Source organism: Quercus robur, chromosome 4, assembly GCF_932294415.1.
Source record: "Quercus robur chromosome 4, dhQueRobu3.1, whole genome shotgun sequence".
NCBI lineage: Eukaryota > Viridiplantae > Streptophyta > Magnoliopsida > Fagales > Fagaceae > Quercus > Quercus robur.
Window position 1 is genome coordinate 82,900,389 of NC_065537.1, and position 64,353 is coordinate 82,964,741.

The 64,353-nt window shown below is 34.7% G+C and overlaps 6 protein-coding genes across 7 annotated transcripts; 5 read left to right on the forward strand and 1 right to left on the reverse strand.

Annotated features, from left to right (window-relative positions):
* The first annotated feature begins 3,274 nt into the window (after positions 1-3,274).
* On the forward strand, positions 3,275-7,356 carry LOC126724007 (uncharacterized). The gene is made up of 7 exons (XM_050428055.1): positions 3,275-3,658; positions 4,288-4,461; positions 4,785-4,877; positions 4,978-5,046; positions 5,266-5,472; positions 6,472-6,597; positions 6,969-7,356. The coding sequence occupies exons 1-7, from the start codon at positions 3,386-3,388 to the stop codon at positions 7,107-7,109; spliced, it is 1,083 nt and encodes a 360-aa protein (XP_050284012.1). The 5' UTR covers positions 3,275-3,385; the 3' UTR covers positions 7,110-7,356.
* Positions 7,357-15,598: 8,242 nt separating this feature from the next.
* On the forward strand, positions 15,599-23,329 carry LOC126724005 (uncharacterized). 2 transcript variants are annotated; one of them, XM_050428052.1, is made up of 7 exons: positions 15,599-15,985; positions 17,361-17,540; positions 18,239-18,331; positions 18,426-18,494; positions 20,324-20,530; positions 22,477-22,602; positions 22,955-23,329. In XM_050428052.1, the coding sequence occupies exons 1-7, from the start codon at positions 15,710-15,712 to the stop codon at positions 23,102-23,104; spliced, it is 1,101 nt and encodes a 366-aa protein (XP_050284009.1). In that variant the 5' UTR covers positions 15,599-15,709; the 3' UTR covers positions 23,105-23,329. The 2 variants fall into 2 exon arrangements, with proteins under 2 accessions (XP_050284009.1, XP_050284010.1); XM_050428053.1 differs by lacking the exon at positions 20,324-20,530.
* Positions 23,330-24,820: 1,491 nt separating this feature from the next.
* On the forward strand, positions 24,821-25,510 carry LOC126722777 (agamous-like MADS-box protein AGL61). Its single transcript, XM_050425926.1, has one exon. The coding sequence runs from the start codon at positions 24,821-24,823 to the stop codon at positions 25,508-25,510; it is 690 nt and encodes a 229-aa protein (XP_050281883.1).
* A 495-nt stretch (positions 25,511-26,005) lies between these two features.
* LOC126724008 (uncharacterized) lies at positions 26,006-31,867 on the reverse strand. The gene is made up of 7 exons (XM_050428056.1): positions 31,524-31,867; positions 28,668-28,841; positions 28,469-28,561; positions 28,307-28,375; positions 27,191-27,397; positions 26,534-26,659; positions 26,006-26,347 (listed from the first exon to the last, which is right to left on the reverse strand). The coding sequence occupies exons 1-7, from the start codon at positions 31,779-31,781 to the stop codon at positions 26,192-26,194; spliced, it is 1,083 nt and encodes a 360-aa protein (XP_050284013.1). The 5' UTR covers positions 31,782-31,867; the 3' UTR covers positions 26,006-26,191.
* Positions 31,868-44,770: 12,903 nt separating this feature from the next.
* LOC126722778 (transcription factor SRM1-like) lies at positions 44,771-46,171 on the forward strand. The gene is made up of 2 exons (XM_050425927.1): positions 44,771-45,159; positions 45,874-46,171. The coding sequence occupies exons 1-2, from the start codon at positions 44,771-44,773 to the stop codon at positions 46,169-46,171; spliced, it is 687 nt and encodes a 228-aa protein (XP_050281884.1).
* A 12,382-nt stretch (positions 46,172-58,553) lies between these two features.
* Positions 58,554-60,635, forward strand: LOC126724009 (uncharacterized). Its single transcript, XM_050428057.1, has 4 exons — positions 58,554-59,166; positions 59,247-59,426; positions 59,500-59,897; positions 59,990-60,635. Exons 1-4 carry the CDS (start codon positions 58,608-58,610, stop codon positions 60,521-60,523), a joined length of 1,671 nt encoding a protein of 556 aa, XP_050284014.1. The 5' UTR covers positions 58,554-58,607; the 3' UTR covers positions 60,524-60,635.
* Positions 60,636-64,353: the final 3,718 nt, after the last annotated feature.

Consider the following 64,353-nt stretch of genomic DNA (forward strand, 5'->3'; position numbering starts at 1 on the left):
TTGCAACCAACATCTTCTTCTAGTTGGTGTGTCAATCACGTACTGAGAGTCGTGCATCATTGGTTAGTCACATACTAGGATCCGTGCAAAAAGGGTAGCGTTCATATATTGAAGAGTTCAGAAGTTCTGAAGCAGTAGAAGGTTTCTACTGTGAGTTCATTTACGGGGATTGTAAAGTCTAAGGACAAAGGTTTTGTACTAGATCTTAAACTTCTCTTTATTATAGTGAATTGCTTTTAGGGAAGGTTTCTCGCCAGGTTTTTTTCTGTGAAACTAGTTTGTTTCATTGGTTTTCCTGAGTTATCATATTTTGTCTTGTTTATTTTTTCGCTACATGATTTTAACATGATATTGATGTTTGTTTTTTTTAAACAAGTTTTATTCATAATAAATCTAATTAACAACTTGGGTTTAAAACTTGTTAATTCTATCAATCGGGGTCTAAATTTCCCAACACATTCTCCCACCAATAATTGATAAAAATATTAAAAAGACAAAAGTTGTATGTATTTCTCCAAAAATAATAGATAAGGATTTTAAATAATGCAACATGTACCTAACAATTTGGAGAGGTGTGAAAGGACTGAAATGGAGACCCTATGACAGACATTCCAAGGCACAAAAGATCCATTTTACAATTCCCACTTGTATCAATATTTGCGATTTGCCAAATAAGAGGTATCATGTAACTAACCAATTGAGAGAGAGAGATGACTGAATCCACAAATATAGTAGTGATTTTTTTTTTTTTTTTTTTTGAGAATCTATTAGTGCTTGTTTGATTCCACAAATTTGTTGTAATTTGAAGTTAGTAGAAGCACACGTTCATACGAATAAGAAAATAAAACTACATAAATCAGTAATATTTAACATGATTCAAACAACTCAACTCAAAGCCTATGTCAATCGGTAACGCTAATCAAAATCCATTATTAGCCATATGTATTATGATCACACTCAACCAAGTCTCATAAACGAAACTCACATACGTACTCACATACTATATAAACAACACTAAAAAACAATGCAAATATAAACAAAACCTTTTAAAAATAAAATCTAATTTACAAACCTCACACACACACACATGCGCGCGAACTCACAATCCTAAAACTCTAATACACTCAATAACTCTTTTGGACAAAATAGACATACTCAAACTACTCTAACTCACTCTATATTCTTCTAGGAGTCATTTCCTCTCCACATTCAAGAGGACCCTTGGACAAAAGCCACCAAATTTTGGAACAATGTCTATTTATAAATCTCCAAATTTATTCCTTAAGGTGGATAAAGAATAATCAATTATGTCTTTGATATGGAACTTTCCTTCTATACTTAGGAGAATTTCTTTACTTCCAAACAACGATAAACCATTTCCTTTCTCTCAAAGAAAATCCAAACCAAATTAGAACAATAATTTGAGTCAAATTCTACATAGATCATCACGTGCAATTTGCCACATTAGAGGTATCATGTAAGTAACTAAGAGTACATTTGGTAGACTGTAATAAATACTGTAATATAATAGATATTATTATGGTATAACTATTCGGTTGTTTGGTTATATTTTTATTATAATAAATAATTATTACTTATGAATAACTATTCTTTAAAATATGGAATAACTATTCCTTATCAAACGCGTTAAATGTCTATTCCTTAAACTTATGTAATAACCTTTTTAAAAAATTTCCTAAAAAGCCACTAGTTACCACATCTTCAAAAGGAAAGAAAATAAATTCGCGTTGCTCTCTCTGCTTTGGTACCTATTACCACTTTATAATAAGAGTAATACTAGAGATACAAACTTTTTACAAAAAATTTTATAAACTGCTGATGTGATAAGTAATTATTGGTAAATGAAAAAGTGATCCTAATGATGGGCCTAAATGAAAACCAATAGCTATTCTTTAAAATATAGAATAACTATTCCTCATCAAAAGCATTGAATGTCTATTCGTTAACCTTATGCAATAACCTTTTTAAAAAAATTCCTAAAAGGCCATTAGTTGCCATATCTTCAAAAGGAAAGAAAATAAATTTGCATTGCTCTCTCTGCTTTGGTACCTATTACCACTTTATAATAAGAGTAATACTAGAGATACAAAAATTTTTACAAACTGTTGATGTTATGACTAATTATTAGTAAATAAAAAAGTGATATTAATGATGAGGCTAAATGTAAACCAATAAGAAGTTTGACACATCAACAGTTTGTAAAAATGTTGTAAAATAGTTTATGATTGTAGTATTACTCTTATAATAAATTATTTTTAATTATTAGCTCTATTTTGAACGTCCCTTTTATCAATATTAATTCACTCAAAAAAAAAATAAAGTAAAAAGGTTCATCAATATTAATTTTTAACATCATATGATACTTAGGTGGTTGTTTTGTGATCAATATTAATTTATGAAATCTTCTCAAAAAAAAAAAATAGTAATATCTATGAAATTGGAATTAATTTGATGGAATTGGCGAGTTCATGAAAAAAATTTCTTTTTTCTTTCATATTTCTTTTTAAATACAAATAAAAGATGTATCATTTTATTTTCTCTTATATGACATTTATGGAGTTATTAATTTTTAAACAATACACATATATATTATTTATTAAATTTATACATAATAAGCTAGATCCTTCTCCCACTTTTTGTTTTTTTAAAACATAAGAGTATTTTAGAAAAATTTGATGTAAAAATGATTTCATTCCACCTTCTTTTCATACTCTACCAAATTGTGGATGCATATTCAAGGTTCTATTCCTAAATAGTCACCAAACTAATAAATAATAATACTTATTATATTCTAACTTAGTGTATTATTTGTAATACTTATTTCTATTCTCATGTAATTAATAATTATTACAGTGTACTAAAGTTGCTCTAAGTACGAGAGAGTACCAATTCCACAAATATAGTTGTGCTTGTTTGATTTCCAGAAATCAGTCAAAAAAATCATGCACATGGTAAGCATTACATCATGTAAACTAAAATCATGTACACTGATAAAGATTGTATCTCAAGCCTCGATTTGTATGGTCACAATTGGGGTCTACCCAGTGAATTCATGATAGAATTATTGTACACGTAGATGGCAATAATACAGATAGAAAGATCCATAACATGAGACCTGAAAGAACAAGGACCCAATTAGTCAGCAATTTTTCACATATCTTCATCATGTGCAAGCTGGTCCTGCTAAGAGTGAGTCACACATTATTACAAAACAACATCCGGATATGGACCCCAATTTAGCTCAGTAAACCCCCCCACCCCCCCCCCCCCCACAACAAAAAAAAACCACGACATCCATTCCTGCCATCACAAACTCAAACAACTGTTTCTTGTTGCTGTTATTGTTACTGTAATTGTAACGGAAATGGAGCTCAAGGTGATCGACCTGAAGGCCTATCTGGCGGTGATGGACAAACTGGATGGAGAGCCATCAAAGATAACGGAGGAATTGGGACCTGAACTGACTAGGTCGTGTAAGGAAGTGGCTAGGTATTTGAGAGAAGCTGGGGCTGTGGTGGTGAGGGACCCAAGGTGTTCAGAAGAGGAGAATGACAAGTTCATTGAGATGATGGAGAGGTACTATGAGAGTCCTGTGGAGTACAAGCGGCCCCAGGAGCGACCTGACTTTCTTTATCAGGTTTGGTTCATTTGATTTTGTCAAATACAGGACACGAAAGCTTAAGTTTGTATTCTAATGCATTGGACCTAATACAACACTAACATGCTTTTTGTTGGGTCCAGTGTATAGAAATACAGGAACCAAATTTTGCATTTTATATTATTATCCGGAAGCCTCTCGCCAACATGGTTCTTTTAACCCTAAAAACCACTTTAAAATAAAAATAAAAACATTATCTACAGGCTTATTGAAGCTGATCTTCCATTGTTGTAGCTTCAAACACCGTTAGATGCTGTTAAACTTTGAGACTTGAGATCGCATCACAGTTTCTTCTCATTCTTCTTCTCTATATCACTCTCTCTCTCTCTCGTTCTTTCTCGCATCACAGTTTAAAATCTTAATTATTTATTGTTAAACGATTTTATTAAAATCTTAATCTTTTGCTTCTCTTATTCCTACCAATGAATCAAGTAGTTGACTAATCTAATTGAAGGCTTCCTTATATACAGACAGAAAATTAAAGGATGAATAGCGCATAACTAAAATACCATCATACCTGTCTTGTTGTTGGTTCCAATTTAACATGTGAGTTTGCGTTGATTTATCAAAATATTGAAAATAATCTCTTACACAATTGGAGATACCAGGTTGGGATAACCCCAGAGAAAGTAGAAATTCCAAGGCTCATGGTTGATGAAGAAATGCAAGAGAAAGTAAAAGCATTGCCCAAAGAATCTCAACCAGCCACTCTTGTAGGCTCAGATCTCAAGTGGCGTTACATGTGGAGCGTGGGTCCTCGTCCTGCAAATACCCGATTTAAGGTCTCACATCTTCACTTTCTCCTTCAATTTCATATAACATAATCCATCATTTCCTTTTAACTCTTTTTATTTCACATACAATTTCATATAATACAAACAACCCTAATTTTTCTTTTAAGGAAAACATTGTCTTTTTTTAACTATGAAAATTTTATCTCATGTACCAAATGTCACATAATTTAAAATTAAATAACATGATTATACATGCATGTTTATTAGATTTATAATATTTAATCTGAATACGTCATTTCTAATGAAGATAGATCATTTTAGATTATTGTTGTGTTGTTTTTCGTCTTTTAAATGTCATCTTTTTTGTTCAGGAACTCAACGGAGCGCCCGTCATACCTGAACATTTTCCTGGATGGACTGAAACCATGAATTCATGGGGATATAAAATGATAGCTGCCACAGAAGTAACTCATCACCTAGCTTGGTTCAGTTCACTTATAATGCTTTTTTATGCATGTTGTTTAATGTTATTGTGTATCCAATTTTTTTTTCTTTTTTTTTCAGGTTGTAGCTGAAATGGCTGCAATTGGTTTTGGCTTGCCAAAGGATGCATTCACATCTCTTATGAAGCAGGTTACGTATTCAACAATTCAACTTGTGTTATTATACTCGAGTCTACTTGTACTTTTTGGCTTGTTTCTTTTCCATTTTTTTTGGCATATTTAATTTTTAGTCTGACAGGAAATGATTAATTAAGGCATGGTATGAATCATATTCTTTTTCATTTCCATTATTGTGAAATAATATTAATATGCGCTTTTTATAACGAGTGCCTTTCCTTTGAAAAACCAGGCACCGCATCTTCTTGGTCCAACAGGAAGTGACCTCAAAAGTTATGGCCAGGAAGGAACTGTGCTTGCAGGATATCACTATGACGCTAATTTTCTTACCATTCATGGAAGAAGTAAATTCCCAGCTCTAAATATTTGGGTCAAAAATGGGCAAAAAGTTGAGGGGTCAGTTCCTGAAGGATGTCTTCTCGTTCAAACAGGAAAGCAGGTAGGAGTAATAAATGTTTGGTGTTTATGGTTGTGAGCTAGTTTGCTACGTGAATCTTCTGACTTTTATCGAAATGAAAAGGAGAAAATACTGGTCCCTAAAATTTACAAAAAAAATTTATTTCCATGCTTTAAAAGGTTCTCTGTTCATCCTTAAACATTGTACATAGTTTTTTTAATATTTTAGAGGCAAAAATAAGAATGAAAAAATAAATTTTTTAATAATTTTAGGATTAAAAAAGTTTTTTTTTTGACTGAAAAAGGTAGAAAAAAAAGTTTTTTTTTATTAAAGTAGAAGAATATAAATAAAACATTTTCAATAATTTAAAATATAAGATGAACCTTTCAATAGTTTAAAGGCGAAAAACAAACATCTTATAGTTTAGGGATGAGTAATAAACTTTTGGTAAAATTTAGGGAGAAAAATTATATTTTTTCCGAATGAAAAAACAAAGAGAATGATATTTAAAAATATAAATAAATAAATAAAAAGTGACAAATTATGTGATTAGATCACATCAATAACTTAATATAAATAAATAAATAAATATTTAAAACTAACATTTTAATTTTTTGTTTTAAAATTGACACATGAATTAAGATTTATATAATAAATTTTGTAATAACAACATCACTCATATGATTCTAAAAAGGTAGGAGATATATCTCTAATATATATTGACATTTTTAGTTGGGCTTGCTATTACTTAGCTTGTATATTTAAAAAATGAAAATATCATGTTTGTATATCTATTGAGTATTATCATAGTAAATTTCAAATCAATTAATCATACAAATAACAGGAAATATGTTGTTTTTGTTATTATGATATATTTAAGTCGAAAACCATGCCTTCTAGAAAAGAAAAAGGGTAGAATATCAAATTCTTTGGACAAGGATTCAATCAAGTTCTCAAAGTAATGCCTTTGGCTAGCTATAGTACATGCTTTTTAAATTGGTACATTAATTCTCTCCCTTTTGCACTGCTTTTTTGTGCCAGATGGAATATTTGACTGGTGGAGATTGCATGGCTGGAATGCATGAAGTAGTTGTCACTGAGAAAACTACTGAAGCAATTAAACAAGCATTGGAGCAAAATCGAAGCCTATGGAGAGTATCCTCAACTGTAAGTGATCTCAACCATACTAGCAATCAGGAGATTAATCATCATTACCATCATTTTTGTTTTCTATTCAGTTGGCATTTTTAGAGAGCTCAATGTGAGTGACTTTTCTATATTATGCTTATGAGTATTAACGTTAGGGACACAATGTTTTTTATAATTTATTTCACATTTGTGAACTATAATTTAATTTGATTGAAGCAACATCACTTTTACTTGATCCATAACAGACAACTTTTATCATACATCAATCACAAACAGGGAATATCAATGATCGTAAAAACCTTTACATCTCTATACTTATATTTTAGAACCTTTTCGTTTTGGATGCAATGTTTGTGACCTCTTCTTTTCTTTTTTTCTCTTCTGCGTAGTTGTTTGCCCACATAGCAACAGATGCAGTGTTGAAGCCCTTGGGCCACTTTGCAGAATCACCACTTGCCAGCAACTATCCACCTATGTATGCAGGAGAGGTTGTCAAACAGGAGCTTGGAGCTATGAATCTAAAAGGCTGAAAGATTGTAGCAATTGGTTTAGTAGATGCACACTGCATCCTAAGGTTTTCTACATGATATTAGTTACAATAAAGAAGGCTGAGAAGCTGTAGATTTTCTACTTCAGTATTTTTCTTCTTCTTCTTCTTCTTCTTTTTTTTTTTTTTTTTTTTATGTGTGGATTTGGCCGTGGCATATATGCCATTGGATCTTTGTACTCTTTGCTGGTAATAAATTAGAGGGTAAATTATAACTTACCCCTTTGTCCTTTCACCATGTTACAATTTAGTCAACAATTTTTTATTGTTATACTTGATACCTAAAGTTTGATTAAAATAAAACGGTTAGACTAGGTTCCATCCAAATTAAATGCATTTTGCATATTTATTAAACAAACAAACTATTTCTTTGTACCAAAATCTTGTGGCTCAACTAACATTTTCTAATTTTTTTAACAAAGACGTTTAAGGTTTAAATCCTCCCTCCCTCATTTTATCAATTATAGTATTATCAAAAATAAATAAAACTACTCCCTTATGATTTTGATTCAATCATAATTTAGCCCCACAATATTTTCTAATAGTTACATTTTGATTACCTTTGAGATAAGATGAAATGTTAGGTATACTTTGGACACAACCTAATGATTTCATTTTAGTCTAAACCTTAGAACATATGTAACAATAAAAAGTTTATCAATAAAAAATGTAACAATAATAGGTTTACGAGACTATATTGTAATAGTGTCAAAAATCACAATGAGATAAGTTGTAATTTTCCCTAATTAATTATAACAATAGGGAATGACTTTTCTTATTGTTCTTTAATTCTTTCAAATAATTATAAATATTTTTACCATTTTTTCAACACTGGAACGACATAATAGTGGCCTTGATTCTATGTTAGAATTTAGGATCAATTTTTTTCTACACTAATATTTAAAATTATATAAGGCATTGCCTTTATATAAGTAGTCATAGGAATTTTGTACAAGTAATATTTGTATAGTATAAGTAAAATGGACCTAAAATTAAGCATAGAAAAAAGAGAGACATACCTAAAAAAATAAACGAAAAAATGTAAAAAGTATTTTTTTTCAAAAAAACTATTCCAAACTCACACATAATAGTAACACAATATAGTCCACATCAAAGAAGGTTATGTGTCATGCTTCAAAGCTGTGGGGCTTGTGATTTATGGACAAATCATATGGGACATTTTTTGCATTTTCCCTAAAAGCTTAGTGCAAAATTGCTTTAAATCTGGATATAAAGAAGCCAAAGAGGCTTTTTAAAAGCTGCATAATTGTCCATTTTCGTGATGAAAATGAGATGACCTTGTATTATATATTTCAAACAGTGTGACAGCTCCTTCTTTTTTTCTTTTAATAATTTGAACAACTTGATTAGATGCTCTAATGAATAGTCCTTTATGGAGGGATAAGATATGTAGTGTGTATCTTGCCTATTAACCTTTCCAGTGGCAATTTTGCCCCACCTCGCTTGACTCGCCTCTCCCCACTTCACCCTGCATGGGTTTTCTGTCCACTTAAACGTGGTAGGGCAAGGATGGGGCGAAATTTTGGCTCCACACCATGGGACAAGGTGGGAGGTCCCAGACACCAATGGAAGGCTGAATGAGCTACCAATAATATCAATTTGACCCAATTCATGGAAAATTAAAAATGTAGAAAATACCTAGAGACTGTCATATGCTGATTCATTTCAAACCAAGACACCAATGGAACCATGGATGAGATACCAAAAAATAAAAATGTAGAAGAAGTTAAGCATGGAACAATAGAAACTTGAGAGAGGCAACAGGAAATCATCACTAAACTCCTAACGCTACAGAAAAGCCAACCTTTCACCATTGTAGTCTCATTCATTCACTGGACCACTTTCTCATGGTCTATTACATATCACATGTTTGGTTATATTCTTAGATTGGAATCCCCCTCCACTTTGAGGCAGTTTTTACTTTCTATGCAAAAGTGGCCACCCAAGGCAAATTAATGTTTCAAATTTAAAGACGTGAAGATTATGTGTGATTGATTTGTGAAAGTGATTTTTTTGGATAATGATGGAGCAAGAATTATTAAGAGGAAGCATGATGGTATGGATTAATAATGGTGTATTCCTCAAATATGGAATGAAGATAACGGTTTGGTGGTGGTCTAGGATGTTACAATTGACAGGTTGATGATTTTTTTTTCTTTCTTTCTTTGTATGATGTTTTGTTATCCTTAGTGGTGATAAATGTTCACCTCAATTTGTGGTTCTCTTTAGCCACACTCCGCTAGAGAGTAGGGATTCCATCAGAGGGTTGAAGAGGCATATGATTGAGAACAATCTAGACAGGGAACCACAGTTAATGGAATAAAATTTTTAAAATCTTATTCATCTATTTTGAAATGAAATAATTGAATTTTGTTACATTATCAATATTTTAATATATATATATATATATATATACACACTAAAATGATAATAGCCAATGTCGAATCTTGATACGGTAAAATACAATCAATGCCTTCAATTTTTTTTTTTTTTTTTTGGAGAAAGATAGAATTCTATTCTAATCTAATCTAAGTTTATATACAGTGACCATCGTCCAAGAGTGCCGGTAGTAATGCATTCAATAATTAAAGTCACTACTCATGTGTAACCTTTCAAGTTAATTTGCACATAATATTTTAGGCTCTTAAAAGTAACACCACTAGAAATTTCTTAATACCATATGTATCCAATTTGAAATGAATGGATGGTATTTTACAATATTCTCAATAATTTAATTATTTATTAAATATTGACAACCCATGTTTATTTAAATTTTGATGGGACAAATTCCAATAAATGCATTTCAAAATATATGAATAAAATTTTAAGAACTTCACGGTTAAATTTCCCTAAAACCCTACAGTTTTTTAATCCCTATAAATCTACTTGTGCTAGCTTTCAACTTATGGATGCATGATTTATATTTTCTTATAGCTTTCACTAGTTGCCATGAATTTTATAGTTTTGTGTCATGATCTAACAAATTCCATAAAGAGAATTTAGCTAGCTAGGTTCAAATCCTCTCTGCAATTGCAAGCTTGCTTTCATTAGTTAACCTATGAAATTTTGTTAGTTTTTCCTAATGTTAGCAGGATTTGTTCTTCAAGTTGCATTCTATATTTCCAATTCTAATTTTTGCCTTTTTCTTTAAAAATAAAATTATCATGTTTGTTGGACTTGTGTTCCCAATGGAAAACCCCAATGGTCAGTTATATTATTCTGAGCATCAAAATATTGTATAATTTTGCATTCATCAGGGTCCCGTTTATTTTTAGATTTTTTTTTAATAATTCGATTAGATACAAATATACAATAAGAGAGGGGGATTTGAATTTTCAACTCTAAAAGTTTGTATCAGTTGAACGACAAAGCTCTTAACCCATTAATGTTTACTTGCTACAGTGCTTGAACTTTTTGTTTTTCTTTTGGAGGGAATGGCCTCATTAAATAGAATAAGGTGCCACAACATTGGGAGTTCTAACATTAAACATCCATTCCCTATATGAATTAAGTTCCAGGAAAACATATTAGCAAAACAAAAAAAGTTCCTGGAAAATTTTTACTCACATGTAGTAACTTCTAAATGATAATAAAAGCTTCCCGTGGACCACTTATTTCTCAGTTTCCGCGATTTGTATGTAGGACTTTATATATGTTGATTGATTATCTGTGGACTATATTCTATTCAGAACCTGATTCCTAAATATTGAGAGCTTTTTTTTATAAAATAAATAAATAAATATTGAGAGCCTCTGTTAACTAGTGCCTTAATACTTTATTAAATGATTTTTGTTATTCTTTTTTCCATATATATATATATATATATATATGAGATTAGGGTCTTTATTAACAAATAATTTAAGTGAACAAATTAAGGCATATTTAACCGTACTGATGGTTGTCAATAGCATTGTAACTCAATAGGATAACTTAATCTCTTTTATAATTAAGAGACAGATTTTGTCATCCAAATGATAAATCACTTCTTTTTTCTTTTTTTTCTTTTTTTTTTTTCTTTCTAATTTTCTTGGACTAGCATCAATACCTCAACTCAATGAGAAATTATTGAGTACTCCCAGAATATTATATATGCGTACTCTCCCCTCTTACATAATTGTGAGTTCCACAAATTAAATTCATGGTAGAATCCACAATTCATATGAGAGAGGGGGAGTATACATTTATGGTACTCTGGAAGTATTCAATAATTTTCCCAACTCAATAACTTATTCGTTAGCTTTATTAAATTCACTTACCAACACTTAAAAAAGTTTGAATCACATCTAATTTATGAACTAAACTATTCGATTATTTTATCAAATTCCATTTCCAATTATGAATGTCATCAAAACTAGTCTTTCCAACACAATGGAAGAAAAGTTTTTTTTTATGGACACTTTAATATTATTTATTGAGAATGACATCACTACGATATTTTAATACAAATTCAATTATATATAATTTTCAAGATTTATAAAAAATACCAAGTTATCTTTTAACAAATAATTGTATTGGAATGTATTAAAAAACAATAATTTTATATCTTTTTCTTTATTGACGATTTGTTAATACAAAAATGGATGTTTATTTAGAGTCCCATAATAATTTTTTTAATTATATTTCAGCTCCACTAACTCTGCCCTTTATTAGAGGTGCCACATGCCCTCAAATTAACAGGTACACACAACTCCCTTTTGAACTGGTTGGTGTCCAAAGACTCCAAACCAATGTCTCTTTGACAAGCGTCAGGTGGAGTACGAAGATGCTAACGAGAGATAAAAGGACATCCACCGAGAAAAGATAAAAGGCCACTCGTTTAAAGTATGTATTGGTTTGAAGTGCCACACAACCATTAGTTTTGTGTAGGTGTTTGTCTCTGCAACGTGGTCAAAAATGTTTACATTAAGGATTTCATATCTTTTATGATGTGATGAGTGATGGAAAAAGATAACCATTAGTGGCAATGTGGTCAAAAATGTTTACATCAAGGATTTCATATCTTTTTGGAAAAAGACAACCATTAGTGGCAATGTGGTCAAAAATGTTTACATCAAGGATTTCATATCTTTTGTGATGAGTGATGGAAAAAGACAACCATTAGTTTTTTGCATGCGTTCGTCATCTGCAATGTGGTCAAAAATGTTTACATCAAGGTTTTCGTATCTTTTGTCATGAGTGATGGTAAAGGACACGTATCTGGTATTCTGGTTCACAACATGCCCATAAAAAGCATTAAGACCCCCCATTGATTTATTTTGCCATTTTGATGTGAAGTATGAAGCAGCATGCCTTATTTAGAGCATTCAACCGTTGTAAAATAGCATAAGGATCATAATGCCCATTAACCCTAAAAAACATCACATTAGCTTATTAATTTATTGTCAAAAATGCAATTTTGTTATAGTATTTGTGCAAATATACACAAGCACTATTGTTGTGCATTTCATTTTTTTTTTTTTTTTTTTGAAGAAGAAGAAGAAGAAGATAAAGGAAGAAAATGGATGATAGTTGTACTGTGTGGAGATGAAGAAATAATTTTTAAAAATAATAAAATTTGATATTTTGATAAAATATAGTTTAGAATAAATAACTTAATGTTGGTGTTTTGAAAAATGGTTGGGTAAAATAGAAAAAATAAGTTTTTATGTTAAAATAGACATAAATTTTTGTACGAACTGATGTAAATGATCTTAGGCTATGTCTTGTAGGGAAAGAGATGAGAAAAGAAAATACCAAGAGAATGGAAAGAGAAAGGAAAGGGAAAAATAAAATATCTTCCTCTATGTGTTTTTGAATGTAGGAAAAAAAAAAAAAAAAAAAGAAGGAAAAGGAAACAAATTTTTTCCCTTCTTTGGTTTTCAAAGAGAATGGAAAGAGAAATAACTGTTTTTTATTTTATACCCTTGAAGATGACCTCTAGTGTAAATCAACAAACGTCGAGAAAATAAATTATTGAACACAAAGCTTAAATAAATTTTCTGGTAAGATATAAGAAATTAAGGAATCAACATTCAAAAAATTAATGAGTATTAATTCCATGTATATGTGGATCCATTTCAAACCAAAATTAATGAGTGTCCACCCCAGGTAAATTATTATTACAAATTTAAAAGCATTTGAGGATTATGTGTGTTTCGATTTGTTTATGTTGTTTTTTTCGATATTTATTGAGCAAGAATCATATAAGAGGAAACTTGTTGAGATGGGATTGATACTAATATATTCCTCAAATGAGAGATGAAGATGTTGGTTTAGGGCTATAGGCTAGGGCGTAGCAAGTTAAAAAACTAAATAATATATCATAGATCAAAAATGTTAAGTATGCAACAATCTATACCATTATATTGCTTTTTTTTTTTTTTTTGGTTGAATTACTGCTATATTGCTATTAATATTTTGGATTTTACTAACATATACTCTAATGGCATATATTAATAAACTATTTTAAGAAAAGTTTTATGAAAAAATGAAAAAGTTACTAACTTTTTTTATTAACGCTAATATCTATAATGGCTAGAAAAAATTGCCTAATGAGAGAGAGATGAGAAAGTAAATGTAACAACTGAGGAAGTACATAACTAATTAACCAGTGATTTAGTGAGAGAAAATGATACTGATGGAGACCCTATGTCACTTATCCCCCGATACAAAAGTTTGAGTAGTAACATTCTCCCACCAATAATAGATAAAGATATTAAAAAGAAAAAAGTTGTATGTATTTCTCCACCAATAATCGAAAAGGATTTTAAATAATGGAGCATGTACCTATCAATTTGGAGAGGTGCGAAAGGACTGTCACGGAGACCCTATGCCACATATTCCCGAGCACAAAAGTTTAAGTAGCATAATATTATTGTATGATTTTCTTTTATATAAAGAGAATTAAGATTTGAATCTTCTTTTTTAAATTATAGAAAAATGATATTAGAGAAAACCCCTAATTCTTTGTTTTCATTTTCCATTCTCACTTTGTTATCTTCCTTTATCACCTGCATAATAAATTTTTTTTTTTATGAACTATAAAATAGTAGTTCACAAATAAAGTGCTCTTTTTTTTGGTTAAGTTTACTTTTTCAAGAAAATAAGCAATTCCAAATATGCAAGTATACATCAAATGGTAAAACATGTGGAAACTACTAGAGCATTTGTAACTTGCTTTCATAAGAGAAGTTATTAACCTAAAGTAAAGATATCAAACATAAAACAATCCACACAAAAAAGAAAAAATAAACATGAGAGAGAGAGAGGGAGAATAATAGTAGAGTTCTAAAGAACATGAAAATTCATCAATATAAAGTAAAGATACAAACAATATTTAAATAAAAAATTCCAAAAGAAAAAGAAAAACACGAGAAAGAGAGAAAGTAATAACATTTTTGTGTGATAAAATATGTATAGAGTGAAAGAGATTAGCAAATTTATAGTAAAAGGATGGAGATAAGAATAGCTAGTCAAAATAAAAGGAAGATGAATGAATAAAGGAAAAGTGATATTAAATGTTAATAGTAGTGGAACGATGAAAAGATAAAAGGGAATGGAAAAAGTTGGAGAAAATGTAACCGTAAACTACAAAATTAATAAATAAATAAAAAGAGTCAAAAAATAAAAGAGAAATAGTTGAAAATAAGTAGGTCATATGGCCGTTAACGTGGCTCAACAGAAACGTAACAACAATAAATGCTACGCTTCACCTTTTAGATATGTATAGATATAGATTAAGTACCTAGAATTGTTGAATGACTCGCATTCCAATAGATGCAATAATGAAACAGTTCTGACTCTTTGCAAGTCTTCATTGATTGTTTTTCCAATTATCACACTAATTGGACCTTGACAAATCTAGTAGAGTCATTCTCATAATAAATTACCGACTCTTCAATCAATTTAGCTTCGCTAAAATGCCTGGCTGATATTATACCAAATAAGGACCTAGAATTGTTGAATGACTTGCTTTCCAATAGTTGCGTAAATGAAAGTCTTTCCAAGTGATATTTTTCCAACAATCTGCTTATAAATATAACTTTTTTTTTATTAAGAAAATACATAAATATAATTATTAAAAAATAAAATTCAATAGTTTGGCCCTCCTGTCTACCTGTCAACAAATGGCTCTGCCACCATTCCAAATACTACCAAATAATGTAGCACAAAACATTCATTTGCATCACAATGCATGATAACACAATATGCCTCTACTTTTGGCTTACTTCCAATGCTCCAATAATATGCCGACGCAATGTGAACATATATCAATTAGCATTACGTGCACAAAGAGTCAGATCAGATGGCAATATCGCAGAAAAGATGACATGGCTTCATCAAGATGAGACCTGAAAAGGACGAGACCCACTCAGCAAATTCCACATCAATATGTACCTACGAGAGAATTGGAGTCACACAATGCTACAAAACAACAATTATTACACAGTGAAATCGTCCTAAAAATGGACCCCAATTTACCTCAATAAAAAAAGCTAACGTAATTCAATCCCATATATAACACACTCCCGCCATCACAGTCACTCAGAATAATATCTTGTGTTTTTTAATTATTGTGACGAAATGAAGATACTTCCGGTGATCGATATGACTGCATATCTGGCCGTGATGGACAAACTGGACGGCGAGCCGTCAAAGCTAAAAGAGCAGCTGGGACCTGAGCTGACTGAGTCGTGTAAGCAGTTGGCTCGGGTTCTGAGTGAAGCGGGGGCGGTGGTGGTGAAGGACCCAAGGTGTTCGGCGGAGGAGAACGAGCACTTCATCGAGATGATGGAGCGATACTATGAGACTCCTGTGGAATACAAGCGCCCCCAAGAGCGACCAAGCTTGCGTTATCAGGTTTGGCTTGGTTTGGTTTTATGGGGAACTAAGATTCAAATTTTCCTCCCTATTATATTATCGAATTATCAACCAAGAAAAAAACTTTTTGTATTATAAGGTAGTTAGGGTAAGGAATGTTTCTCGGTCGGTCTTATAATTATTTGATTTGTGTGGGACGGAGATGTATATACTCAAGGAATAATCAAGTACTTGTAGTATAACTTATCTCATCCTTCTTTAAAAGTTATTATAACTTTTGAGTGAAGTTATAGTGTGTTTTTATGTTAGAACATTTTTCCCTTTCCTTTGTGTATGTGTTTGTTTCTCAAAAAAAAAAAATACTCTAATAGTCCAAAATACCCATGTTATCAAAGAAAAAATAATGATTAAGAAAATATGTGTGAAAAAGAAGATTCTAGAATTTGATGCGTTAAAAAATATACTTAAATAAGTATTATAATAATGCTAAGCAAAGTTTGTTTGATGTTGATAATGTGACAAAATAGAAAATATAAAATTTTGGTGATGTTCTTTAGATGTTGCATCTTAGATTTTTTTATTAAAATCAACCACAATCAATGCAACAAACATAATGTTGTCTTTTTTGAGAACAACTAAAGTCAATCATATGATTCACTGGGGAACGCATCCATGCAATTGAACTTAGTTGGGGAACCTAAAGTTAAACAGTTGAAGAATCATACCTAAGTTTCTCAACTAAAACAATCTGAAGAAAGTGAATAGATTCATAATTCTGGTCGATTTCAATTACTATGGATTTTAAGTGAAGTTTTGTGACTGTCTTTGATTTAGAACCACACCCCCCTCTCCATTGTCTGTGTTTGTTTCTAAAAAAGAAAATAGTCACTTTAAATGTTTTTTGTACTTAAACCTATGTGTTTGGCAAAACTCCATACTGAGTCGAATTGAACTGAACCTATTCGAGGTGGTGGAGAGAGCAATCGATGCCAATCAATCAGCAATAGTTACCGGCATTGATGTGATTGATTGCTATTAGGGTGGTCAGGTATGGTCGGTGGAGTTAGTATGGGGGTGAGGAGACCGCCAGACCTTAGATCAGTGAACAAGAAAACTGTTAGACCTCATATCTGTGGATGAAACGGTTAACACATGCAGCTCAAATATACTTTTGTTTAGTGTTAAATGAGGAAATTAAAATCATATAAACTTTTGCTTCTTTCATTCTTCCAATCAATCAAGTGGTTGACGAAACAGTAATTGAAGGTTTACATAATTTACAGAGAAAATAAAAGGATGAATGAAGCATAAGTACCATCAATGTTTGAGTTGTTGTTGCCACCAATTTAACATGTGAGTTTGTATTGATTTATTACAATATATAGATATATTGAAAAGAATTTATGTCACAAAGGTTGGAATAACACCAGAGAAAGTGGAAGTTCCAAGGGCCATGGTTGATGAAAAACTGCAAGAGAAAATAAGAGCTATGTGTAATTCGAAAGAGTCCCAACCAGCCACTCTTACAGGACCAGATCTCAAGTGGCGTTACATGTGGAGCGTTGGTCCTCGTCCTTCAAAAACCCAATTTAAGGTCTCACATCTTTCCCTCCTTCAATTTCATATGATCTAACTGATTATTTTCTTTTAATTAAACTTGTATCTATATACAATTTCATATTATACATTTTGAACGACCTAGATTAGTATGCTATGAATAAAATCTACATATAGATAAAGATTTTTTTTTTATAGTGTCACGTCATTGAAAATTAAATATCATAATATTTGATATACATTTAGATTTATAGTAGTATTACAAGTACAAACTATTTTATAACATTTTTACAAACCATTGTTGTAGCAAAAAAAATTTTAATTCTCATCTAAACCCACAACTAATATCACTTTTGAGTAATTCTACAGCAACAAATTATTTTACAACATTTTTACAAAATGTTGATGTAATCAACCTCTTGTTGGTTTTCATCTAAACCCACTATTAATATCACATTTTCATTTATCAAGAATCAATCACCACGTCAATAGTTTGTATAATTTTTTGTAAAATAATTTATATCTCTAGCATTATTCATCACTTTTTTCATTTACCAATAATCACTTGTCATATTAACAGTTTGTAAATTGTAAATTTTTTTTGTATAAAAATTTGTATCTCTAGCATTTTTCTTGTAGTATTAAATCTAAACCAAAAAAATAAAGAGCATCATTTTGGGACTAAAACTTTGTTGCGTTATTTTCTGTTTTTTAAATTCCATCTCTCTTGTGCAGGAACTCAATGCAGACCCGGTCATACCTGAAGGTTTTCCTGGATGGGTTGAAACCATGAATTCATGGGGATATAAAATGATGGCTGCCACAGAAGTAACCCATTATCTAGCGTGGTTTAGCTCACTTGTATTAATGCTTATTATGCATGTTGTTTAATGTTATTGTGTACCCGAAAATTTTTGTTCAGGTTGTAGCTGAAATGTTAGCAATTGGGTATGGCTTGCCAAAGGATGCATTCACTTCTCTTATGAAACAGGTTACGTATTCAATACTAAACAGTTCAGCTTGTTTTATACTCGTGTCTACTTGTTGGGTTTGGCCCATTTTGGCTTATTTAATTTATGGAGAGCTTTTTAAATACTCAATTTCGCTAAATACAATGTTTGTGTGTTGCCTTAAAGTAATCGTGTTCAGTCCCTTAAATTATGTAGTCAAACTAAATACTAATATATTATCACTCCATTAACCACTTTTAGTCACATTAGTAACTAAAATTGACTACTTCTAAGCTTTTAGGGACTAAAAAGTGATCATTTTAAGTTTGTTAGGAAATAAAAGCTTGCACTAAAAGTCTAAAATGTGATCATTTTGAGTTGAGTTGTCCGTCAATTGCAAGGAAAGCACAAACCCCAAGTGATGAAACCCAAAGTAGGACACCCCTACCTTGATTTGCTAGTGATCCCCAACTAAGGACCTCCATCCACCAAGCAATGTCACCACCAACGCAAAACCCCAAATCACCAACTACAACCACAACATATCCATCCATATATGTTAGAAATATGTGATTAAATGATTAAATTTATCATATCCTAATAATTTAAGTTTTTAGAACAATCAGTAATTTAACACATATTGATCCACTCTCATCTTGTCAAGTTTCCTCTTAAATGCTTCTTGCTCCATTATTATCCAATAAATTCCCGTAAACACATAAATCACACATCATCCCAAATGATTTCAAAAAAATTGGATTTACTTTTTACTTTGAGTTTATTTCTTAATTGTTGGAAAATTGGCTGAGAAAAATTAAGCATAAAAAAATAAAAAAAGAGAGAGACTTACCTAAACAAATAAACAAAAAAATATAAAAAGTTTTTTTTTAAACTATTCCAAACTCACACATAATAGTAACACAATATAGTCCACATCATAGAAGGTTATGTGTCATTCTTCAAAGTCGTGGGGTTTGTGATTTATGGACATACCATACCGGACTTTTTTGCATTTTCACTAAAAGCATAGTGCAAAATTGCTTCAAATCTGGACATAAAGCAACAAAAGAGGATTTTTGAAAGCTGCATAATTGTTCATATTTTTTATGAAAATGAGATGACCGTGTATTATATATTTCAGACAATGTGACAATTTTTTTTTTTATTTGAACAACTTGATTAGGTGCTGTAGTGAATAGTCCTTTATGGAGGGATAAGATATGCAGTGTGCATCTTGCCTACTAGCCTTCCCAGTATCAAGAAGACAAAATTTTAATAATTTTTTTAATAATTAATGATGTAATTTATTGTTATTGATGCATAATAAAAATAACCTTAATAATAGATTTGTGTCAAAGTGATAATTCTTTAATCACAACTTATCAAATTGAATTAATTATACAATATTCTGGAAGTCTAACAATGTCGTAGTGCTCCTTTGCAACTAATAATAGATCCTATTAATTAAATTTATAATAGGATTTATAATTCATATGAGAGAAGTGAATACGACATTATTGTACTCCTAGAATATTGTATTAAACAATAAACCTAGGGACAATAAAAATTCACAATATTCCCAAATTAGCTTACTCCCCACCACAATCTATCCTTTATTTTTTTTTAAATGGTCCATATGTGAGGTAATAGACTAATTTAGAAATGCTATGAAATTGTTGTGAATTCTTGTAGGGTCTTTTAGTATTTCACTAACCTTGTAAAAGTTCTTTCAAGCTTTAAAATTTTTAATTTTTTTTTGTAATGACTAAGCAAGGCATTGTATGAGTTATATTCTTTTTCATATCCATATTAATTGTGCAATAATATTAATATGTACATATAACAAGTGCCTTTTCTTTTAAAAATACAGGCGCCGCATCTTCTTGGTCCAACAGGGAGTGACCTCCAAAGTTATGGCCAGGAAGGTGCTGTGCTTGCAGGATATCACTTTGACACTCATTTTCTCACCATTCATGGAAAAAGTAGATTCCCTGGTCTAAACCTTTGGCTCAAAAATGGGCAAAAAATTGAGGGGGTAATTCCTGAAGGATGTCTTCTTGTTCAAGCAGGAAAGCAGGTATGAGTAGTAATGGGGTGATGTTTGGTGTTCATGGTTGCATATTATGAGTTAGTTTGCTACACAAAAACTTCTGACTTAATTGTAAAATCAATTAAGAGAGTCAAAGCAGTATACAATATGTTATGAAAAATGTTAAAATTATTATCAATTTTTTTTTTTTTTTAAATTACAAATCTATGTGTCAATGAATGTGATTAGTACTATATTAATAACCTAATGAATAAATTTCTGAATTACTCTTTTGTTTGCCGCTTAAAGGAGACATCTATAAACCCAAAGTCTCAAGTTTGGAAATCAAACAATTGAATATGTTTCACAAGTGTAAATTGGTATTGATGAATTTGTCGGTACAAATCTCTATGATTTGATTCTAACACAATAGAATAATTCTCTAATTCGATCTCCTTAAAAAAATCTTCAATTCAAGTATAGCATCAATGTAGTCTTGACTCGAACACAAGATGCCCTCCACTTGGATTGGAAAGTGGATTGAAAGCTCCTTGGAATGAAATTGCAATGAATCTCTGGTTGTGTGCTTGTTAGAGATTTCTTGTTCTTTGCATTCTTCATAGGTTCTTCGAATGTTCTTAATCTTCCAAGATTCATGGTGAAAGTTCTTTGAGGGATTTATGGCTTGAATCCGATGAAGTTTCGATGGATCAAAGTCTTTGAAGTTTTCTAGAGGCTTTGAAACTTGATTCCTGTAGAGCTTTAAGACTTGTAAGAATGATTTGGATGGATGTTCTTCGAATGTTCTTCTTCTTCAAAGATTTGTAGTGAAAGTTTTTTGAGATTTTGGAGGCTTGGATCTATAGAGCTTCACTAATTTGTAGTCTTTTGGTGTTTATAGAGGCATTTGAGCTTGATTCCAATGAACTTTGAGATCTAGAAGGATGACTTGAATGATTTTGCTTTGAATGTTCTTCGTCTTCAAAGGCGAAGTTCTTGAAGTTCTTGGAGGCTTTGGAGATTGATTCCGACAAAGCTTCGAGACTTCTGAATGTGTATGAACCTCTACCATAAGACTGAGGAGAGTCTCTATTTATAGGAGTCTTGGGGAGCTATGATCACACGTGATTGGCTATGAGCAATGACACTAGTCATAATTTAAATGGATGAACTTTATGTCTTGTTTTCCAAGGGACACATGGCATTATGTGATTAGCCAAAGTGTTTTAATATAAAATAACACATGCAGCTTTTAATTAGACTGCTTATGTCATTTAAATTAACACATGTTGACGTGATAGGCTCTTGGGTTTTCTTTATAATTTTATTCAGAAACACTTGGAATATTTCTATTGGCCTCTAAATAATGACAGTGAAACCCACTAAGTAGCATATGGTGTCTTGTAATTGACCGTTTTAAATGTGCTACATAAATTTAGTGGTTTAATGTGGCAATTTATGATTGGTAGAAAATTTCACTCTCTACAACATTAATTCATAGAGTTTATATAACAAAATTTATAATAATCGTAACATCACTTCTTCACTTATATGGGACATTGTGGAGTTACATCCATGTCGGATGTCCTTATGATGGTAGGGAGCTAACTGTTAATTGGCAATTTTTATTTGGGCTTCATATTACTTAGCTTATGTACATTAAAAAAAATATGTTCTCTTATCAAAAAAAAAAAAATATATATATATATATATATATATATGTTCTGTTTTAATTAAACTGTATATCATTTATAATCATAGCAAATTTGAAATCATTCAGTCATACAAATATCAGAAAATATGTTGTTTTTGTTATGATATATTTCAAGTATAAGACAAATACTCTGGTTTTCACTTTTAACCTGAATCTGAAGTCTTTGGATAAGGATTCAATCAAGTTCTCAAGTAATGCGGCTGGCTAGCTATAGCCTATAGTAATGCATTCTTAATTTGTACATTAATTTTATCCCATTTGCACTGCTTTTATGTGCTAGATTGAATATTTGACTGCTGGAGACTGCATGGCCGGCCTGCATGAAGTAATTGTCACTGACAAGACTATTGAAGCGATCAAACAAGCAAAGGAACAAAATCGCAGCCTATGGAGAGTCTCCTCAACTGTAAGTGATCTCAACCAATCATTACCATATAGTTCTTTTTATTAAAAATATGATTTCAAAAAGAATAGAATAACAGAAAAAAAAAAAAAAAAAAAAAAAATTCATGTAACTGATCTTGATTAATCCATTAAAGAAATATAGCCAATCATAATATTATAAAACTAGGCATGATTTTTATTGTTGTAATCGTTATCAATGTGAATGACTTTTCACTACAACAAACAAGACTTACAGTGATGAAAAAATTTCATCACGAAATGTCTTAATTTCATCACCTAGGACATATGGTGACGAAACATCATTTGTCACGTATTTTTGACCTCTTCTTTTGTTTCTTTTGTGTCATATGTAGTTCTTTGCCCACATAGCATCAGATGCTGTGTTGAAGCCCTTGGGCCACTTTGCAGAATCACCACTTGCCAGCAACTATCCACCACTTTATGCAGGAGAGCTTATGGAACAGGAGTTTACCTTTCTTAATCTGAAAGGGAACGAAGCATGATAGCTTCTATCAATCTGCATTATATATGTTACAATAAAGAAGGCTGACGAGCTGCTCATTTTCTTCTTTTTTTGTGTGGGGGTTGTGGAGTGTTCTTGATGGTTGTGGATATATGTTTAAATTTACTGTACCTAATGGACTTGGTTATTGCCATTGGATCTTTGTAATATTTGCTGAAAATAAATTATGGGGTACAGAATAATTTACCCATTTATGGTTTGATCATATTATAATTTAGTCCAAAAAAAATTAATTGTTATTTTTGTATTCTAACATTTGGATTAAAATGAAACTGTTGAGTTCTATATTTATATATATATATATATATATATATATATATATATATATATATATATATATATATATTTTAATAATTTAATAGTTATAATAGGAGAAAGGGGATTTGAACTCTGAATATCTTGAAAATAGCAAAAAGTGCCAACTAATTGAACTACAACTCTACAAGGCTCTTAATTCTGTTCAAATTAGCAATATATATTTTGCATTTTTTAGACAAACAAATTATCCCTTAGAGGTTTGATCCCATCACAATTTAGCCCCCACAAGTTTTTTTAATTTATTACATTTTAATTAGCTAAGGTTTGGAATAAGATGAAATCGTTAAGATTTCTTTGGACGGAACCTAACAATCGATCTCAATTCTAGTTCAAACTTTCGAAGGTCAAATGTAACCATTGAACTAAGTTGTGTTGACTCTTCTCATTGTTCTTTAATTCTTTTGATAATTATAACAATATTTTAATACTTATGCCCTCCTCCTTTTTCATTTTTCTTTTTTGCTTTTTACCTATAATGTCTTTTCTTAATTAGGCAAGTATTTATTTGAGATGACCTTTGGGTCTATGAACTTGTCCAAAAACGTGAACTAAAATCAATAGATGAAATCATTGTTAACACATTTCAACAAGTCTGGCAAGGAAAACATAAAGAAAATCATACGGACAGAGAGAAGAAGAAAAAAATCATGGTTTATAGATCTGAAAAGCATCAAAGAGTAACGAATTTATTCAGTCAAAATCATGAGAAACAGATTGTATTTTGATTACATGTTTTAATTCCCACGTAACAATTACTTTATAATCTATATATTAATCAACATTTTTCAATTCAATTTTTTTTATATGGGGCAGGGGAGAATTAGATGATTTATGTATTTTATGGAAAATAAAAAAGAATTTAAATCATATTATAAGATTTCCTAACATTTTTTTTAATTATTAATCTTTAAGTCAATTTGGAAAAAATGTTCCACTATGCACATTAATGCACTCTCAATGATTTTTGCATTTCAGGTATCACACTTCACAACATATGCTTATGCCTTATTTTTTTGCGTTTCACCTAGTAAAAGAAACACAAAAAGTTTATAAATGCTCGGGCTAGCAATAATGTTGATTTGTTCATTGAAATAAGATATTTCCGGATTTCTCCTATAAATCACTGTTCCATTTGATTTGAAAATTCAAACAAACCATTATATATTTTCCTGCAAGGCTGAGTTTTCATTCCATTTCTCCTATAAAAATCACCGTTCCATTCCATTTGATTGCAATCCAACAAGCCATTATTTATTTTCTGCAAGGCTGAATTTTCATTCCATTTCTCCTATAAATCACTGTTCCATTCCATTTTATTGAAATCCAACAAGCCATTATATATTTTCCTACAAGACTGAGTTTTCTTTACTTCTCAATCATGTCAATGAACAAAGCTAAAAGCAAAGGTCGACAGAAGATTGAAAACAAGTTAATAACAGACTATCGTTGTCGCGAAGTTACATTCTCAAAGCGCAAAAGTGGGCTCTTCAAGAGTGCAAGTGAGCTTTGTATACTATGTGGTGCAAAAATTGGCATAGCTGTGTTCTCCCTTACAGGCAAGCCATTCTGTTTTGGAAACCCAGATATCAACACAATCATAGACCAATATGTCAGTGGAAATCCACAAACAAATGTTGGTACAGGTGGTATTGTGGAGTCTCTCCAACGGGCTACAATTCTGGAGCTTAGCAAGGAACTCGACATGAAACTTAAGGAATTGGAAATCGAGAAAGAGCGAGGAGAGGCAATTGAAAAGTTGAGGAAGGAGATCCAACAAAAACTTATCTGGGAAGCACCTATTGAAGAGCTTGGTCTACGTGATCTTCAACAATTATCATTGTCATTGGAAAACCTTAAGAAGAAAATTCATGCTCGAGTTCACGAGCTATATAATGGGGCTTCTTCTTCCTCTTCCTCTTCTTCATGGTCATTGCCATCCGCTGATGCCACCCATTTGGTAGGAGCTTTTATCACAGAAACATCAAACAGAGACATGGAATGGCAAGCTCAAAGGCAGAATGAGGAATTGAATATTTCCTTGGATTGTCTGACTTTTGATGCCTTCTAACCTTCTTATCACTGATATGACAAAGAAAAAGTTCTTCTATAACTCCTCTTGGCAACAATGTTAATAATAGACTACAGATCTTTAAATCTTAGGAAGGTTTTTTTTTTTTTTTTTTTTATATGAATAATGTCTTGCAATGTTATTCTTGAAATCTTCCTTTGTTTGGATTAAGACAAGATCCCAATTGTTACAAAACTCTAGATGAATTTTCTTTTCGGGGAGTCTGTGAATGATATGGAATAGTGTAAGTTTTCTAGTGATGATCATTGATGATTTGATCCTAAACAATAGGGGTCACATTTTAAAGAATCGCAGTTTTTGTTTGTGTTGCCAAAAAGAAAATAGTTGTTTTTGCTGTCCAAATTAAGCTAGAAATATGAGCACACAAATTAAGTTAAGACCTTTCCTTGCACGTTAAGGAAAATAGTGGATTTGACTTTGGAGACTATTTTGTTTATTCTGTAAATTTAAAGACATTTCAACAACTAGCAAGAATTATTGAAATTAACAGCTCTAATGTGCCATCAAATCTGTTTTTCTAGCCATACAACAATGAAACAATATGATTTCTGTCCATAGAACAATGAAATTACATTTTGTCAGAATGTCAGCCTTCTTTTTTGAAACTCATCAATCCAGAAAGCCTTAAGATGCAGTTTGGAAACTAATTGCTACCGGTTGTCAAGGCTCTCCTTTGTTCCCTTTCAGATTGATAACTGAAAGCTCCTGTTCAACAAACTCCCCTGCACACATAGACGGATATTTGCTGGCGAGTGGTGATTCAGCAAAGTGACCCAAGGGCTTCAACACAGCATCTGATGCTATATGGGAAAACAACTATATATATATATATATATATATAACAGAGATAAAAGAAGTCAAAAATACTACATCAAAAAAGAAATGGTCATAAATAAACATGACATAGAAAAGTCATTCACATTGAGATCACTAAAGATGCCAACTTCATAGAAAATACGACAATGGTGTAATTCTGATACTGGTATAGTTGAGATTACTAACCGTTGAAGATACTCTCCATAGGCTGCGATTTTGTTCTGTTGCTCGATTGATTGCTTCGATCGTCCTGTCAGTGACAACTACTTCATGCATTCCAGCTATGCAGTCTCCAGCAGTCAACCATTCTATCTGTGCATAAAAGAAATGCAAAAGGGAGATAATTAATCTACAAATTAGAAATGCATATATCATAGCTAGCCAATCGCACTACTTGAGAATTTGATTGAATCCTTGTCCAAAGAATTAAGGATAGAAGTGATGAAAACCAGAGCACGTTGAAGAGTAAAGGCAAATGAGTTCCTATATGTGATGACATTGTCTTATACTTAAATATATATCATAAATAAACAATATATTTTCTATTATTTGTACAAATAAATGACTTGACACTTTCTATGATCACACTCAATTGAGTTACAAGCAAAACACACACACACACACACACACATATATATATATATATATATTCAATTTTTTAGCAGCCAAGTAATAGACAACCCAAATAAAAATGTCAATAATCAGGTAGCTCCTACCATCAGGACGCCAGACATGGTGTAACCCTATAACATCTTGCCTCAAATTTTGTGATTTCCCTCTTAATTGCTTTTCCCATATACTAGTTCACAAACATAAACACCAAACATCAGTCTTTACTATTACCTGTTTTCCTGTTTGAATGAGAAGACACCCTACAGGAACCTTCACCTCAACTTTTTGCCCATTTCTGAGCCAAATGTTGAGACCGGGGAATCTACTTCTTCCATGAATGGTTAGAAAATTAAGGTCATAGTGATATCCTGCAAAAACAGTACTTTCCTGGCCATAACGCCGGAGGTCGCTCCCTGTAGGAGCAAGAAGATGTGGTCCCTGGATTTTGAAAGGAAAATGCCCTTGTTATAAAGTGCATAAAGCTAATAAGATAGAAGCATGATAATGGAACAAAAAAGAATATGATTCATACAATACCTTAACTATTACCAACAAAAAATAGCATAAGAAAAATTGCTAAAGCATGTAAAAGGCTACTAGATAAGATGCACACAACACACCTTTCCCATTCCTTTTTCTCTCCTATTTATCATTGCCCAAGCCTTTGGAAACACATATCAATAGGGAATTAAGAAGGCTTGTGTACTTATTCAAACATAGACTGCACTGAAAAGAGTTTTTTTTTTTTTTTTTTTTTTTTTTTTTTTTTTTTGATAAGCCGAAAAGAGAAATTTTATGGAGCATATAGTTCTTTCAACCCTTTAGATACCTTACAAATTGGGGCTTTTATGTCCCCCACTGCCTTTAAATTCTTTTTTTTTATCTTTTGTCTCTTAACTTGTACAGGTCTAGGAAAAACCCCCATGCATAAAGCAATTAATTATAATTATACAAGGGAAATGAGAGAGAGAAAGAGAGAGAGAGACATATTCAATCTGCAACTTCTAGACTCTTAATCTGCTCTTACCAGATAACTGGACAAAATTGCATAACAGGAGAGAGAGAGAGAGAGAACGAGAGACAGGAGAACAAAAAGGAAAGGACTAATGGGGACCCTATGTCACTCATCCCGTAACACAAAAGTTGAGGAGTATGCATTTTCCCACAGAAAGTAGAAAAATATTTAAGGAGATGTGTCATCATATCATTTGCAAAATCACAAGCAACAATCCTTTCTTTGTTACCATCCACTTTTACTTTGAAAAAATAAACAAGCATCAATGAGTTTGAGACAAACAAAGAGACACAAGTGGTGAGACAACTGTAACTGTTGACCATTTGTATTACCTGCTTCATAAGAGAAGTGAATGCATCCTTTGGCAAGCCAAACCCAATTGCTGCCATTTCAGCTACAACCTGAGCCCAAAAAATAAAATATTGTTACACAATAACTTTAGAAATTATGCATAAGGAGTCTTACAAATTAACTGAACCACATTGATGAATTACTTCTATTGCTGCTATCATTTTATATCCCCATGAATCCATGGTATCTTTCCAATCAGAAAAACCTTCAGGTATGACGGGCTCTGCGTTGAGTTCCTGCACAAAAGAGATGACAATTAAAAGGACAAATCAAATCATATTATATAAAAAAAAATAATAATAATAATAATATAAAAAAAATTGAAAAGGAAAAATGTGAGACCTGAAATCGGGTTTTTGAAGGACGAGGACCCACTCTCCACATGTATCGCCACTTGCGATCTGGTCCTTCAGGAGTGGCTGGTTGGAACTCTTTCGGCATTGCTTTTAACTTCTCTTGCATCTCTCCATCAACAAGGCTTCTTGGAACTTCTACTCCCTCAGGTGTTGCCCCAACCTGTTATCTCCATTTGTGCCAAAAATTCAATATTTTAATAAATCAGTGCAAATTTACATATTAAATTGGTGCCTATAACAGGGTGGGGCATCAAGTATATATATCTTTAGTGAAAGACAATACTCAACTAATGAAGGACCTTTTTTTCATTATTAATGAGCATTTGCCATGCCATTCTTTTTCTTTAATTACAAGAATCAACATCTAAAGCCATTAGAAAAAATGAAAGGAGACAAAGCTTTAACCTCCTCTACAAATCAACTTTCAAAAGAAGCCACTGATGACCTACTTCACATTAAAACAGAAATACTGTACTGTGTGCCCTCTAATTGCTAATCAGTTATGGTCTTTCAGGCCTCTAGTCTTCAAGCCCAACATACTTCTAGAATTCCACTCATTTCATTCAAAAGAGTAAAACAGTATAAAGTGCAAAATTGATTTAACAGCCATGGAACATTAGTTTTAATCACATCTTATACAACATTCAAACAAAACAATAAAAGTAAAGAGAACAACAATTGGTTTTTCCAGTCCCCACTTTCAAAGTTCCAAACTTCCTCTTTCATTGCCTAAATTTCCTCAACAAGTAAACTATATTGAGCACACTTAATTGGTACCCCATATTCCCACAACAGCAAAAGGTTCAACACTTAATGTTTAAAATTTGAATAAACCTTTTACCATTTCTAAATACAATTTCCTGTTCTTTTCTCTAATTTTCCGAGCAAACAACCAGAACAAAAAAGAAAGTGAACTTTTGAAGGTTTTTAAATCCAACACTACCCTAACTCCACAACTCAGTTCTTAATATTTCAAGTTTCAACCACTCATTATTAAAAAAGTTGTTTAGATTTTACCACATCATGATTCAATGGAAAATTTAGGGAGGACTAAGCCATTGGAAAAGGTCAATTGAATGGTATACTTTGTGTCCTTTATATAGGGAAAATGATCCACTCCAAAGAAATGTATTCATTTCATATTTTGCATTAAATTTTACAAATCTAAAGGTGTATCCTTAAATGATAAGGATATGCTTTTAGATAGTGGAAACAAAGAGAGTTATTTTTTCAGCCTTTTGAAAATGGGGCTGTTTTTCCAAGAGTCTTATAATTCAACTAACACTTTTTTAGTATTTCAACATAGAAATCTAACATTTGAATCCCCCTTCCTGAACTAGAATTTGAATTATACCAATAAAAAAAAAGGGGCTATTTTAAAGGATTGTATATTGAAAGAAGTAAGGTTAAAAAAAGGATATACTTCGAGTCTTTGTTTGAAAAAAGTATAATTTCAAAACAAGATACCAAACCGGGAAATAAAAGTGCTATAATTTTATTGCATAAATCAACATGTCACCAATTAAAAAAAAAAATAGAGTAATTCAGAAATTTATTTATTATATTATGAAAATGGCACTAATCACATTCATTATAACCTCAATTTATGGATAAAATTTAGGTACCGTACTTTAGGTGTTGTTCCTTAAGTTCCTCTTAAAATTTAACCACGTGGTTGTTTAACTAAAAAATATACTTCATCTCATGAAAAAAATCCACATGGCATAATCTTATTTTTGATACACACATGACATAATCTTAAGAAATGAACTTAAGAAATAGTACCTAAATACTGTACTAAAGTCTTGCCCTCAATTTATAAGCTTTTTTAAATTACTAAGGATATGTTTGGTAACTGTTTTTCCCCTTTATTTTCTTTTTTTTAATCTATTTTTGAGACTAAAAAACTTATTTGGCAACCCAAAATGGACAGAAAACAAAACTATTTTCAAAACTCAATTTGTGAAAGAAACTAAAAACATGCAAAAGGCTATTTTTAATTTCTAATTTTCACAAATTAATGAAAACACGCATTTAATTTAATGAATCTGTCTCATTTAATGAGTTAGCATTAGAATTCAAATCATAGTAACAATTGTATTTTAGTATTTTCTTTTTTTTTTAAAAAAATATTTTTTTAATTTTAACTAACCAAACATGTTTTTTATTTCAAAAATATAATAAAATTGTTTTTTCTTTATACTGCCAAAAACAAATTTTTGAAAATAGAAAACAAAAACCGTTACATAACCTAAGTTTTTATTTGGGAAAAGCTAAAGTTTAGCCTTCAGATTTAGTATTTCCCAAATAAAAATAATAAAGTATATATAAATATGCATAATGAAATTACATATGGAAATAAAATAAATCAAATAAGGAAAACAAATTATAACAAGTACATAATATATTTATTATTGAAATAAATAAATAAATTGACATCTCGGTACAGTATTTCTGTTTCAATTCATTTCGGTATAGTAACAATTGAAATAAATAAATAAATAAATTAGCCTCAATCACAATAAAAAAAATAAAATAAAAAAAACTCCGACAAAATCAATCAAACTCCAATAAGTCTGATTTGGTGTCCGTGCCATATCAGCATTAAAATAAATTAATTTACACTTTTTTTTATTTTTACATTTATTAAAGTTAAATCTAAACCATTCATAAAATTAACAATAAACTTACTAAGATCTTAAGTAAAGACCAAAACCTTTATCTCTTTTTTTTTTTCGCACATTTTCTTTCCAACCAAACAGCTAAACTCCGGAACTAACTATCCATATTTGGGAATCAAATTATCTTTGCAACCAAACAAAAGAAAAGAGACGAACCGAACCTGGTAATGCAAAGCGGGACGCTCCTGTTGGCGCTTGAAGTCCACGGGTCTCTCGAAGTACTTCTCCATCATATCTATGAACCGATCGTTATCTTCCACCGTACATCGCGGATCCTTCACCAACAGCGCCCCGGTTTCTCTCAATACCCGACTCACTTCCTTGCATAGCCCGATAACTTCGGGTCCGGGTTTCTCCGTCGACGGATCTCCGTTTAGAAACGCCAGATATTCTTTCAGATCGATCACCGGTAGCTCCATTCCGTTAAAAAAATATATCAAGAAGTTCTTTTTTTTTTTTTGGTGAGAGAGTTTGGGATGGCGGGAGAGAGAGTGAGTTGGGTTTCTTTTTTGCTTTTTTGGTGCTTTTATGTTTGAGTATTTAAGCGGGACCCTCGGCGCACGTTAGCCTTTTTTTTGGGTTAAATTTATGATTGAGTGGCTTAACCGAAATTTAAATTTAAGTTGTTTAACTTGTCTTGAAATTGCTTATCAAAAAAAAAAAAAAAAAAAACTTGTCTTGAAATTTCACGAAATAAGTATTTTGTTGGATTCTTTATAATATTTTTATGTCTTTTTGTGTTTTTTGAGAAAATACATATAAAAGTTGAGTATTTAACTCTGTTTTTAATAGATGTAGATTTCTTAAGTCTAACTAAGCTAACCTTAGATGGATAAAGTGTCAAATTTCAAATCACAGTAACTTGAATTTTAACCAAACTACATGTAGGTAAGTTATAATTTACCTTTATGATTTTAAAAACATAAAGTCATAAACTGTTAAAGAATTTGAGAAAAAAAAAATCAGTGTCGTAATAGTTACTTCACAAGTATAAGTGTTTTTTATGACATGGGGATAAGAGCTGAAATTTAAGTCCTCGGAGGAGAGTTTCACTCAAATATATACTTAGATTAGAATAGTATAAATCAGATCGATTTTAGCTTTGATTCTGTAATACCAGGAAAAAAAAATATTTAAGTAAATCTTTTTGTGGGGTCAATTTTTATAATTAATATTATTAAAAGAGTTTTTAGAAAATTAGGTTGAAACCCTAACTATATATATATATATATATATAAGCTAAATAAGTTAGAGTATAACAATAAATATTTTGGAGGGAGACTTATGAGTTTGTTCAAGTAGTGAAAGATTGACGGCACACTTAAGGTAAGAGTCTAAGAAATCTCATTCTTTGTCAAATTTAGGCTTTATATGAAATTATAATATTTTTATGTGAGTATTTTTGGCCAGTAGTAAAAATATCTAAATATCTAGTGAGTTTTATGCTGTAAACGAAGAAGAAGGATTTAGATTTATATCTTTGCTATTTTGGACGCTAAGCAACTGTTCCTATCTCGAAAATCTAACCTTTTCCAAGACTTTGGGCCTGTTTAGTAAGCATATTCAAATACATGTTTTCAGTTTTTAAACAATATTACACATATTTTCACACACTTTTTTACCTATATGTATATCAAAAAAATACAAATAACATTACTCAAACTCCTCTAATAAAGAGTGTCAACTGCAATAGAAACAGCAGATTTTTATGTTGCGTTAAGATTTGTTCAAGTAGGTGTGAAGTTTCTACACAATTTTTCTTAAAGAATAGTGGCCTAAGTACTAGACTTGATGATATACAAAAGCCTAGTAGTCTAGGCATGCTTTGAGGTCTGACATAGACTCACATGCTTTTTTTTTTTTTTTTTTTTTGCTAGGTGATTTTGCGGGGGCTAGAACCCTCGAGCATCAGGACACAAGGGTACCTGGGTGCCAATAGGCTACTAAGGCCAATGGTAGACTCACATGCTTTTGAAAAAATAGAGAAAAGAAAAAGAATGGTATGGTGTATTCGTAAATGTCCTGGTGCTTTGATTTTTTTATGATATAGTACTTAGTTTGTCCTCGTCTCAGAAGAACTAATGGTGGCAGACAAAAAGAGAAAAAGGAAAGAAAAGAAAAAAAAAAACACGTATAGACCCTGTATGGCTATAAGTATAGTATGTTCTATAGGTTTTATTCCTGGGAACTATTTGTGGCAGAAAGTAAAGAAACAAAAATATTTTGACTATCTGAGTTTGGTGTAAGAAACAGGGAACTATTGTTAGGCTTAGTGAGGGGACAGAAATTATATAGATAAATTAATGATAGTTTTGAAATATATAAGATGGATATTTTTAGCAGTTTTTATTCTGGCCGAATAATGTTATAAGTTATTTTAAAATTATTTGATTATTGAGTAAATGGTACTTGCAAAATTGTTTTATGTGATATCTAAGGATTTTAGAAGAAATGTTAGGAAGAAGTTCTTTTTGATATGGCTTTTGGAAGTAAGTAGCCTTATCCTAATTAAGTTTTATTTTGCTTATATTAATGTATTTTTAACTACTGAAAATTGTTTATAATTGTCAGTGTAGAGGCAAGGGCCCAAGATCATACAATGGACCTTGGGCCCCGTATGGGAAATTCAACCACGTCCAAGGAGAAGATGTGGGTGCCAAAAGGGCTCCCGACCCAATTCTTGTGGCCCTGAAGATGTTTAGAAGGTGGTCTGAGGAGAAATGTCTCCTCGGACATAACAAATATGGCTCAAGCATGCACCCTGCCTGCTAGAATGACCTCCCCAATGGGCATTAGTAACAAGGATGAGTCCCACGGGCCCGTATAAAGGAAGGAAACATTGGGTGTCCAAGGAGAGGTTGCAGCTGCCACATTAAATGTATTGCAGTTACTTTTTTAGCCTCATTAATGTGAAAAGGGCCTATGAACAGTATTGTCTTGACTACCATAACTCACAAAAAGATGGGGGGATGTCCGATGGGACAGGCACTTGAGTGAAGGTCTAGATGATCAACAAGTGTAAGGCCCTGATGACTTCAAGAAGATTATATAAGAAAGGGGAGTCCCCATGAAGAAGGGGACAGAGAAAAAAGAAAGTTAGAACAGAAGAACGGTGCAAGAACCATAGTCTGTGAACAATGACCCGTGTTCATTTCATCTTCTCGGACCAGAAATCTATTGACGTGAAGGGAATTTTCATCTTTAGCTAGAATATACTTCGTTAAGGCCTAGTTCTATAGCTCACTCTCTACAAATTCATTGTTTCTGGACTCCTTGGACTAGAACCCCATACCTGTTGGGCCTGAACTCCAAATTGTGACCCTACAGCTAGAATTTTTATTTCTATTGTATTATTAATTTCAAGTAAAGGATTATTACAAATATATTTTAAAACTAAGTATATGATTTTTATATACATTCTTGAATAAGATATATTTTTGTTAGAAATTATGATTTCATATATATGATTATGGACAAATTGACTATAAATTGATTCTGATACCTAGCCAATGGGGGTTATTCATTGGTACTCTAATACTCAGCTAATAGAGGTTATTCATTGGTACTCTAATACTCAGTCACCAGGATATAGCGTGACCATAGTCATAAGATTGTTTAGAATATGAATTACATTTGAATATTTGAACTATTTTAAGTCCTTAAAACTACATATATGATTTTGGAAATGTTTGAGTATTTGAACTATTTTGAGTCACTAAAGCTGCTTATGTGTTTTTTGAACCTATTGTAAGTTATAACTTCTGATATATGGAAAACTAACTATTTTCTAGACCATCTATAATATATCTGTAAGATTAAAGTATGTGATCTATGTGCAACTTATGATTTTAAGACTATGAAACTTCTTTAGTTATTTTGAAAACACATAGTATATTATAACTTTTGAAAACACATATTACACCTTATACTTTACAGATCTATTACTTGATAGAACTTATTAGGACTTAAGTTACTCATTGAGTTGTCAACTCACCCCCTTTTTCCCCTCCAATTTCAAATTGTGAAGAATAGGAAGTTTTGGGAGTTTTGATGTTGTGTTGTGAACAAGAAAAAAAGTTTAGTGATTTTGGGATTGGATGGTCTTCTAATAGTTTTATATTTATTGGTCAATTGGCATTTTGTACATAAGGTTTGGATTTTGTTCCTATTAAATTATTGGAGACCTATTCATAAAGAAATTATTGAAGTATTTTGAATTTATTTTATTTAATTTTTGAGGATAAATTTTAGTTACTAAGAAGGTCTTGCACACTTATAGGGTGCTTACTTTATAAGCGCGGCAGTCGTCACGTGTCTATCCTTATAGTTGGGTTCGAGACGTGATAGATCCCCTATTAAACCAACCAATCAAGTTCAATTTTTAATTTAAGGTATTGTTAACAATTTCCCTTTAAAGTAATTATTAACAAATCATTTTAGAAAAATGTTGACACCATTTTTACCAAAAAAAAAAGTTATCAAAACATTAACTATTTTTTTTATTATTTCATAAAAACTTTCTTAAATATTTCACTTAGAACAACCGTTAACATTTCCCTTTAAACTTAAATCATTTAAACATAAGTCATCACTGAAATTTGATGAAAAGTAATTCAATCAACAATAAAAAAAAAAAAAAAAATCACAACAATTGAGTTGGCAAGCATTTACTCATTCTCATCTAGGCCGAATACTAACAACATTTTTTTATCCGCTACAAACAATTTATCACATCTATAGTTGTGAAAAAATTTTGTGTTACAAACACACAATTTGACAAACTATTTTTAGTTCTTATTTACACTTATCATTGACATTATTTTTTTATCTACCATCAATAAACTGCGAGATGAAAGATTTTTAAGAATTTAGTCAAATTTTTTTTTTGTATCTATAGGCTACTTTATTCAATGGGTGTCACTGTGTGTGAGAGTAGCGGACCAATGTTACCTACACACAAAAAATTTACAATAATTTTTCAAATATTTGAGTTAACAAATTTATTTTTATTGTGTTCATATACTCTTACATGTGGTTGACTTTTTAGCGGACCTGCAGCGCACGTTAGCCATTGTGCCTTGGAGATTCGTGTTAAATGGTGGAGGGGAGCTTGGTTTGCGTGTGATAAGTGTACACGCGACGTATATACTTGAAATTGGTATTGGGTGTACACGTGGCGATTTTGTGTGATATCAGGTGGAGATTCCTGGGATTGTGCGATTTTGTTTGCGTATGATTAAGGTACACGAAAGGTATGCATTTGTAATGGGTGATTATTATAATAATATTATTACTGAATTAGAGAGGAATTTTAAACGTGGGGTTTTGGGAAGTGGTGTAATTGGGTAATGGGATTGCTACAAGTCGTTTAAACAGTAATTTTTCTTTTTTCTTAATGCAGGATTTTGGCTGTTGTTGATGAATTAGTCTAGGGTTAGGCAGATTTATAAATTTTATAACTTGAACTTAATCCGACCCAAAAAAAAAAAAAAAAAAAAAAAAAAATTAATCCAACCCACTTAAAAAATAAATTTTCACAACTTATTAATCTTTAAAAACCGACTCAATCTTGCAGGTTAGGTTGGATCAGATCTATTTTGGTGAGTTGGTGGATTGATTGCACACTCCTACATATATTCGATGTATAAAATATTTTTTTTATCCTATTAGAAATAGATGTATCTAACATGAAAAAAATTAAAATATGAAAAGAAGTTTTTAAGCTAATTTTATGATACCACCGTACCCCTAAGAAATTGTGTCATGATTCCTATTAAAAAAGGTTATTCATTTTCCCACAATGATGAGGTTCCTACAAGATTATACAAATTTCAATGACTCAATAAAATGTTTATCAAAATTTTTTTTTTTCAATGACTCAATAAAGTCGCATTAATAAGAAGTATTTGAGCCTTCTATATGTCTACCATTTAAAACAATGGTATCATTAACGAAAAGAAACAAATACACTACAAGAAGCAGCACTAGTTGTCTAGCTAAAACAAGAGCCTAAAGATCAAACATCATAAAAGAACGAAGCTAAGCAAGGCAAACTAAACATGATAAAATATGGACATAGGGATAATCCTCCATAAACTACAAATAGCTCTATTTATTTATTTAAGATTGAATTCTTCATATTTCTGAAACAAGCTACACAACCCCTAACATTATTAACAATGACCTTTAAGAGATCAAACACGATTTTGACTATCCCCAAGAATCTTAGTATTTATATCCAAGTAGTCTTGTGATAATCAACTGTTTGCCAAGCTATCTTTTTATTTTGGAGAGTTTGCCAAGCTATCTTAGACTTTTGCCTTTTCAGCTTTTTAATGGCACAGGACACTTATCCCAACAACTTATTCTTCTACTACGCAAACATTTTCTGAAAATGACTTCCCTTATCCTTTGAGTGAAAGCAATCAAAAGAGATATGATCCCTAAATTTCAATCTGTTCATGCATAAGGTTTAAAAGTACATCGCCCATATAGGAAAATTTTTAGGTACTCCATATAGGAAAATTTTTAGGTACTCCATCCTCTCAAATTTAGAGTACAGAACATTATTCTCTATGCTCTAAAAATATCTAAAAATTACTCCACTTTTATAACCCCAATTAACTAGCTTTTCCTTAGTTGAGAGTCTGTGTTGAATGGCAAGCTAGCAAATTAAAGCATGCTTTGGGAAATATGTTTTGAAAACCAAATTCTCCACAGATTAACCTCAAGATACTTCACCCTAATCTACTCCCAAGCCGAATAACAACTGAATTTATGATCAACATAAGATAGTCTGACCAATTAAATATTTTAAATTAGGGTACTATGTGTTACATACACCCTGCTACGCAAACATTGTAATATACATTTTTTAAAATGAAATCGTGTTTTTAACTCATAATTTTAGTTTAAAAAATATAATAATTTTTATCTTTTTAATTATTGGTAAGTTACACATGCACCCAAACCCAAAAAGGCTTGAATCTGCTATTGCACCCTCAACCTAATACATATAACTACAAGGAAGTGTCAGGTTGAGTTAGAACTCATTGACACCACTTGCTCAATTCTCCACCTACCAGCATCTCATCACTTGGCCAACTTGGATTGTAACCAGTTCCTCACATCTAGTGTTGTGAAGAAAGAACCACTACTAAAAACGCACTTTGGAGCTGCCTTTTTAGTGCGTTTTTTAAAAACGCAGCTTCAAGGTGCTGTTTGAGCTGCGTTTTACAAAAACGCAGCTCTATCACTAGTCGTATAGTTGTGTTTATTAAACGCGGCTATAGACCAGCTCCGAAGCTGCGTTTTGTGATGTTGAAGCTGCGTTTAGCTAGGTAGGAATGAAGTCACGTTTTCAAAAATGTAGCTTTAGAGCCATCCTAGGAATTTTTTTTTTTTTTTTAATATATCTCAGAGCTACGTTTAACAAACGCAGATTAAAAACTTATAGAGTTGCATTTGATTAAATGCAGATTGCGTTGTTCTAAACGCAGCTTCAACATGTCTAGAGCTGCATTTAAAAAACACAACTTAAAAATTTTTAGAGTTGCGTTTGGTTAAACGCAACTCCAAACATGTTTAAGCTGTGTTTAATCAAATGCAGCTCTAGGTTTGCTATAAATTGAAAAACACCTTAAAATTTCAACACAATTGAATCCCTAAATTGAAAAACACTCAGCTCACTCTCAACCTAGCTCCCGATAATCTCGTCATCGTGCTCTGAACCTCTCGCCGCCATGCTCTCAACCCACAATCAGTAAGCTCTCAACCTCATCAATTGGTAAGCTCTCTCTCTCTCTCTCATAGATCCTCTCTCTCTTTCTCTCATCGATCCTCTCTCTAATTTTCATGGTCTAATTTGGAAGAAATTCCATTTTTCAATCTTTGGGGCTTTTGATTTCTTTGCGAGGTCTCTTCTTATTGTTCTTTTTCCTCTTTTTGGTTTTTGGGAAGGAATGGGGGAAAATCCCTAAAATCGCTAGGTCTCTTCTTCACACTCTTTCATTCTTTCCCGAGAAACAAACAAAGCGCAAATTCTCTCTAGTTTTTTTTCTTTTTTGGGGGGGGGGGGGGGGGGGGGCAGATTTAAGCACATGGAGTTATGGATTTTTGGGGGGCTATGGGTTAATTTGGTTCATTATGTAAAATTTGAGCACCACAAATTTAAACTATTAGGGTTAGGGTTCGCAGATTTGAGGTTTTGGGATGTTGGTTTATAATTTTTATTTATAATTTTTAATTTTAATCTAGGGTTTTTCTATTATAATATATCTACTACTTTTTGTTAAATCTTTTGGTAATGGGTGATTTACTAGGAATTTTAATTCTGTGCTTCATTTATATAGGCCTATTTGTAGGAATCGTTCCTCAAGTCTCAATCTCACAAGGTTTGTTCCTCACAGCAGTCAGCGTATCCACCTCAACAACACAGGCTCTTAGCTCCATTGGTATCTCTCTCTTTCTCTCTATCTTTGTCTCTATATATCTGTTTATTATGTTTGTGATTGTAAATCTGAATCAGTGATTTAGTTGCAGGAGGCAAGGTCATTACATAGTATCGAAAATTCCAAAGAAGTTTTTTTTATGAATTTTTGAGAATTTTAGAATGAGCTACAATTTTTGTCTAAAGTTTATTTAAATTTTGCTTCTGGTTGGTGGGGGGTGTGTCATTATCTAATTTTTGTTAAACTGTTAACCCCATAATTTGGAGTACTTTTGGTTTTGCATAAATAACATTAGGTTATGTACTCAGCATGAATGAGTGTAAATTGATGGGTGGGTGGGAGTGTTTCACTGTTTCTATGTGTGTGTGTGGATGGGTAGGTGGGTCTACAAGCACTTCATATACGTATTTGTGTAAGGAATCAGTTACGTGTACGTGTGTTTATGGAATATGGAATCACTTGAGTGAAGCTCTGCAGCAACTCAATTATTTGCCATGTCTGTCTTCTCCATCCAATAATTGACATCGAGGACCTTAAAAGTATAGGAACTAAACAGAAGCATTTTAAAAGATAGTGGACTAGTTTGAAACATGAGGGAGAGGACCAAATCTGCAAGTTTAGGAAGATTATGTTCATGAGAGTGAGAGAGAGAGAGAGAGAGAGAGAGAGAGAGAGAGAGAGAGAGAGAGAGAGAGAGAGAGAGGGGGAGGGGGGAACACTTAGGAAGATGATGACTTCTCTTTAATCTCAATGCACATCACACGTGTATGTTTTATTTTTTCTTAGCTAGTTTATCAATACCATAGTTCAATCCACCAATCTGCTGTAGCTGCTCCAACCTGACCCAACTCGATGGGTTTAAGGATTGATGAGTTGCGTTGGGTTGCCATTTTTTTTTCTTAGTTTTCATATACTTTGCCGGTAATGTGGTTGCAGACATTAAGTAACAAGAACAAGGTTAGTCGAGGTAAACAGAAGGAGATAGCAACGTTTAGGGCTCAAAGTTTTGCACAAATTTCTGATGACATGGTAAGAAATGCATTACAAGTGCTACTGTATTCGTGTATCACATAAGCTGATTTTATGCTTCTAAAATACACTAAATGTTGAAAATACTCTTTTACTTTCTTGTTGGTGGTAGATATAAACTTAGAATTCATGAACACCTTAGTCAATGCAAATGATAAACAACATGACAAATCTGAGAGCAATTGTGTTTATTGTATGAAATTTTGTTCATCATGTAGGCAAAAGCTAACGAGGCTCCGGTTGAGTGCGCAGATGTGTATCTAAAAGTATACCGTAGGAGAGATGGGACTGTTGTTACTCCCCATGCGCAAGAGAACACAGTAAGCACAATTTTAATCGAATTTTAGTGTATTTTGTGTTTGTATTGTTTACAGTGTGTAATATGTTATTTGGTTTTTGTGGGAAAATGTACAGAATAGGATGGAAGAACTTTTGAGCCAACAGGGCATGCGACTATAAGGAGAGCCTAGTAGTGGAATTCTCTAGTCCAAAGACGATGCATATGGTCAATGTTTGGTCCAGAGTGCCCTAGACGTGTACATGGGGTGGGACTTGGAATCACCCCATCTAGAAGAAGTGCCACAAATGCTTCACAGTTTACCTTGACTACATCGTTGCCAAGCAGACCAACCCAAAGGATTTCGGAGTTGGAGAACAACTCCTTTAGACTGACTGAGCAACTAGCCCAAGTACAAGAACAACTTGCCCAATCAGAAGCAAGGTACCAAGAATCAGAAGCAAGGCACCAACAACAAATGTCTGAAGTGATGACGTGCATGAATGCAATGTTCACCCAACTTACCGGCAGTGTACCTGATTTGTCAATGTCTCAGGTACCAAATTGAAGGTGTATTTAGCAAAACACTACTTTTTGCAATGCATTGTTATGTGATATTAATATGATGCCTTTAATATATTCAGGGTGGCAATGCCTGATGGGGACTCTCCATGGGAATGAAACTGTGAATCATCTGGTAAAACAAATACAACTATTCGTTATAACATATACAACTATATTGGGAAAAAATTAAAAACAAAAAATCAAATTATGAAGCAAGAAGTAGGGAAGTAGATGTATTATAAGACATAAAATCAAATTAGAAAATGTCAACCATGTCTTTTTACACTTGCTAAATGTCAACCACATACTCCATTATTAATTTAATTTCTTTAAAGGAAGGATAATAATAGCAATGTGGTTAATTAGAACATGGTATACTCGACATGAAGTATTGTTTGCAATTTATTGTTGAAACTTGAAAGAATTGAAATTTGATGACTAGTGAGCTTGAATGTGAAAGGACCTTATTGGAAGGTAGCATTCCATCTAAGAAATTATAACATTTGTTGTTATATTTATAAAATGGCAGTGAATATGGATTATGTAAATGTATGTATATATATATATATGAATTTGAAAAGAGTGAAATCTATGATACTGTATAGAGTTTGAAAAGATTTAAACCTTTAAAAGTGCAGCTAGTGAACTATGTCTCACTCTCAGTCTTGTATTAAGATGCTATGCTTTTAAATGGATTTACAACAAAAAGACTCTAAAAATTTAAGGGATGTTGACCTTGTTAAAGTGCAGCTAGCAAAATACTTAGTTTTGTTTAGAGTCTGTTTGTTTTAGCTTAAAACATTAGCTTATTTCCGATGTTCTCATTGTCACAGGTAATTGGCTGTACCATGATGCTTGCCAGAAATTCGTTGAGGGATATGCATTTTGTGATGTAAAAACCAAAGTTTGTTGGGAACTTGTATTTTATATGTAATTATTTGTTTATGTAATTAATCTTTTGGCAACGAACTTAATTGTTTTGTTTATGTAATTATTTCATTTATGTAATTAATATTTTGGTAATTATTTGTTTATGCAATTTGTTTTATTGGCTCCAATTGGTTGCATCTGAGTGTTGGCAGGAATTACAGAAATTACAAGTCTTGTTTTGGGCAGTAATGTGTTGAGGAAGAAAAAAAAAAATTTTTAAAAAAAACCCTATAGCCGCATTTTAGAAAACGTGGCTACAGGAAAACCCAATGTTGGGGTATCTAGCTGCGTTTTGGAAGCCCTATAGCCACGTTTTTACACACCCTATAGATGCGAGACCTATAGTCGTGTTTTGTTTAAAGCGTGGCTATAGGCCCAGTTTGAGCTGTGTTTCAAACGCAGCCATAGGCCAAGCCCCAGAGTTGCGTTTCTATAAACGCGGCTCTAGATCGTAGTATAACCGCGTTTCCTATAAAACGCAGCTATAGGTCCTCAAACTATAGCCATGTTTGAAATGCAACCCAAACCAAGCCTACAGCTGCGTTTTCTACAAAATGTAGCTATAGGTCCCAAACCTATGGATGTGGAAAAACGCAACTATAGGGCTAAAAAAACGCAGCTATACAATGATCTAGAGCCGCGTTTTTAGAAATGCAGCTCTAGGTCCCCACAGGGGGCTATAGCTGCACAGTAGAGGCCGTGTTTGGAAATGCGGCTATAAAAACGCAACTATAGGCTATAGCTGCGTTTTTATTGGCTATAGCTACATTTTTCAAGAGCAACAACTTTTATTCAAAGAGCCACATGTACCGCGTGCGTCGCAAGATCCCCAACAGCTAATTTGTGATTGACATACTGCATGTTCCCATGTCCGCCTGTAACTCCTCATGAACCTAACGAAACAACTTAACCAAGCTACAAATTGAGTGCTATAGCCCTCTTTTTTTGTAGTGAACTTGCAGAGTCATTGATGATTATGTTCCCAATTTTCATGTAAAGTTCCCATTAGATGCAAATCAGGAGAACATTTTATAAATTAACTAGTCAAATTTTCAAAATTGAAAAATCAAGAATCACTCCTTCTCTTCTTTAACGAAATCCTTCTTCGGCTAGGAATTGTAGTTTTATGACACCGCATGTCACTGTGTCAGAACACTTTTAAGTTTTTAACAAAATCCTTTTCCGGCTAGGAATTCTTTTCTTGGACTGCCAACTAATTCACATGGCAATTTGACTAAAAAAAAAATTAAAAAAACATAATTAATATAGTAATTGCATCTTAGATAATAATTCAAAAGTAAAAACTCCTTAACATCACAAATAATCAATCACAATTCGTCAAATAAAATAAATCACAGCAATTAATAAGTTTATATACTTAGGATTATTAAAAGGGTATTTTGATCAAATAACATTTAACTAAACGGATCAAACAAATTAAAGGGGTTTCGTGTGTTGGACACGAACACAATACATTTACCAAACGGGTTAGTTGTGTCAACTCGAATATGATACAAACTCGTTAAACTTATAACCTACTAACTTGTTGTGTCTTTTTATTAAGTCGTGTAAAATTTTGTCACTCTTAATTATAATATCCCAATTTGGTGGGTATGGCACACCCGGAGGATAAAATTAATTTAAAGAAAACCTACAAATTAAACCTAGCAAAAATTTTGACTGCCGTGTCATTGATTAAGTGGCAATCTATAACAGATTTGTTTTCCATAAAAAAATTACATTACCTAGTATTATTATTATTATTTTGGAAAAACTAACGTAATTAAAAAATTTTTTGTCAAATTCTTACACAAAAATTGCCTTTTATTGATTTATTAATAAAATAATAATAATTACTTATGGGTTTGGGCTATGGCTTCAATGGCGGTGGCAATGTAATTGTCGATACAAGTTTGGAATGCATTAACAGAAACGTAAATTTTGATCTTTGCTTTGCATGCCAACACTTCCTTAATGTAATCCTTATCTGATCAGGAGTTTTTTGACTGCTGCCAAGTAAACCCTTAATCCTTGTCTGAATAGGACATGTAAACCCAAACCATAACCGAGCCTCTATATAAGAATAACCTCCTTCTCTTCTATTACAATTACCAATACCATACACTAGTCCTTTATTCCTATATTTTTGTTTATCACCATGAATTCATTGCTTTCTTCAGATCTTCGTTACAATCTCAAATCACCACCACGAGCTGTGTGGAGTCCTGAAGAGAATAAGAAATTTGAGGAATTGATCAAAGAAATTCCTCTTGATTGTCCACATATTTTCGAGAAAATTGCTCGTGAGCTACCATCGAAAAGTATACTAGATATTAAGGAACACTACGGGTCGTTAATTGAAGGAGTATTTATAAGGCATAGGCCAAGTTTCATAGAGGTACCTAACTATGGGAACAGTGAAATTGGTGAAATTGTTGAAGAATTACCCAATAAGAAGAAAAAAGGAAAAGAAGTAGCACCTGCTGTGGAAGAAAAACCCAAGAAGAAACGAGGAATGGGGGATCAATGGACCAAAGAAGAACATGAGTATGTGTCAAAAACTTTTGTTTTTACTTGTTCTTGCTTTTGTTAGTGTGAATCTGTTCATATATATATAACATACATTCTTTTTATTTAGACTTGGCGCTAGCATGTTTTTCTTTGAACAAGTAAATTTTGAATACTAATTCAGATTTGTAGATAGTATGTAGAGAAATTAAATCCATATGTATCTTGTAGACTTGTTAACATGGTGGAGTGAACCCGAGTGAACCCTAAAACATGATAGATATTATTTTTTCACCCTTCAAAAAAAGGGAGTTCAGTGTTTAATTCATGATATATATACACACACACGTACTCAATTACTTCTTCTTCTTCTTCTTATTCTTTTTTTCTCCTTTTTTTTTCTTAAGGTATGTATATTGATATATGTGAAAACAATAAGATCTTTATTTAAAAATAAATAGTAAATAGAAAAGAAAACCCTTTGATCAAACGTGATGGACATAAATTTAGTGGGTTGGCATTATAGTACTAGCCATGTTGTCTAAGGAAATAATTATTCTTTTTTATAATTTAATTAACGTAATATTGATGGAAATTTTGTTGTTAATTTTACTTTCATATGTTTTGTCTGGCTCCACTTTGATACGTATACTTATACATCTCATGCATCATACTTTCACGGAATCAATGAAATTATTTTATTTTTTTATTATTATTTTTTTTTTATGGTTCTTCCTCAATCTCTATAAACAGGTTGTTCGAAGAGGGTTTAATGATATATGGTAAGGGAGATTGGAAAAGCATTGCAAGGCATGTTTCGACAAAGAACAATACACAAATTGCAAGTCATGCCCAAAAATACTTTCTTCGCCTCGAGAAAACTAATGCCCAACAAAATGCAACATACTCCTTTGGATCAAGTAAGGCCTCAACTTCCAAAGATGCACCAATGTCTCCAACTGCATCAGCTACCTATCTTCCTGTGCAGAGTGATGCGTTTTTCATTCATCCATCTTACTCTATGTGCCCTTCTAATAAGTTTCATTATTGAAGACATGGAAGGAACTTCCTTTTTCATTTGTTGTTTTTATATAATATGCCGTAATCTTAAATTTTTATGTTATTTTAAGACCTATATTATGTACTTGGAGCCTTTACTTTTGGATATCATTGATGATTGTGGATGTAACCATATTATTATAAATTGAATTTTATTATTTTTTTCTAGATTATATGTGTGAATTTGTCATATAGTTGAGTGTCTTTTATAGTTCATATAATTTATAATTATATGACTCGTTTTACATATTGTGTGATTCCATATAATGATCCCATTGATCACCATAAGTCATGAATGTGGACATCTTGTTTACCATTAATGAATTGAAATTGTGTTTTTTTAAGACACGTGTTTAAAAGTGGAGAAAAAAAAAAAAAAGCACTTGTTATTTTCAATATTTTTTTTTTTATGGTTCTTTTTTTCTACTACACGCATGATGGTGGTCCTTGAATAGGTTACTTTGCATTTGAGGGGGATATAAATTGAACTACTAACAATTTGTGTATGCTAATCATACTAGCAGATTAGCAGGTAATAATGTTCTTAAAAATAGCACTAACATCCCTGTAAGGACACAAATTGTAACGACCCACAAAATAGTGTTGGGTTCACACGTTAAGGGTCCAAACAATATAATTAGTAGAGTGTGGGCTTGTAAGGCTAGGTTTTGGTCACCGGACAACGGTTAGCCATGGTTTCTATGAAACTTGTACAAGGGTGAACCCAACGTGTCTAGCAAAACCTTCTTCTGGTGCGACTTGAGTAGTTCCAGTCTTCAGACCTCGTCCGAGGAGATTCATGCTCTCCCCCCCCCCCCCTTCTTTAAGACTTCTCCCTTTTATATTAGCCTTTACCCTCCCTCTAGTGTTCACATGTCAATTCCACTTTTTGGGGTGGAGACTTGTCCTATCAGCCCATACCTAGAATGGTTGGGGATGGTTGTAAAAGCTGAATGGCATGGTGAAGAGTATGGATCTGTCAGATGCAGAGCTCTTTACTACAGTATTGGCAGCTTTTTCACTTGTCCTACCCCTGCACTGAGCTCGTCCTTTCCTTTAGGTGTTCGGTGAGGTGCCGAGTATAAGATTGTCCTCAGCCATATCCTTAGGCCTTTTTTGGACTTTCACTATATGTCCTCGGCAATTGTTCTCCTCGGCTTAGGCCTTGGGCCTTAATGTAAAGTGGGCCAGGGTCGTAAATTTTCTGGCCCCACAATAACCCTTCAAAATCCTGCTGCCCGACCTCTTGGTTGGGGAGGAGGATTTTGGTGATGTCGGGCCTACATCATGGCTTGCCCAGCTTTAACCTTCATTAGTATCGGTATCTCTTCATTTGTCTGGGAGTTGCGCTGGATCATGAGACACCCCTCTTAGGTTTGCTCACACTGCGTCTTCGTCGTTTCATTGCTTGAGGTGCGACTTGAATATGTCCCCTTTACGAGGCTATCCAAGTCCTAGGGTTGCAGACGGTGTTGGGAATTAAGTAAAAACTGTCTCGTCTGTAGCACTTCTTGGAAATCTGCGTAGATTAAATGCTGCCAACTTGCCCTCTATATAAGCAGCAGGGTAGGAGGTCGCTCCCTTTACGTACAAACCTTTCAGCCCCTTCAAATTCCTAATCCTTCAGCTGTGCTTAAGGTTTTCATTGTCAGTGCAATTAAACCTTAGATAGTGATATGTTTGAGGCGCGAATGGGGGTGAAGGAACCACACCCGCTCCAGAAGCACTGGGTCCCTCCGAGGATCAAGATGGCGCGATCAGGACAGGGGAAACAGAGACTCAAGACAGCTCTTCGCCTTCGCAAGGTGGGAGCGATGCCTCCACCTCTTTCAGTCAGAATCCGAAGCAGGTGCTGGTCGCGTCAGATTTTTGGTGCGACAGCAGTGGGATTTCTCGTCGTCAGTACTATCCGCTCTATCTCGAGCGCTGCTAGTATGGCATCTTCGTGTTAGGAGTCAGAGCTGATGCGGGGATTACGCATCCCTGCTTCCTCCTCTCTTCCTTCACTAGTGCCTCTTTCCGCCTCCGCTTCTTCTTCTTTCCCATCAACGGGGCCACCCTGGTGTTTTTATTTCGTCTGCTGCTTCTTCTTCTCTTCCATTAGCGGGGCCATCCCGTCATGTATAATTTCTACTAGAACAGAGTTTTTGAAGGATTTATCGCTTTTATCTTTTCTTTTTGCTTCCATAGCTAGTTTTTTGTAGTGGCTCACTTAAGCCCCCCATTGTACGTTGTACTATTTCTTTGTCTTAATAAAAGATGATTCTGTTTTATTCTACTTATTCTTTCTTTTCTGCAGTGATTACTTTGTGAATGGATGTATTTCATATGTGTATTATTTTTTTTTTGGAACGGTGCTTAGGCTGTAACCCTTGTAAACAAAAAGCTATTATTTTGAACTTATTGAGACTATCGAGCATAATAATACCAACCTGTAGTAGAATAAACATGCGAGACTAATCGAGATAACAACTGAGTGCTTTGTATTGCGCGCAAGGCGTTCATCCGAGAATGAGTGACCCAAAACAAACCATCCGAGAAGGTTACCGAGTAGTAGGGGACTTTGGCCGTGTTCTTGATAACACCTGGCCTTAATTGCTTTCGACATATGATTCGGGGACCGAGGTATGGCTATATCGGGCCCAAACACTTAGTCGCATTAGTTCCCTTAGAATTGAGGATCCGAGGATAGATCGGGACTTCCATTCGGTCTAGGACTTAACCCAATTTTTAATGGGTAACCTTTCCATGGGTCAGGTCAGGGGACCATACAATGCTCGGATTGTGTCCAGTAGTTATAATAATAATTAATTAATAATAATAATAACAGTTGGTTTCCCCATAGGCTTGAGTCCGAGGAGCGTACAAGGCTTTGGTTCTGTCCAAAACTTGTAGTTTTTCTTTTAAGTAATTGGTTTCCCCATAGGCTTGAGTCCGAGGACCATACAAGGCCTTGGTTCTGTCCAAAACTTGCAATTTTTCTTTTAAGTAGTTGGTTTCCCATAGGCTTGAGTCCGAGGACCATACAAGGCCTTGGTTCTGTCCAAAACTTGCAGGTTTTCTTTTAAGTAGTTGGTTTCCCCATGAGTCCGAGGACCATACAAGGCCTTGGTTCTGTCCAAAACTTGTAGTTTTTCTTTTAAGTAGTTGGTTTCCCCATAGGCTTGAGTTCGAGGACCATACAAGGCCTTGATTCTGTCCAAAACTTGTAGTTTTTCTTTTAAGTAGTTGGTTTCCCCATAGGCTTGACTCCGAGGACCATACAAGGCCTTGGTTCTGTCCAAAACTTGTAATTTTTCTTTTAAGTAGTTGGTTTCCCCATAGGCTTGAGTCCGAGGACTATACAAGGCCTTAGTTCTGTCCAAAACTTGTAGTTTTTCTTTTAGATACCGAGGATTAGTCCCTCGGCCAAGGCATGGGGCGTCGAACTGATGGTGGAAGGCCCTAGAATTGTCCTTGTCGCTAGTGCTTCGAAGCATAGTCCATAGTAGAACTTTATAGTAGGGCAACAACATCAGGTCACTGGAAGTAATGTAGGGGCCTTCACAGGCCCTGGGTTGACAGGAGCTCGACCCACCGTCTACGCCAATGCACAAGCCTTTCCCACAGACGGCGCCAATTGTAAGGACACAAATTATAACAACCCACAAAATAGTGTTGGGTTCGCACGTTAAGGGCCCAAACAATATAATTAGTAGAGTGTGGGCTTGTAAGGCTAGGCCTTGGTCACCGGACAACGGTTAGCCATGGTTTCTATGAAACTTGTACGAGGGTGAACCCAGCGTGTCTAGCAAAACCTTCTTCTGGTGCGACTTGAGTAGTTTCGATCTTCAGACCTCGTCCGAGGAGATTCATGCTCCCCCCCCCCCTTCTTTAAGACTTCTCCCTTTTATATTAGCCTTTACCCTCCCTCTAGTGTCCACGTGTCAATTCCACTTTCTGGGGTGGAGACTTGTCCTATCAGCCCATACCTAGAGTGGTTGAGGGTGGTTGTAAAAGCTGAATGGCATGGTGAAGAGTATGGACCTGTCACATGCAGAGCTCTTTACTACAGTATTGGCAGCTTTTCCACTTGTCCTACCCCTGCACTGAGCTCGTCCTTTCCTTTAGGTGTTCGGTGAGGTGTCGAGCATAAGATTGTCCTCGGCCATATCCTTAGGCCTTTTTTGGACTTTCACTATGCGTTCTCGGCAATTGTTCTCCTCGACTTAGGCCTTGGGCCTTAATGTAAAGTGGGCCAGGGTCGTAAATTTTCTGGCCCCACAATCCCTTTTATGTATTTTTAACACCAACAAAATTTAGCATGGGAGCTCGCAGTTCTAAATTCTTTTAAAAAAAAAAAAAAAAAAAAAAAAGGAAGAAAGAAGAAAGAAAAAAGAAATATGCATATATATATATGTGTGTGTGTGTATATATATATATATATATAACATTTACAACTAGACATGGTCTAGACCCTTCACACACACATATATGTATCATGAAAAGACCGATGAAGATAAATTCAATACATCCTGAGCCAAAACCAACTCAATGACAATTGGATCCTCCTCTACCCAAGTTGAAAAACTACTAATGTCTTTGGCATTTTGAGCTAAAATATGCGTGGTTTATTTCTACTATGCCTAACATGGGACACAAACACAAATCTAAAATCTTGCAGTCTATGACAAATCCCAGTGACAACATTAGAGATGGCTACTGGTGAATTATACAGGCCTTGAATAGCATTAGAAAGTATAACTGAGCCTCTCTCAAAGTGCGCATCCTAAATACCAACATCCTAGGCAAACTCCACAACTTCCTCCATTGCTTTCACTTCAACTTCTAAAGGCCACAGAGAGTAATGAAGCTTCTTGCTTAATGCAACCACCACCTTGCCTTCATGATCATGAATAACCATGCCCACACCCGTTGCCTGCTGCTGAAGAAAAACCCCTCCATTTGTGTTGGTTTTATACCATGGAGGTGGTTGATCCACAGTTCCACTTCATTCATAGATGATCTTGAAGGCCGAAAGTTTGCCACCTAAGATTCCTTTATCACTAATCTGGTTAATTTTGTGAATAATCATACTAGCCGATTGATTAGCTTTCCCTTGCCAAACTTCATTCTAATTGAACCAAATGCTCCAAGCAATAATGATGACTAATTCTAAGATTTCATTGCCAACATGCTGCACAAACTTTAAATGCCATAAAAGATCAACGAACTCATTGAAATGTACCCCACTTGAGTCAATCGGAATTCCAGAGAATGTCCATATTTATCGAGCATTGTCACATTGCCAAAATAGGTGCCCACTGCTTTTTGCTTTTGCAAGCCTCACATGTTGGATTGTCTAAGACTTTCTAATGACAAAGTTTGGCTTTGGTTGGAAGTATATTATGGCTTGCACGCCATGCAAAGTTTTTAATCTTGTTTGGAACATTAAGGCCACACAAAGATTTCCAAAACACTCCACTGTTTTGCTCATTGGAAGGTCCAAGAACCAAACCAGAAGTAGTAAAGGATAGAACAACCTTGTATGCGTTGCGAACCATGAAATGTCCTTTGGGGGGAAAAAGCCCATAACAATCGATCATTTGATAATCTAGCACTTAAAGGGATGCCCAAGATTGAGATGGCATCATCAGGAGAGAAAGTCTATCTAACCATGTCTATATGCCAACATCTATCCAAAGGCTCAATGAGGGAGCTCACCTATGCATTAAAAGGTAGTCCAACCAGTGGTGAAGTAAGCTTGAAAGTGGACGGATTTGGAAGCCATCTATCATTGCAAATCCTAGTAGATTCGTCATTCCCCATCTACCATCAGTGACCATTATAGACAACTGATTAAGCAGAGAAAATGCTTCTCTAAGCATATGATGGGTGGTGACCTAATTCAGTGGATAGGAAGTCACCATGAGGGAAGTATCTAGCTTTAAACATTCAGTGAACCAAAGAATTTTTACATCTTTATAAACACTAGCCTTGCTTTGCCAATAGGGCAGTATTGAATACCCTTAAATCTTGAAACCCCAAATCCCCTTCTTCCTTAGGTAGACACATCTTGTTCCAACTTAGCTATGTCATTTTAGACTGCTCCTAATTTTGCCCCCACCAAAATTTCAAACCATTGAAGTCATGTCCTCACATAGTGCAATTGGTAACCTGAACACATAGACCCTTCAAATATTGATTCCACAATGGATATTGATTATTATACAATCATATTCAACTTGGATTTTCACAACTAATCACCTCATAGTCTTTCTCTTTTTTCATAGAGTAAAGAAAAAAAAAATACAATTAAATATATTGCTTTTACCTAAAAGACCTCACAATTCTTTTTGGCCAAATATAAAAGAAATTAAAATAAGCCAACTTTAGTCTCACCATTAATCAAAATTATATGTTTAAGCTTGATTAAAAAAAATTAAACTAACTCGAGCTTATTCACTAATTACTTTATTAACATTTTTCCTATATAAAGTATATAATAACACTAAATTTTTTTTATCCATTTACAAATATATGCAAATAATCAATAACTAAATTATAGTTGATATTATATTATGAAAGTTAATTGAATAGAATAATTTTTAATTTATTTATGAATTATAAGTTTATAACTGTCATATACATTATCTTTGTTTTGTAATAAATCAATGATTCTTAATGAATACAAGACTAATATACTTTCTAAATTTATTGTTTTCACTCTGATACTCATGACTCATGAGTTTGTTTCCGAACACTTTATTGATATTTCAATTTAACTCAATTTATAGTTTATCATTAATTTTGACTTGCTTTATGCAAAACCCCTTCATGTACATTGTACCTTCAAAACAAGTCCTCAACATAGTCAACGTGGCATGCATAACAAGATCAAACAATACCAAGCTAAGTAGGTTCTTTCTGTTGATGATTTTATTGTTTAATTGGAAGAAGCATCGAGGTTCTTACAAATTTTTTATAATCTCATGTATACAGTTTACCAGAAAAAATAAAATTGATCCTAATCTCACATCAAAAAATTAGTTTATATAAAATATTAAAATTTAAATAAATAAATAAAAAGCATTACAATGCACCGTGTTTGGAAAAGAGCGTGACACATATTTGCCTTTTATTGATTTATTAATAAAACAATAATAATTTATGGGTTTGGGCTATGGCTTCAATGGCCGTCGCAATGTAAGTTTGTCGACACAGGTTTGGAATGCATTAAGAAAGGTAAATTTTGATCTTTGCATTGCATGCCAACACATTCCTTAACGTAATCCTTATCTGACTATGAGTTATTTGACTGCCAAGTAAACCCTTAATCCTTGTCTGAATAGGACATGTAAACCCAAAACATAACCGAGCCTCTATATAAGAATAACTTCCTTCTCTTCTAGTACAACTACCAATACTATACACTAGTCCTTTATTCTTCTATTTTTGTTTGTCACCATGAATTCATTGATTTCTTCAGATCTTCGTTACAATCTCAAATCACCACCACGAGCTGTGTGGAGTCCTGAAGAGAATAAGAAATTTGAGGAATTGATCAAAGAAATTCCTCTTGATTGTCCACATATTTTCGATAGAATTGCTCGTGAGCTACCATCGAAAAGTATACTAGATATTAAGGAACACTACGGGTCGTTAATTGAAGGAGTATTTATAAGGCATAGGCCAAGTTTCATTGAGGTACCTAACTATGGGAACGGTGAAATTGGTGAAATTGTTGAAGAAATACCCATTAAGAAGAAAAAAGGAAAAGAAGTAGCACCTGCTGTGGAAGAAAAACCAAAGAAGAGAAGAGGAATGGGGGATCAATGGACCAAAGAAGAACATGAGTATGTATCAAAAACTTTTACTTGTCCTTGTTTTTGTTACGCTATCATTAGTGTGAATCTGTTCATATATATAATATATAATATACATTTTTTTACTAAGACTTAGCTCTAGCATGTTTTTCTTTGAATAAGTAAATTTTGAATATTTACTCAGATTTGTAGATAGTATGTAGAGAATTTAAATCCATATGTATCTTGTGGACTTGTTAACATGGTGGAGTGAACCCTAAACCATGATAGATATTAATCTCTCCCTTCAATAGAAGGTCTAGCGTTTAATACATGATAAATAAATAAATATATATATATATATATACATATATCTTCTTCTTCTTCATTTTCTTAAGGTATGTATATCAATATACGTGAAAACAATATGATCTTTATTTGAAAATAAATAGTAAACAGAAAATAGAAAACTCATTGATCAAATGAAACATGATTGGTCAAAATTTGTGGGTTGGCATACTAGCTAGTATGAAATTTGTTATTAGCTATGTTGTCTGATGACCTAACAGAGAGCACCGGTGTGGTGTCGGCCAAATACCCTCCGAAGGTCAAGTTAGAACTATTCTCACAACTCTAGGGTGCTAAAGAGGGTAAATTATGTGTACCTTGGCTAGTGAGAGTATTGGGACTTTTATAATAGTAAGGGGTTGACATCTCTTCTTTGATGTGGAAGTCTTTTCCTTATAGGAGTTTTCTTGGGCGTATTTGGCGGGATCCTTTCCTTATAAGGATCCTTTGAGTAGCAACAAACATGGAGGGCAAGGTATTTCCTTATATATGCAATCGTGAGTAGCAAGTAAACATGCATCAGGGTCATCAGCTTATTTATTTCCTTCAGCATTACCGGCGTCAGTTTTGTTGATGTCGTCAGCCTTTAGGTGTGTCTCGCTGACTTCCCTCATTCCCTTAATCTAGAACATTAGTCGTTGACTACTACATGAGGAAGCTGACGGTTCTAGTTGTACCCGTCAGCTTATGCCTGATGACTTATCTAAAATCATTAGCTTTATGCCTTGTATGAATGAATACCATTTTTATCCTTATCATTGTCTAAGGAAATATTTATTCTTTTTAGAACTCAATTAACGTAATATTGATAAAAATTTTGTTGTTAATTTTATTTTGATATTTGTTGTCTTGCTCCGCTTTGATACGTGTACTTATACATCTCATGCATCATACTTTCATGGGAATGAATGAAATTTTCTTTTCTTTTCTTTTCTTTTTGGTTCTTAATTCCTCAATCTCTATAAACAGGCTGTTCAAAGAGGGTTTAAAGATATATGGTAAGGGAGATTGGAAAAGCATTGCAAGGCATGTTTCAACAAAGAACAATACACAAATTGCAAGTCATGCCCAAAAATACTTTCTTCGCCTCGAGAAGACTCACGCCCAACAAAATGTAATATACTCCTTTGGATCAAGCAAGGCCTCAACTTCCAAAGATGTACCCATGTCTCCAATTGCATCGGCTACACATCTTCCTATGCAGAGTGATGCGTTTCCTATTCATCCATCTTATTTTGCGTACCCTTCTAATAGGTTTCATCATTGAAGACATAGAGGGAACTTCTTTTTTCATTTGTTGCTTTTATATAATATTCTGTAGTTTTAAATTTTTATGTTATGTTAAGACCTATATTGCACTTGGAGCCTTTATTTTGGGATATCATAGATGAATGTGGATGTTAGCAATTTAGTATAGATTGAATTTTGTTGTTTTTATCTAGATTATATTATATGTGTGAATGTGTCATATAGTTGAGATTCTTTAATAGTTCGTATAATGTATAATTTCTATATGACTCGTTTCACATATTCCATGATTCCATAATCCCATTGATCATCATAAGTCATGACTATGGACATCTTGTTTATCATTAGTGAATAGGAATTGCGTTTTTTTTTAAAAAAAAAAAGATACTTGTGTTTAAAGGTGGAGAGCGAGAACTAGAAGGAAGGAGAAAAAAGAAGAAAGCCTTCTAGTCATATTTTGGGCATGTTATTTTCAATATTTTTTTTTATGGTCCTTTTTTTTCTACTACATTTATGATGGTGGTGTTTGAAAATTTAATAATAATAATAAAGTCAAAATGCAAAAGTCACCTTCTAAGTTTCACATGTTTTTCATTTTAGTCCTTTAAGTTTGGATTTTATCATTTTAATTCTCTAAGTTTCATTCGTTTCCAATTAAGTCTTTTATTAATGTTCCGTTATTTGCTGCCGTCCACTTATTAAAACAGCATTGTTTTGGATTTTTTAATTATTATTTTTTAATTTCAAAAAAACTAAAAAACGAACTAAATTACTCAAGAGAACGACGTCGTTCCCTAATCCACTGAATAACAAAAATAATCCCCACCCCCACCAATTTCTGAGAAATTCTATGGGTTTTGAACAGTTTTGCTTCTTTGGCACTCTGGATTCTGAAACAGACTCGTATGGCCAACACCAAAATGCTCCCATTAATCACGCATGAAGAATCTCTCAACGATTTCCTTGTCCCATAAAACAGCAATTCTATTTCAAATCTTAAAAGGTTTTCCAAGGAAATTCTAAACTTTGCAAATCAAAGGTAATCTAAAAAGTAATAACATTCCAAAGTACAATCTGGACCTGCAGACATGGGGAAATTTATAGAAAAGGAGTGATTTGAATTTGAGCCTTGTAACTTGACCGTGAAACATTCCCAGTAGTGTCGATCTCGGTCTCTCCGTCCTAAAAAGTTGTATTTTAACACCTGCATCTCTTCTCCTGAGAGTAGTTTTGTTTCTGTCAATGGGGGTGGGGATTATTTTTGTTATTTAGTGGCTAGGGACGACGTCGTTCCCATGAGTAATTTATTTATTTATTTTTTTAAAAATTAATGTTTTTCAGTTTTTTTGAAATTAAGAAATTTAAATATAAAAAAATCAAAACGACGTCGTTTTGGTAAGTGGATGGTAGCAACTAACGGAATACTAACGGAGGATTCAATTGGAAATGAATGAAACTTAAGGACTGAAATGACAAAACTGAAACTTATAAGACTGAAATGAAAAAAAGAAGAGTTAAACTTAGAGGATGAGTTTTGCATTTTAGCCTAATAATAATAACAACAACAACAACAACAACAACAAGGTTCCTTTGCATTTCGGGGGATATAAATTGAAACACTAACAATTTGTGTATGCTAATCATAATAGCATAGTAGCAGGAAATAATGTTCTTAACAATAGCACCAACATCGCTTTTATGTATTTTTAACATGAAAAATTAGCATGTGAGCTCACAGTTCTAAATTCCAGTATTAAAAAAAAAAAAGCAAAAACAAAATATATATTGATGACGTCGATAACCGTCACCAATGGGTCACACCGCACTCGCGGCTCGACTCGAACCTGCACGACGAAACAAACAAAAGAATCCTTCAGAGAAGCACCGGTGTGGTGCCGGCCGAAGGCTCTCCGACGGTCAAGTTAGAATTCCTTTGTTTTTACTTAGTGCGTTAGAGAGGGTTCATAAAGCATACCTCGATTTCTGTGGGTATTACGCCTTTTATAGTGATAAGGGGTTGACTTTCCCTTTTTGGTTCCCACATCTTTTCAATGTGGGACTCTACTCCCAATTCTTCCAAACGTGGTGAGCAAGGATTCTCATTACCGGACCATGGGCCCTTGCTGCGTCAGTAGTGATGGGCCTTCAAAGCTGGGACCATACTTACGCAGGCCCAAGAGACCCAATCCGTCAGGCCCATTAAGGTAAGCCCATCATGCCCAATATTTTATCATCTTCAGTTGCCCCCTTCACCCCAATGATCCGTCACCTTTAAGGTCAAAGGATCAGTGGGGTGACGGTTCTTACATATGGCTATGACGGATTCATGCAAAATAGAACGACGGTCCCAGCTGGATCAACCCGTCAAAGGAAGAATTATCAAGTTGACGGATACATGGCGGGTACAAATCTGTTGGTACGTACTGACAGGTTGTCAGCATTTATTAAGCATGCCACGTGTCACTCTCTGAATGGTCGTTGTATAGGATCGAAGCGTCGCTTCGTCTTCCGTGCACTTCCTATATATATAAGGCGCCTCACTCTTTCATTTTTCAATTTTCACTCAGAAAACACTTGTCAGAGCGAAGCCGTCAACCCTGTCAGAGAAAAGCCGTCAACCTTATCTGTGCAATCCGTCGAGGACGAATACCTGCTAACTACACCAACCGTCACCTATCCTCTGCTAAGTTCGGTAAGTGCTTCTAATTCACTATAGTCAAGTTACATTCTCGTCCATGCATTGTTGTTAGGCTTTCCATACCCGTCAACATTTTCAAACCCGTCGGTCTTAGGTTTTATTGTCAATTGTAGGAAATGTCTAGTGCGTCAAGTAACCAGTCGGTGGTTCGTGATGGGACGGAATACGAGGATGTATACCCGTCCGGTCATAAAGACCAAGAGAGCCCCGGCGAAAGTAGGAGTCCGTCTGCCTCCTCTTCATCCTCAACAAATGAGGATGTGGAGATAGTCGGGGTAGAAGGTTCCGATGATGACGGGGATAAACAACTGGAGTCCGTTGTAGGCGCTGATGGACTAAGGCAGTTCATCATGTTGCCAGAGTGGACTGTTCATAGGTTTACATCCGTCATCAGGGAGAGACATTTCAGCACCTTCAGGACCAACTTCCAAATCCCAGACTATGTCTCCATCCGTCTACCATATGTGTCGGAGAAGTGTTATTACGAAGGGGTAGACGGTGTAGGAGTGTACGAGCAGGCATTGAAGGCTGGACTTCGATTCCCGCTTTCTACCCTTCATAGGGAACTCTTGCAGTATCTGGGGTTGTCCGTCACCCAGATATCCCCTAACGCCTGGAGGGTCTTCATAGCCATGGAGATTCTTTACGGTGCAATGTCAAACGGGGAGAGGAAATTGACGGTCCGTGAATTTCTTCACTGTTACCGTCCAGACGAGATTTCTGGATCAAGGGGGATGTACAGTTTTGCCAGTCGGAGCCCCTTGTTGAAGGTGATCTTTGAGACCCCAGACTCAAATAGAGACTGGAAGAGTCGGTACTTCTTCCTGGAGGGTGACAGATGGATGAACCATCCAGGGGAGACGGAGTTCATGCCCGTCGACACAACTTGGGCAGTTATAAATCAGACACGTATGCATCCGTCTAAATTTTGTGTTGCTTTTAATATCCGTCCAGTTATATGTGTATATCTTGATCATCTTTCTTTGCAGGTAGACGGCGCCCACAAGTCAGCCTCGAGGAGTTTAGCTTCCTTGAAAAGGTTTGCAAGAAGACTACGCCGGAGGAAAGGACTTGGGCGAAGTTGGTGAACCCGAGGACCATACATTGGTACTGCGACGGTCCTGAGCCCACCCAAGAAGCGATAAGATACGACGAGCGAGTTCACAAACGTAAGCCCGTCAACTTTACTTGGTCATTTACTTTGCTTTATTTTGTTTTAATTTCATCCGTCATTATTTGCAGAGATGGATGACGCAAAGAGGAGAGCTTTGATCAAGTCCCAAGCCGTCAAGAAGAGGGAATCCGGCGAGGAGGTTCCTAAGGCATCAGCTTCAGTCCCTAAAAGGAAACTGACGGTAAAATCCGACCGTCCCTTTAAGCAGCCAAAGGTCTCTCTTGAACCTGTGGTTGGCTTAATGGCTGAGGGTAACAAGGCCGTCACCCCAGCGAAGCAGGGAAAGGGCAAGGGATTGATGACGGTCCCAGACGGTAAGCAAGAGAGACCTCCTTCCCTTCTTCGTGATGACTCTAAGTATGCATTGGAGAAACTGTCGTCCATCATCACGGCAGAAGACTACGAAGACCTGGGAAACCATTCGACGGAGGCCATGGGGGAGACGGGCCTCTTTGCCGTCGCTCAGGTTGGCTATGTCAAATAAGTTTTTATACTTTTCTTTTTTTTTTCTCCTTTTTTTTTATTTACATTATGTGACGGTCTCTTTTCTACTCGCAGTCCTTGGTCATGATGAAGGGTCTACTGGACCGGTGTCTCAACCGTGAGAGTGCCTTGGACCGGGTTCGCGCGAAGGCAGAGCAGACGGAGGAAGAGCTCGGACAACTCCATCAATGGAGGACCAAGATGGAGAGGAAGCTGGAGCTCTCTGAGAAGGTGAGGAAGGAGATGGAGGAGAAGACGGCCGCTGCGCTGACGGCCATAGAGAATAAAGAGGCGGAGATCAAGCAACTCAAAGCTGAGATCCGTCAGGCGAAAGAGGCAGCCGTCGAGGAGTATCGATGCTCGGAAACCTGTTTGGGCGAGCTGTCGGACTCCTTCCTTCAAGGCTTTGATGACTCTCTCCGTCAAGTCAAGAAGGCTTATCCAGAGCTGGATTTGACGATGGTCAAACTTGAAGATCAAGCCCAGACTTCTGCCCTCCCCGTCGCCTCAGAAAATACGGAGGACCTTTTTGGCGACGGTGCTACTCAAGGAGACGGAGATTCCGCCCCGTCGAAGGATGTCCCGGTTACTGAAGAAAAGAAAGATTGATGCATATGTACTTTATTTTGTGAACAATCCGTCCTTCTTTTTTAATTGTATTAAACATTTGCCTTTGGGGGCTTTTTGCTTAATGTTAAGATATGCTTTTTACAATTGTTTAGTATTTTGTCTAAAGCTCCGTCTCCCTTCTAGGGGAAGGATTTTTTGTGAGAATATTTTGTTTGTCCGTCCGTATTGAGGACTTATTATTATTATTATTTTTTTTTTTTTTATTGAGCACTTACAATTGAGGATCCGTTCATTCTGTGGTGTTGTATGACACTTTTGAACGGACTTATAAAAATTAACGTTGCCAGTGGTCCGTCCACTTTGCGTACTTGCTCTTTTATTATCCCTGTGGGATAGTCCGTCCACTGTGTGGACCTATATTTCTTCACCTTAGTGATCCGTCCACTTTGTGGACCTATATTTCATCACCTTAGTGATCCGTCCACTTTGTGGACTTACGTTTCATCACCTTAGTGATCCGTCCACTGTGTGGACTTACGTTTCATCACCGTAGTGATCCGTCCACTTTGTGGACTTACGTTTCATCACCGTAGTGATCCGTCCACTTTGTGGACTTACGTTTCATCACCTTGGTGATCCGTCCACTTTGTGGACTTACGTTTCATCACCGTAGTGATCCGTCCACTTTGTGGACTTACGTTTCATCACCGTAGTGATCCGTCCACTTTGTGGACTAACGTTTCATCACCTTAGTTATCCGTCCACTTTGTGGACTTACGTTTCATCACCGTAGTGATCCGTCCACTTTGTGGACTTACGTTTCATCACCGTAGTGATCCGTCCACTTTGTGGACTTACGTTTCATCACCGTAGTGATCCGTCCACTTTGTGGACTTACGTTTCATCACCGTAGTGATCCGTCCACTTTGTGGACTTACGTTTCATCACCGTAGTGATCCGTCCACTTTGTGGACTTACGTTTCATCACCGTAGTGATCCGTCCACTTTGTGGACTTACGTTTCATCACCTTAGTGATCCGTCCGTCCACTTTGTGGACCTATATTTCACATCCGCACATTTGGTGGAACTCCGTTACTTTGTGGGCAATTGTAACGGCATTCAAGTAGAAAATCAAAGTTGATAGAAATGTGTAAAGGAAAAGTGCCTGCCCCCCCGGGCTTAAAAAGGCACGACAAGATTGTAGCAAAAATAGTTAAACAGTTGATGGAAAAGTTAATAATGTCAAAAAGTCTTAAAAGAAAAACTGGTTATCGTGTCGTTATCACTGGTAGTATTTCCTCAAGTGCTCAGCATTCCACGGATGCGGCAGCTTTTCTCCGTCTACAGTCTCCAGGTGGTATGTTCCCTTCCTTTTCCACGACGTAACTCTGTAAGGTCCTTCCCAGTTGGGGCCGAGTTTTCCCTGTGTAGGGTCTCTAGTTGTACCCATGACCCTCCTGAGTACGAGGTCTCCAACTTGGAAGCTTCTTTGTCGGACCCGGGAGTTGAAATGTCTGGACATGCGATCCTGGTATCTAGCGATCCTCTGTTCTGCTGCCGACCTGACCTCATCTATAAGGTCCAGCTGTAGCCTCATGGATTCGTCATTCCTTCCCTCGTCGTGGTTGTGAACCCTGTAGCTTGTGAGCCCAACTTCCGCTGGGATGACTGCCTCGCTCCCGTAGGTTAGTCGAAACGGTGTCTCTCCTGTCGGAGTCCTCGCCGTTGTCCTATATGCCCACAGTATGCTTGGCAGTTCTTCTGGCCATATGCCCTTTGCCCCCTCGAGCCGAGTCTTGATAATCTTTAGCAGGGATCGGTTTGTGACCTCAACCTGACCGTTAGCCTGAGGATGGGCGGGGGATGAGTAGTGGTTTTTTATTCCTAGCTGTGAGCAGAAATCACGGAAGGGGCCGTTATCGAACTGCCTCCCGTTATCTGAGACAAGGACTCTAGGAATACCAAACCTACATACTATGTTCCGCCAGACAAAACTTCTAATGTTCTTTTCTGTAATGGTGGCCAAGGCTTCCGCTTCTACCCATTTCGTGAAGTAGTCAATGCCCACTACCAAGAACTTTAGCTGCCTTATCGCCGTTGGGAAAGGTCCCATGATGTCCAGTCCCCACTGAGCGAACGGCCATGGAGCCGTTATGGGGGTTAGCTCTTCAGCTGGCTGTCCGATAAAATTGCTGAACCTCTGGCATTTGTCGCATTTTTTAACGTAGGACTCAGCATCCTTTTGCATGGTCGGCCAGTAATACCCAGCTCGTAGCAATTTGTGCACCAACGACCGCGATCCAGAATGATTCCCGCATATTCCTTCGTGTACTTCCCTCATCACGTAGTCTGCCTCTTCAACCCCGAGACATCTTAGGTAAGGACGGGAGAAACCTCTCTTGTAAAGGATGTCTTTTATCAAGACGAACCTTGCCGCTCGGACTTTTAACTTTCTCGCTGCCTCCTTCTCTTCAGGCAATATCCCATCCTTTAGGTATGAAGTTATCTGCGTAGTCCAGTTTCTTTCGGAGCGTATCTCCTGCATGTTGTCGGGGTCTATTAGCGGAAAGATTTGAACGAAGGAAAGCACATTACCCGGTGTTATCATATGCTCTGCTGAAGCGGCTTTGGCTAGCCGATCAGCGGGCTCATTGTCTCCCCTGGGGATCTGGACGAATATTGCTTTTAGCCCGTCGACTCTAGCCCTCACTTGATCAAGATATCTCTTCAACCTTTCTCCTTTGCATTCGTAATCTCCGTTTACTTGATTGGTCACCACTTGAGAGTCGCAATGCACGACCACACTTTCAGCTCCGGCGGCTTTGACTAGGTCGAGTCCTGCTGCTACCGCTTCGTATTCTGCTTCGTTGTCAGTCGACCTGCGGCCTCAGGATTACTTAGTGCCCTTCGCAAGGGCTTGTCGGTCATTACGTTCACGGTATGGGCTTGAAAGTAGGGCTTGAGCTTGCGAGCCGCCGTGACCAACGCAAAAGCGAGTTTCTCCATAGGTTGGTATCTTTCCTCGGCACCGCGGAGCGCCCGGCTGGCGTAGTACACGGGCTTCTGTGTCCTGTCCTCCTCTCTGATTAAGGCCGCGCTGACGGCCACAGTGGAGACGGCCAAATAGAGGAAGAGCTCTTCACCTGGTTGCGAGGGGCTCAGTAGAGGTGGTGAAGATAGATAGGTTTTTAACTCCTCGAATGCTCGTTGACACTCGTCCGTCCACTCGAATGACCTTTTCAATGTTCGGAAGAAAGGTAAACATTTGTCCGTCGCTCTCGACACGAATCTATTCAATGCCGCTACCTTGCCGTTAAGGCTCTGTACTTCCTTCACGTTTCTCGGGGGGGCCATCTCCATTATGGCTCGGATTTTGTCCGGGTTAGCTTCGATCCCCCTTTGAGATACCATGAATCCTAGGAATTTTCCGGCCGTTACACCAAACGCGCACTTTCCCGAATTGAGCTTCATGTTGTAGGATCGGAGCGTGCCGAATGTTTCCTTGAGATCTTCCAAATGGTCTTCCTCCTTCCGGCTCTTCACCAGCATGTCGTCGACATAAACTTGGACGTTCCTCCCGATTTGCTGTGCGAACATCTTGTTCATTAGTCTCTGGTATGTTGCCCCTGCATTCTTCAGACCGAATGGCATTACTTTGTAACAGAAGAGACCTTGACTGGTTACAAACGAAGTCTTCTCCTGGTCGTCCTCGTGCATGCGGATCTGGTTATAACCCGAGAAAGCATCCATGAAGCTTAGCAATTGGTGTTGAGCCGTCGAGTCCACTAGGATGTCAACCCTTGGAAGGGGATAGCTATCTTTGGGGCATGCTTTGTTAAGATCGGTGAAGTCCACGCACATCCGCCAT

What these genes read in the sequence shown, in the direction of transcription:
- LOC126724007 (XM_050428055.1), top strand. Translation starts at nt 3,386, where the DNA reads ATGGAGCTCAAGGTGATCGACCTGAAGGCCTATCTGGCGGTGATGGAC. An exon ending in GACCTGACTTTCTTTATCAG is followed by an intron (nt 3,659 to 4,287) that starts GTTTGGTTCATT and finishes TGGAGATACCAG; the next exon opens with GTTGGGATAACCCCAGAGAA. An exon ending in TCACATCTCTTATGAAGCAG is followed by an intron (nt 5,047 to 5,265) that starts GTTACGTATTCA and finishes TTGAAAAACCAG; the next exon opens with GCACCGCATCTTCTTGGTCC.
- LOC126724005 (XM_050428052.1), top strand. Translation starts at nt 15,710, where the DNA reads ATGAAGATACTTCCGGTGATCGATATGACTGCATATCTGGCCGTGATG. An exon ending in TCACTTCTCTTATGAAACAG is followed by an intron (nt 18,495 to 20,323) that starts GTTACGTATTCA and finishes TTAAAAATACAG; the next exon opens with GCGCCGCATCTTCTTGGTCC. An exon ending in TTGTTCAAGCAGGAAAGCAG is followed by an intron (nt 20,531 to 22,476) that starts GTATGAGTAGTA and finishes TTTATGTGCTAG; the next exon opens with ATTGAATATTTGACTGCTGG.
- LOC126722777 (XM_050425926.1), top strand. Translation starts at nt 24,821, where the DNA reads ATGTCAATGAACAAAGCTAAAAGCAAAGGTCGACAGAAGATTGAAAAC.
- LOC126724008 (XM_050428056.1), bottom strand. Translation starts at nt 31,781, where the DNA reads ATGGAGCTACCGGTGATCGATCTGAAAGAATATCTGGCGTTTCTAAAC. An exon ending in GTCCCGCTTTGCATTACCAG is followed by an intron (nt 28,842 to 31,523) that starts GTTCGGTTCGTC and finishes TGGAGATAACAG; the next exon opens with GTTGGGGCAACACCTGAGGG. An exon ending in TATGGAGAGTATCTTCAACG is followed by an intron (nt 26,348 to 26,533) that starts GTTAGTAATCTC and finishes ATATATATATAG; the next exon opens with TTGTTTTCCCATATAGCATC.
- LOC126722778 (XM_050425927.1), top strand. Translation starts at nt 44,771, where the DNA reads ATGAATTCATTGCTTTCTTCAGATCTTCGTTACAATCTCAAATCACCA. An exon ending in TGGACCAAAGAAGAACATGA is followed by an intron (nt 45,160 to 45,873) that starts GTATGTGTCAAA and finishes CTCTATAAACAG; the next exon opens with GTTGTTCGAAGAGGGTTTAA.
- LOC126724009 (XM_050428057.1), top strand. Translation starts at nt 58,608, where the DNA reads ATGTTGCCAGAGTGGACTGTTCATAGGTTTACATCCGTCATCAGGGAG. An exon ending in GGCAGTTATAAATCAGACAC is followed by an intron (nt 59,167 to 59,246) that starts GTATGCATCCGT and finishes CTTTCTTTGCAG; the next exon opens with GTAGACGGCGCCCACAAGTC. An exon ending in CGACGAGCGAGTTCACAAAC is followed by an intron (nt 59,427 to 59,499) that starts GTAAGCCCGTCA and finishes CATTATTTGCAG; the next exon opens with AGATGGATGACGCAAAGAGG.